The 70,268-nt window shown below is 52.2% G+C and overlaps 1 protein-coding gene across 2 annotated transcripts; it reads left to right on the top strand.

Annotated features, from left to right (window-relative positions):
• Window positions 1–19,298: 19,298 nt before the first annotated feature.
• Window positions 19,299–69,782, top strand: CD82 (CD82 molecule). 2 transcript variants are annotated; one of them, XM_010964645.3, is made up of 10 exons: window positions 19,299–19,509; window positions 20,111–20,175; window positions 45,790–45,872; window positions 51,203–51,275; window positions 56,154–56,278; window positions 56,399–56,473; window positions 65,178–65,279; window positions 67,973–68,185; window positions 68,479–68,562; window positions 68,863–69,782. In XM_010964645.3, the coding sequence occupies exons 3-10, from the start codon at window positions 45,810–45,812 to the stop codon at window positions 68,938–68,940; spliced, it is 813 nt and encodes a 270-aa protein (XP_010962947.2). In that variant the 5' UTR covers window positions 19,299–19,509; window positions 20,111–20,175; window positions 45,790–45,809; the 3' UTR covers window positions 68,941–69,782. The 2 variants fall into 2 exon arrangements, with proteins under 2 accessions (XP_010962947.2, XP_010962946.2); XM_010964644.3 differs by lacking the exon at window positions 20,111–20,175 and having other exon boundaries at window positions 19,303–19,509.
• The last annotated feature ends 486 nt before the right edge of the window (window positions 69,783–70,268 follow it).

The raw sequence follows: 70,268 nt of genomic DNA, 5'->3' as shown, positions 1-70,268 counted from the left end.
CATCCCATCTTCGAGTTTTTGCCCTGTCCGCCCACCACCTGGAACTCTCTTAATATTATTCTTGAAGTAAATGTACTTTTTCTCATTAAGTGAATTTATTTTAAAAGGGAATTTTAAATTACTTCTACAAATGGAAAAACTCAGTATCACTGGCCATAAGAAATAAAAGGTAACCAGAGAAATAAATACAATGAAGACAAAATAATGTTATTAGCCTCACTGGAAACTGTTGCCTGCTGAAGGCTGAGGTCCCACTCATTCATCTTACAAGTGTTCCCTCAGCTCCTTCCCCATGCCAGGCACCGTTCTGGTGCTGGAATAAAGCAATTAAAAAGAGACAAAGTCCCTGCCTGCATGGAGCTCAAGCCCTAATGGAGGGATATAAGTCAAATGACTGTGATGCGGTCAAGGTACATGCTGTGGAAGAAAAGAACAGCAGATGAAGGAGGGGTCGCTACCTTACTGGCGATGTGGTGGGGGAATCTCAATGTGTATTTGAGCAAAGCTCTGAAGGGAGCGAGGACAGAGTCACATGAGTATCTAAGAAAAGAGCAATCAGGTCAGGGAAAACAGCAAGTGCAAAGGCCCTGAGGCAGGAGTGTCGGGGTCTGAGGAATCTTGAGAAGCCCATTGCACAGTGAGCTGGGGGAGAGGTCAGGGAAGGAGCAGGGAGGCTGCTGTTCACAGGGGAAGTTGAGAACGTACCACCTCCTGCTCTCTGTGTAATCTTAGGTCAGCCCCTCCCCTCTCTGGGCCCCGGTTTCCCCATCTGTAAACTAGAAAGCTAGATTAAACTATACTAAACTACTAAAGCATCAGAATCACTTGGAACTCATGCAGGGGTGGGGTGGGTGGGGTGGAGGAACTCCAAACCTACTGAACAAGAATCTCAGGGTGGAAGGGCTCAGAAATCTGTATTTTAAATCTACTGGACCAGGCCAGGTCTGATGGGCCATCTAGTCTGTGAACTACTTAGAGCTTTCCAGGTCTGACTGTCTTTGGGTTCATGTACCCCAAAGTGGAGACAAACACCATCCGTACATACAGGCATGCATTCATTCATCCAGTCAAGCAGCACGTATTTCACGAGTGGCTAAAACTGCTCTAGGTTCAGAGCCAGTGGAAGGAGGCAGACGCAGTTCAGCATCACACTGATGGGGAGGTAAGAGACAAGAGACAGGGCGGAATGATTTTAGACAATAAGAGCTGTGAGGAAAAGATACAGTGGTATGAGACTAGGGGAGGGGCAGGGCCACCTCACGGTCCTTAAAGATGCCTCTTTGAGAGGGGACACTGAGCTGACACCTGGATGATGTGACTCTCTGGGGGAAGGGTACTCCAGGCAGTGGGAACAACCAGTGCAAGGGTTCTGGGGCAGGTACAAATCTCTCCAAAGAGAGAAGGACAGTGCAGCTGGAACGTGGTGAACTGAGAGGGAAGGAGGAGTTGACAGCGGCGAGGAGAACCTGGGCCACGGTGTGCGGGGTGAGTCTGGGTAAGGGGCTTGGTAGCTTGTAGCAGGATGAGATCTTTGTCTTCAACAGATGGCTCTGGATGCTGGCTGAGAACAGACTGGAAGGTGTACTAGAGGAAGCAGGGAGGCAACCACAGTCATCCAGGTTGAGAATATCTGGTGTCTGGGCTGGAGGTGGGACAGGCGGGAGAGAGGGTCCAATTAGGCATCCATTGGGAGGGAGGGTTGAGAGAAGTTTTCAATGGACCTGCCTATGCTCCAGTGGATGGATGTCCTGGGGAGTCTGAGCAACTGGAGGGCGGGACTGGGTCTTACAGGGCTTTGTGCCCTCAACAGAGGCAAAGCCCCGTGCCTGTGAAGAAGGTAAGCAAATAGCCTGCAAGCTCAACAGAGCGTGAGTAATTCCTAAAGTGTCCACGAGATGGCAGCATTCCAGTGAATTCGGGAGAAGCTGACGGATGCCAGTTAGGGCAGAAGGATGCCCGGGCTGGACCAACGAGTGGGTGGTACAACTCCAGGGTCACTTCTTGTGAATGTTGCCTCCTGGGGTGGCACAATGTGTGGCCTGGCCTAGAGTCTCAGTTCTGATTTGCCTGGTGGTGCCAACCAGTAAGTGGGGGTTGAGCCAGGTCTAACGTGAACCCAGAGCCTCCTAAAAGCTCAGGCTCGACCTGGCCTGGCTGGGGCTGAGGACTGGTTCTGCTTCGTGTCAGCGGTGTGACCCAAGGCGAGCCACTAAATTCTCTGTGCCTCAGTTTCACCATCTGTAAAATGGGGCAGATAATAGTGTCCATCTCCTAGGGCTGCTGGGCAGACTAAACGAGCTAATACACATAACAATGTTTGGGATAAGGGCCTGGGTCTTGTCAGTTCTCAGACTGGAGCTCTTACAAGCAACGCTGTTGTTGCCATTACTATTCCTCTCTCTCTGGCCATTGAACTGGGGGAGGGGCTTGGCTCAGGCAGGACCAGGGGTGGAGAGCAGGGGCAGGGATGCCCTCGGAGACCAGGTGGGGCATGGACCCCACCTGTGTGCCTGGCCCTGCTTCAGGGTCAAAGGGGAAAACTGAACCAGAGAGAATGTTCCAATCCAGCAGGGGGAGGGGGCGGCCAACAGGGACCCGGGAAGATCCTGAAATGATCTGAGAGGCCTCTTGGAGCAGATGGTGATGGCGGAGGAGGGGCCAGACAAGTGGAGGAGAGGAGGGAGCGGACTCTAGATTTGCACGGAGGCAGGCAGAGGGGAGGGAGAAGAGCAGAGGCCAAGGTGGGCGTTTGCACCAGAGGGAAGGACCAGTGCCTGGAAGGGAGGCGCTGGTCAGACGGTGAAGAAAGGAAGACATTCAGACAGAGGACATGGGGCTAAGCTAAGAAGCCTTGAATGATGAGGAGAGAAATTTCTATTTCTCCCACTGGGAGCCCCTGGGAAAAAATAAGATGATCTAATAAGAGCATATAATGTGCTAGGTGCTTGTATGTCTTATCTCACTTAATATTCAGAACAGCTCTTGGTATCAACACCTGTGATTATCTCTGTTAAAGATAAGGAGACTGAGGGTCAGAGTGGGGAAGTGGGGAAGTGGTTTTCTCAAGGTCACACAGCTGGGAGAGGTAGAACTTTGGCCCACCTTGGTGCCCTTCTGCAGAGAGGAAGGGTGCTGTGCCGGGCTGAGAATCAGGGCAGGTCGACTCTGCTCTCTGCCTCTGCCTGGCTGTGTGACATGGACTTGGATAGTACTGCTTCTTCTGTGGGAAATTCCAGGGGAGCTGAAGGAGCAGGTCTGGAGCCCGTGAGAGATGAGCCAGGAGGAGAATTGAGGACTTGGTGGGGGTAGGCTGGGAGGCTAGGCTCACCCCTGCTCTGGGCAGTTGGGAGCTGGCCGGGGCGAGGTCCCAGCTCGAGTTCCCAGTGTCCTGGGAGCTGTGGCAGGCCTGGCCTGGAGTTGATTAGCCACTGGGAGGGGAGTGTGAGGGTGGTGACCTTTGGAGGCGGACTGGTGTCCCACTGGCCCTGACTCCAGATCCAGCATCCACAGACATCTGGCCCACTCTCAAGCGGGACTGGAAGAGGCTCTGGGGTGAGGGGCAGAGGTAGGGGGAGGTTTGGTGGGGAGGACCAAGCTCAGGCCTGGGAGTCCAGAGACCTGGCTTCCAGTCCCAGCTCTGCCCCCAGGCCCTGGTGACCTTGGACGAGTCTCTGCTTGCCTCTCAGCCACTTTCCCCACCTATGAAAAGCAATGGATGAAGCTGGTGGCTCTCTTCCATGGCTCCCTTCCAAGCCTCACATTCCCTGGGCCTGAGACTGTGGGGAAAAGTCAGGGGAATGGGAAGCCCTTGGGGGTGGGCGACATCTGGGCTGTGGGAGGACAGCGAGGTGAGCTGGGAGAGGAGGACCTGAAGAGTCATGGAGCCTGCACTTGGAGGGGACCTTGGGGGGGGTGTTCAGGGTCACTGCAGGAGATTAGTGGTCAGAGGGCTCCTAGCTCCTCTCTCAGCCCCTCAAGAACCTGACAGTGTTGCTTTATCTCCTTCCACAACTGACTCCACAGGGGAAGTGGCTTGAAGCTGCTTCTACTGCTAAAGATCAGCTTGAAAACTCCTGCCCTAGGCCTGTCCCATTTCATAGTGAGAACAGTCCAGAGAGGGGAAGAAACTTGCTTGAGTCACATAGCCAAGGAAAGTGAGGGGACAGAGTTGAGAGGGGAGCATCCACCCCACCTCCCTTATCCCCTTAACGCTAGCATGGTTGCCTCTCCAGAAAGATATTCAGTCCACCTGAGTGAGCTCATGCAGGCACAGAAGAATCACCCAGAGGTGTGGTCCACTAGGGCCACTGGCTCTCCTGACATCTTTGGGCAACCCTGTCTCATTTATTCTTCGTTCGTTGCCCCTTCTTCCTCAGAATTCCAGGCTGGTGAAATTTTCATTTCATTTCCACTCAGAGAGCTGTAACTGGTAAGATGGGGAGGTCTGAGAATGCCTCCGGCCTTCCCCCGGAAATGCAAGGGGAAGGTCAACTTAGAAGCAGCAAGGAAACGAGAAAGCAAATCAAATCTTTATCAACTATCCAACAGGGCCTATCAACCTACCTATGTCCAGGCATATCATTATTGCCTGCACTTGGCAGGTGAGGAAACTGAGGCTCAGAGGGCTGAAGGGACTCCTGGTATTCCTTGCTGGGACCAGAATCCAGGCCTCAAGACTCCACAGTTCATGAGGCTTGCTGTGGTGAGGCTTTTCACGCCTCTCCCAGTGCCTTCTCCTGGATGCTGAACAACTCCCCTCCTGCTCATCCATTCATCCACTGGGTTAGCAGCATCTTCCCATGTTACCTGCCCCTCCAGGAACCTGGACCACAGTGCACATGCCCAGAAGTGCCCCATTTCAGAGACAAGGGCGACACCTGCTGACGACTTATGAGTATGACATGCTGCTGAATACTTTGGGAGTAGCCCCAGGAGGTACCCGGGCACTTTGACTCCTTGGCTTCCTTCCTCCCTCAGTGTGTAGTTATGGAAGGCCCACTCTGCGACAGGCACAGTCCACGGTGTCAGGGGCACAAAGCTAAATATGATCTTTTCCCTCAAGAGAGAAATTTCCCTCAAGAAACTTCAAGCGTATAATATTGTTATATAATGATAATTGCAATGCAAAGTATGAAAACCAAAATTTCACAGTTTTTCCTTTTAATCAGGGCAAATTAAATCCTATATGGAAGTATAATTTACTGTGATATCCAATACTTACTGAGCATTTACTACACGCCAGGCTCTGTCCTGAGTGCTTTCCCTGAACAAACTCATTTAACCCAACAAGATTGGGAAGCAGGCACTGTCATTAGCTCCATTTTCAGATAGTAACTATATTACTAGCTTCATGTAATAACATGTACAAGATAATAATGTTAGCTCCATTTGCAAACTAGTGATCAGAGAAGTTGAGTAACCTGGCCAGGGTCACACAGCTCGAGAGATGCAGAGACAGGTTTGAATTCAGGCAGACTGGCTCTAGAAGCTGCCCTTCATCTCAATGTTACACTGCTTCTGTGTACAGTGGATACAAGTGAGGCTTCTCTGGCTGAAAGGAAAGGGGGGATAGCTTAGGAGCCATGCTTGTTCAACCCAACCCTTATCTCTTCCAGACACCCAAGGAAAAAGGTTTCGAGAGCTCCTAATGTTTGATTTTTTTTTTCAGCAAAAACTCCTATATACTCTGGCTCCTCCCTTATCTCTTCAGAGCAATTCCTCAGAGCTATCTGAGAGGCTCTCTCTCTCGGGCTATAGTCCTCAGTAAGGTCCCCCAATAAAACATAACTCACAACTTTAAGGTTTTGCATTTTTCTTTAGTTGGCAGGACCACGGGGCTCAGGGCTAGAGGCTGTGATCAGAGTTAAGGGGCTGAACTGGGGCAGTAGACACGAGAGTTGAAAGCAGGAGGGCAGAGGGGGAAAGGCGATTGGTCTTTGCCATGGAGGTCACATGGCCACAAGCTTAGCTTTTAATTTACCTGGAGATGGGGGTGGGGTGGGATATAGTTCTAATTTGCCTCATGAGCCAATCAGTTCATTCACAAGTATTTATAGAACACCTGCTATGTGTCAGCCACTGTTCTGGATGCTGAGGTTATAGTGGGAAACCAGGATGCACGGTCCTGCCACCACAGAGCTTGCACTCTAGTGGAGGGAGTCCAGCAGTAATCTAAAAGGTAAATAAGATCAAAGAAGATGGTGATAGATATTATGGGGCAGATAAAGCAGGGCAGTTGCTCAGAGAGGCAATATTTATAGCAATTAAGAGTAGAGACTTCAGAGCCAGACGAAATGGTTTGAATTCTTATATTGCCATTGACTGTGCAGACCTGGAGATAGTATTTCTGGAAGAGGGAACGGCAAGTGCAAAGGCCCTGAGGTGAGAAGGTGTCTAAGATATTAGAGAAACAAAACATGTGACCAAAGCATGGGAGTGGGGGCAGTCTGACGAGAAGCAAGAGTCAGATCACATCTCATGGTAACAAGCTTGGTGTTTTGTCCAGGGCAACAGGATACCATAGGAAAGTTTGTGGCAGGGGCATGACAGAGTCTGATTTGCATTTTAAAGGACCACCCTGACTGCTGAGTGGAGAAAGATTACCAGGTAGGAAGAGTGGAAGAGGGACTCCAGTTAGGAGGTGATTATATTCATCCTGGTGGGGAGATGTATGGTGCCTTGAGGTAGAATGGACATGGCAGAGATAAAAAAAGATGAAAGGATTCAGATGTACTTGGAGGTAGAATTCGCTGGGCTAGAAATGGAGGGCACAGTAAAAGGAAGAATCAAAGGGATGTCCTAGAATTTGGACTGTGGCTGAATGGTGCTGTGATTTACTGAGATCAGGAAGGCAGGAAGCACTGGTGTGGGGCAGGGGGCTGAGGGGAGCATGTGTTCTGCATTTGGTTACATAAGAAGAGATGAGACAAATAAGGAAATAAATAAAATATATGTATATAGATGTATATATAGATATATAAATCTGGGAACCATTGAACAGATCAGATCTGAAATTTGGAGGGCTGTTATCTCATTAAGAAAAGGCAAACCATGGACTGGGAGAGGATATTCACAATTCTACTTCTAGACATGTAATGAACTTCCATCAATATCACTATTAATACTGCCAATGTCAATACCGTACCATTATCAGTGGTAATGTCAGTACACTACAATCATCAGTGTCACCAATCACTATAATCATCAGTGTCACTACTGTCATTATCATCACCAGCACCACCACCATTACAATTATCAACATCACCACTATTATCACCATCACTGCCAGCATCACCATTAAAATCATCACTGTCTCTACCACCATCATCAAAATCACCATGATCACTATCAATACTACTGACACCATCAGCAGAATCACCATCCTCACCACCAGCATTACCATTACCATTATCACCATCACTGTATCTGTGATACCACTATTGTCATCACCAACAGCAGCAGCACCATAGCACCATTACCACCCTAGCCATCATCATCATCATCATCATCATCATCACCATCATCATGATCCTCCATTACCTCACCAACATACCATCACCATCCTCCTCATCAGTATAGCCATCACCATCATTATCATCATCCTTACACCATCATCAGCATTGTTGTCATTACAGTCATCATCATCACCACCTCCACTACCATCAATGTCACCATTACCACCACCAAAACCATTGCAATTCTCACTATAATAGTTATAATCATCACCTCCATCATTATCATCACCATCATCCCGTCAACATTTCCATCTCCATCACCACCACCATTGTAACTATTACCATTTCTATCACTGCTTTCATCATCATTGTCTGTTCTTGAATTTCATCCTTCTTGTAAATCCAAAGCCTTGATCCATGACCTCACTCATTGGCACTATCCCTCAATGATGCTGAGCTCACTCTTTCTATTTTACAGATGAGGGGTGAGGGAGGTGCTCAGACAGGAGTAGTGCCTTGTTCAGAACCAGCCATGGAATAAGAGACAGAGGTTTTGTTTCAGGAAATGGAGAGTAGAGTCAGGGGTCTGAGAATTTGAAAATGAGCTTGAGGAAAAGATTGCTCTCAGAATCCATATAAACAGAATGAATCCACCCAAGAAAACCTGCAAAGATGCAGATTAATCTGCTGTTATCCAGAATCTAGTGGCTCCAGTGAGATGGACATTTCTCTCTCTTTTGGCCCCAGCTGGCAGGGCTGCTCAGTGTTGTTGGGGGACCCAGACCTTCCATCACATCTCTTCATCATCCTCTTCACGCAGCTGCCATTCATAGTCCAGGAAAGCTGTGCCATTTCTCACCATTGGGTCCACTTTCCAGACAGTGAAAATGGGGGACAGGGAAGACAAGGGCACTTTCATCTCCTATAAGCACATGACTCAGAAGTTGCACACATCACTTTTATGGCCAGAGAGAGGGGTCTCTGTCCATCAAGACAAGAATTTTATGTTTAGATCTGTGATCCATTTTGAGTTCATTTGGTGAAGAGTATAAGGTCTCCAAAAGGTTATCTTTGTTCCATTGTATTGCCTTTGTTCCTTTTGTCTTATAATCATTTGATTATACGGAGGTCTATTTCTGGGCTCTACATTCTGTTTCATTGATCTATTTGTCTATTCTTTCAGCAATACCACATTGTCTTGAGTACTGAGGCTTTATATAGTAAGTCTTAAAGTCAGTTGGTGTCAGTCCTTCAATTCTGTTCTTCCCTTTCAATATTGTGTTGGGTATTCTAGGTCTTCGCCCCTCCATATAAATTTTAGAATCAGTTTGTCAATATCCACAACATAACTTGCTGAGATTTTGATTAAGATAGCACTGAATCTCTTGATCAAGTTGGAAAGAACTGATAGCTGGACAATATTGAGTCTTCCTACCTATGAACATGGAATAGCTCTCTGTTTATTTAGTTCTTCTTGGATTTAATTAATCAGGGTTTTGTAATTTTCCTCATGTAGATTTTCACAGATTTTGTTAGATTTATACCTATGTATTTCATTTTTGGGGGTGCTAATGGGAATGGTACCATGTTTTTTAATTTCAAACTCCACTTGTTCAATGCTTGTATGTAGGAAAGCAATTGACTTTTGTGTATTAACCTTATATCTTGTGACCTTGCTATAATTGCCTAATATTTCCAGAAGCTTTTCTGTCAATTCTTTCAGATTTTCTACACAGACGATCATGTCATCTATGTCTATGAACAAGGCAGTTTTATTGCTTCCTTCACTATCAGCATATCTTTTATATCCTTTTCCTGTTTTTTTGCAATACAGTGTTGAAAAGAAGTGGTGGGAGGGGACATCCTTGCCTGGTGCCTGATCTTACTGGAAAAGTTTCAAGTTTCTCAACTTGTTAGCTGTAGGGTTTTCACAGACAAGTTAACACGTTGAGGAAGTCCCCCTCTGTTCTTAGTTTACTGAGACTTTTTATCATAAGTAGGTGCTGGTTCTGTCAAACGTCTTTTTTTCTGCATCTGTTGATACCATCACGTGATTTCTTTCTTTCTTTTTTTTAGCCTGTTGATTGATGGATTACATTAGTTGATTTTTGAACATTGCAGGCCTGAGATAAATCCCACTTGGTCATATTGTATAATTCTTTTTATATACTGTTGAGTTTGATTTGCTGAGATTTTGTTGAGGATTTTTGCATCTGTGTTCATGCAGAGATGTTGGTCTGTAGTTTTTTTGTAATGTCTGCCTGGTTTTGGTATTAGGGTAATGTTAGCTTCATAGAGTGAGTTAGGAATTATTCCCCTCGCTTCTATCTTCTCTTATTTATGATGAAATCTAAAACACAACAAGTGTAAATGAAAATGTGTGTGTCTACCACGTGGACGATGTTAAAATCAACTGTCTATCTACCCAAGCCAGGAATTATGACCTTGAGATAGTTACTCAACCTCTCGCTTCTCTTTCCTCATTTGTAAACTAGCATTGATCATAATAAACATCTCTTACTTATAGGCCTGTTTTAAGTAGCAAATAAAATTACAACATGTTAAATGCTTAGTACAGTCCCAGGATATGGGGAGGACTCATTAATATTAGATAAGAGTATGACCAGGTCTTTAATTTTACATTTAGAGATACACCTCACTATAAAAATCTCATCCATGCCTGAAATGTCAGAGAGTAAACTTTGCATAATGAAGGACTATATTCTTCTTTTTCTCAGTGCAAAAAATTACACACTCCTCACCCATTCAAAATTCCCAATTCCCCAAATATCACATATAAACATACATAATGATTGACTAAGGATTTCTGTATCACATGAAGCAGCTAACACCAATTACCTAAATACTCAACCTCTGTTGGACTCATCGGTGGGTCTGTTTGTCTTCTAGGTGCAGACTGTGAGGATACGATGCTCAAGGGCAATGAGATTTGAAGGGGAGGGTTCTTTGTTACTGCAGCATAACCTCATAAAAGCTGGCTGATACAGGGCTAAGGGGTAGCACTGGAGAAGTAGTTAGGTTAAATGACCTCTGAAGTCCTTTCCAGGCCCTCATTTTAGACTCCCTGGCTCATTCTCAGCAAATGGGACATCAGTCCTGAAAAAGGAGGCACTTTAGGGAGACAGTACAGCACACTTTTTAAGTTTTGGAGTCAGGCAGTCCTGGCTTGCTCCCAGCTTTGCCACTCACCAGCTGTGAGATCTTATTCAAATTATTTAAACCCCCCATGCCTTAGTTTCCTTCTCCACAAAATGAGGATGGTAATGATTCCTACCCCCAAGGGTCAGTGTGAAGATTAGATGAGATAATGCCCAGGGCCTGGCATGTGGTACACTCTCCATCAGCAGGAGCTGCAGTGAACATTTGTCATATTCATAGATGTCTTGCATCTTTTGAATAGTCTTTTTCTATTGGCGGAAATTCCCACATTACAAATTCTACCTCCCAGAGTGGGCATCGGAACTCTAATTCTCAGCCTCCCTGGCAGCCAGCCTGCCCACAAGTGGCCTTGGTGTCTCCAGTCTGACACTCCCCTGTGAGCCTTGGATTTGGGGGAAACAGGCCCTGCAAAGAGCTTCTGCTTCCGTGTTTTACCATAGTGATGGAGACAACCCCCTGGTGGTGGACTCCCAGGGGCTGCAAAGTGGACTTCCTGGGGCAGAGGGGCATTGGGTGGAGAATGTGACAGTGACAGCTGTCTCGTTAGGCCAGCGCTGCAGTGTAGTTTGAGGCCTTATTCTTGGAAACTGAGCGTGAGTCTGACTCTCCAGCCAGCCTCAACCCCCACTCAACAATTCGCGGGGCTTTGCAAGTGCCTTTCAGTAAGTTTTTCTGCATGAACTAGACTCCACACTTCCTATGCTTCCAGTGCCTACCGTAGTTAATATTATTTCATCACTGTTATTAAATGAGTTATCCAGCCTTCGAGGCCTCCAGACACCCAGGGGCCAACTAATGTCGGCTCCTGACTCCCACACCAAGTTTCCCTGCCTGGGCTGGATGGGGAATCTGCCCAGCGGAACCTGCTAAGAAGACCTGTTTCCATGTCTGCCCTCGCCTGGCCCTCATGCCGGGCCTCTGCTCTGCTCCTGGCCGGGGGTGGGGGTGGGGGGCCGGAACTGAACTGACGACCAGGGTGGTGGGGGGCACCCTCCCGGGGGGTACCCTCCCCTCCCTCTCTAGCCTTCCCTCTCCAGTCTCTCTCCAGGCTTGTTGATTGGCTGCACTGAGCGCTACAGACACCAGAGGGCGATAAATGCTCATTTAGAAAGGAAGCGTGTGAAAGTTCCTTTTTGGTGTTTTGTTTTAATCTCTACATTTCTCTTAGTGAAAAAAGTGACTTGGAGACAACTAACCAGTCCAGCTTACAGCCCTAATGTAACAAATGTTGTGTGTGCATTGCCTGCAGCTTACAGGTGAGGAAACAGAACCAGACAGGTGAAGATGCGTGCTTAAGGTCACGTGGCTAGAAAGTTCGCGGGGAAGGGACTTGAGCCTAAACCATCTCTCACAGAGGACTGTGCTAACACTGCAGCTTTCCTAGGGAGGGTCATGGAGAGGAAGGAAGAAAAGACTGTGATGTCTTCCTGCAGAAGTCTGTGTGGCACTGCTGTGACTCAGAGAGCTCTCAGTACGAACGCCAATTCAGTCAGCATCTATTGAGCCCAGGACTGCACGCTCCGTTGCCCACAAGCAACAGGCAGGTCACATAAATGAGGAAAGTAGGTCAGGTGGGCAATAGGGAGTGGTGGGGAGCATGACCAGGTGGGGGTATATGCTACAAACAAAGGGGGCGCTCACACTCAGGTCCACCAGCTCTTGCCCTTGTGTCAGAATGCACATCACAGTGTTTGGATTTTTCTATTTTCCAACAGAAGCTGTAAATCTAAATGTTAGTATGAAATTCCTCAATTTTTAAATACGTGTGACAAATTCAAAATTTTTTCCACTCCACTCTCTGAGCCTTGGCGTTCTCAACTTTACAGTAAGACTGTATACTATTGGCTTCTTGGGCCACAGGAGTGTCCTTTTTAGCCTTGGGCCTGATTCAGAGGAGGATCTCACGCTGGTTTTGTGCAGCTCCACCCAGTGGCAGGTGTGAGAGCTCCCATTTTGGCAACAGCTCCTCATTCATCTCAGGGACTTAGGAGTGTCTGGAGACACTGAAACAGGGTTGTCCAGGGGAGCCTTCTGTGTTTTCTGCTCCAACAACTCTTCCCTGTGTGCATAGGGGTTGTGGGATTTGTCTCCAACAGGATCCATGGGGTTCGTCTCCAACAGGATCCATGGGGTTCAAGGAGAAAATGGTAGGATTGCTTTATATTGGCTTGTTTTTTTTTTATATTGTGAATATTTTTATCTTCTCTTTTTAAATTTTATTTTTGCATATGGTTCCGAATGTGCAAAACGGTAGCACATTAATGCATACATCTCAATTATAAACAAATATACATTGGCATGTGGGCTTACGACTGTTGGGGTCCCCAGTCCCTGCGAAGGGTTGACTTGATGCCCGGAAGGGGAAAGCAACAGGCCTAACAGGGAATTGTGGGTGGGGAGACATTATTTAATAGTTTCAGTTGCCCAAGTGCCACAGTTGTTTAAAAATATACAGTTTCATAATATGTAAAGCACTACACAAATGCTAGTTATTAAACTAGTTAAATACACTCAAAGTCATCTTTAAGTTGTCTGGCGCATGGGGAGAGCTTAGTTTAAAAATGGAGGCTGCTGTCAGTACCGTTGCCATTGCTCTTGGTATCGTAAAGCTGCAGGGCACGGCTGCCATGGTTTCCGGGTCAGCGTCCCTGCTGTGCCAAAAGCCCCCTGAGGCCAGGGCTGCTTGGGATTAACCCACGGACCTTCTCCCTTGTAGCAGGGGACAGGGTGGGATCAGAGCTGCAGTCTAAGTGATCTTTGTTCAATGGCTGAGATGGGAAGGAATCAATGGCTCAGTCTCTTTGCTGGGAACTTGGGTTCTGTCCCAGCCAGGACCCAGCTTTACAAGGGGCTTAGAGTTCAGATCCTCATCCAGTCCTTTGGAGGAGAAAGTAAAGGCCCTGGCCCTGCTGAGCCAATTCAAATGCAGGAATTACCGTGCTTAGCAATAGACTCAGGCTTGAGAAATTGCTATTAACCACTTCCTGGCTCGAGACACAGCAAGAGGACTGAGTATGGGCAGACTTGTGTCAAGCATGGGCTGGAGCCCAGCTCTCTGGGGACCAGGCGACCGGGCTTCTTTCTGCTTCTCAAGCAGGAAACAGGGTCCCTTCAAGGCCTCAGGGGAAGCTCTTTGACCCAGTGTGAGCCTTTAGGGATAGACCACGTGGCTTAGCGTTGGTGGTCAGAAACTGGGTACCAGTTTCCTGCCCAACTTGGCTCTTTCCCCTGGGGCTCAGTTTCTACGACAGAAAACTGGGTTGGCTATAAACTATCATTTCTCCTTCCTCTGTCACTTACTAAGTTGTATGACCTTGGGCTGGTCAGTTACCTTCAGTGCCTCCATTTCCACATCTTCAAAATGGGCATCCTAACAATATATATCTCAAAGGGTCACTGTTATGAGGATCAAATGGGTGCTATTTAAGTTTATAACTTTAAGGAAATGGTGCAGGTTGAGGGGAGGGACGTATATAATCTGTTCTGAGGACTCTCTGAAGATAGAAGATCTTAACTAACCCAGGCACTCAAGACTAACTGCCACCAGACTTCCTTTTTTTTTTTTTTTTTTTTGGACCTTTTTTTTTTTAATTGAAGTATAGGCAGTTTACAGTTTAAAATGTTGTGTCAGTTCCTGGTGTACAGCATAATAGTTCAGTCATACATATACATACATATATCCATTTTCATATTCTTTTTCGTTATAGGTTACTACAAGATTTTGAATATAGTTCCCTGTGCTATACAGTATAAACTTGTTGTTTATCTGTTTTATATATAGTAGTTAGTATCTGCAAATGTTGAACTCCCAATTTATCCCTTCCCACCCCCTTCCTCTCCTGGTAACCATAAGTTTGTTTTCTATGTCTGTGAGTCTGTTTCTGTTTTGTAAGTAAGTTCATTTGTCTTTTTTTTAGATTCCACATGTAAGTGATATCATATGGTATTTGTCTTGCTCTTTCTGGCTTACTTCACTTAGAATGACGATCTCCAGGTCCATCCGTGGTGCTGCAAATGGCATTATTTTATTATTTTTTATGGTTTGGTAGTATTCTGTTGTAGAACTATACCACATCTTCTTTATCCAGTCATCTGTCGATGGACATTAAGTAGTTTCCATGTCTTGGCTATTGTAAGTAGTGCTGCTATGAACATTGGGGTGCATGTATCTTTTCAAATTAAGGCTCCCTCTGGATATATGCCCAGGAGTGGGGGTTGCTAGATCATATGGTAAGTATATATTTAGTCTACTGAGGAATCTCCATACTGTTTTCCATAATGGCTGCACCAAACTACATTCCCACCAGCAGTGTAGGAGGGTTCCCTTTTCTCCACACCCTCTCCAGCATTTATTGTTTGTGGACTATTTAATGATGGCCATTCTGACTGGTGTGACACTGAGAGACTTCTGATTCATTTGTACACAAATGTTACTCTGTGAGAAACATTGTGTACCTTTTCCTTTAAATCAGCTTAATTCAGACTCAGTTCCTACCAGAGGAATTTCTACTGCAGTCATTCTGAGGTCCCGCTTGGAACAGACTGCATTTTCTAGACTGAGTCTCAGGCCAACAAGAATGTCTGCAATAGTATCTTTGGTCCTGCAAGAGCTTTTAGGAGACTGTGTCTCCTCCCCTTGAACGAGGTAGGCCTTTGTGATTGTCTCTGGTACCGGAATACAGAGGAAGTGGTGCTACATGATTTCTGAGATTAGGTCATAAACTGCCATATGCTTCTATCTTGGTCTCTGTTAGTTCTTAAAACCCAGCCATCTTCCTATGAGGAAGCCCAGCAGCCTGCGGAGAGGCCTTGGTCCCCAGCTCTAGCTGAGCTCCCAGCTGACAGCAAGCACCAACTTGCTAGCCATGTGAGTACGCCATCTTGAAAAATAGATCCTCAGCCTCCAACTAAATCAGCTGATACTGCGTAGAATTGAGATGAGCCTTCCCCACTGAACCTACCTCAAATGGCAGCTTTATGGGCTAAATAAATTTGTTTGTTACCTAACAATAGGAAACAGATGCACCACTCTCCTTCCCTCCCTCCTCCTTTCCCTCCAGAGCTGTACAGAAGTCTCGGGGCCTTACCCTGGTCCAGGTACCAGTGAGACCCCAACACCCATGTTCTTGCCCACGTGGCCCTCCAGATCTCCTGCTCAGCAGCTCCTGGGCCACCTCTGGGGTGGAGAATCTCTTGAGAGGCTGGAAACCTCACAGCCAAACCTTTTTGAAGTCTTCCATACTACCATTTCCCCTACCTCCAAGTTGGCCGTTTTCGTATCTTCTCTCAAGTCTTTCTAGACTGGTTCTTCTTACCCCTTTTCCAGCCTCCAGAACTCTTGGCTTCACCTCTGGAATGGACTGAAGAATTTCCCCAAGGATGGAAATGATCTCTTACTAGAGGTGGCTCTGCTCTCTGCCTGGAAAAACACCCAAGCGAAGTCATGACAAAACATGACTGCTGCTGGAAGAGAGGAAACACTGAAGGAACCAACCCAATTTGCTATTTCAGTAAATAATTGAGAACACACATCTACTCAATGACTGTCCCTTAAGCTTCCAATGTGTGCCAGGCATTATGCTAGGTGCTGGGAAGACAAGGCTGAATGAATGGCAGTGCTACCCATAGACCTGGACAAGAGTGCCACCTGTGTCTACCCAGAGCCTGCATCCTGCCCTCTTCCTCAATCATGCTTCCGGGATCTGAAAACCTGGAAATATCTGCCCAAATGGCCCAAGCCCAGTTTTAGGGCTTACACAAGCAACTTCCCCAGGTCCATCCTTCTGAGGGCACAGCATGTCCCTGCATTCACCCCTAGAGGGCTGACCTGAGTAGTAGCTAGGGGGTGTGGGCAGAGTTTGGGCATGTGGGCTGGGGTGTTCACATGCTGGAGTCCTAGGCCACTTGTGACACACGATAGAGATGGCACGTGGAATAGAATTGGGGTGGGTGTGCTGGGGGTTGGGGTTAGGCCTGATTTACCCACATCGCCATGTTCCTGCATAGAATTCCAAAGAATACAAGAATTCTAATTTTTTTTTACATGTTTTTTGTTTTTTTAGGGGGGTGGTAATTAGTTTTATTTATTTATTTTAATGGAAGCACTGTGGGGATTGAACCCATGACCTTGTGCATGCTAAGCAGGCACTCTACCACTGAGCTATACCCACCCCCTCCCCAAAATTCTAAATTTAAACATGGCTTTTTTGGACATTATAAAGAATATTCCTTAAGGCAGGAGAACAGACATTATTTTACAGTCTGTTAAATGTTTAGATATAAGGTTTGTGGGCCTCAGCTTTCACTATGAACATGTTAGGGTAGCTCTGTGGAATAGGACCAGTGCCCCAGGCTCTGAACACCTATAGGTGACTCTCTTCTATGGGCTGCAGAGGATGGTGGGGGAGTATGACAGAGATTCCAGAAGCTGCCTGCAGACTGCCCTCCATGTTGCCACAGCTTCCTCCATCTCTAACCTGGAGTGACAGAGACAGGAAGGGGTAACAGATGGGACCAGTGTGATCTAATGTCTGGGGGAGGGGGGCGATGGAATCCAGCTGTTTTGCCACCTGCCAATCACCATCACAAACACCCCCAGCCTGAGGGGAGGGGAGCTGGAATCCAGCTCAAGACAGAATAGCACGTTGTTTCCCCAAATGTGGTCCCTGGACCACATCATCATCTCAGAGCTTTGCTGGGCTCTTGGCCTCCTGCAGGAAGGAGGGCACCCCTCTGCGGGAAGGACTACAATATGGGACATTGCTGGGCTTAAGAGGACTCCCCAGCTTCACTCCCCCAGCTTGATGTGGAGATTCTATGAAGGTGACTTTTAACTGGAAAGAGAACATTTATTGAGCATGCACGGCGTCCAAGAGTGGACAAACTTCATGAACACCATCACATTTACTCCTCAACGGCCACCCTCAAGATTGGTATTATTATCATCATCACCATTCCCCTTTTAAGGGCTCAGCCTAGAGAGGTTAAGTCCTTGCCTTCAGTCACAGTCTCCCGATCTGGTCTGTGTGATTCTCAGACCACCAGAATGTCTTCACCATTATGCTGAAAGGTGGCTCTCAAACTTGAGGGTGATTCAGAATCTCCTTGAAGTCTTGTTAAAACAAATTGGTGGGCTCCTCCCCTGGAGTTCTTATTCAGTAGATCTGGGATGGGGTCCCCAAACACACCTTTCTAACAAGTTCCTGCTGCTGCTGCTGCTGGGCCAAGGACCACGCTTTGGGAACCACCTTGCTGGGCTGGGATCCAGCTCACCGCCCTACTCCACCCATGCAAAACCAGCATAATCACACCTTCTTCACAACGGCGTCCTTGTGAGATGCCAGTGAGATAATGGGTGCAAAAAAGCTTTGTCAGCTGCACAGGTGAACGGCTCCAGTCATAACCCAGGGACCCGAGGCTGGTCCCTGGGGTCTGGCAGTGTGGAGGGAGGCAGGCGGGGGCGCCACAGCCACCTGGAGAGCTTTTGCAGCCCATCTTAATTCTGAGTCACTTCTCAAGGGAGAAAGCCAGCTTCTGAGGAATGGGCCAGCAGCCCCTCCTGCCGCCCGCCTCATCCACCCTTGCCTCCTCCCTTACCTCAGGCAGCTTGCTACCACTGCCGCAGCAACTGACTGGTCCGGGCCACTTCTCCAGGGGCCAGTCCAGGCAAGCCGGTGTAGCATCAAGCCTTATGATTCAGGGCCTGGGGCTGGATCCCGCTCACCAGCCGTGTAAGACTCAGAGGCCGGGACTTGCCTTCTCTAAACCTCAGGTTGCTTATCGGTAAAACGGACACACCATCTGGATAGAGCTGTGCGAATTCTCAACGGCCAGTACTTTTACAGTACTTTTCTAAACCAGAGCTTGGCATGGAGCCTGGCCCTTGGCGAGAGTCCAGTCAGTGGTAGCAGTTAGTATTTTCAAAAAGTGCCTAGGCCCAAGCCACCTCCTGATAGAGGCCCGGACTTGGAACGCAAACCGCTCCCACGCTGTTCGCCGGTTGCACCCGGATACACCCGCCCTGGAATGCCAGCGTTGGGGCCGAAGGCCCGCCCGCCCTGGGTTGGGTTGCCAGGGCAGGGCAGCATTAGGGAGGCGCTGAGGCGGGGAAGGGGCGTTTCTGAGGCGGGGAAGGGGCGTTTCTGGGGCGTGGCCTCAACTTAGGTGGGCTGTGGAGGGGGTAGGCCCAGAGGAGAGGACGTCGGAGGCTGGGGGCGGTGGGAGGGCCTAGGGAGGCGGCCATCGGCGTTGGAGGGACCTGGGGGTTTGGTACCTGGGGAGGGCCTGGCAAGGATGAGGAAGGGCGAGGAGGGGCGGGACCGTTAGGTAGCGCTGATAATGGGGCTTACCACCTAGCAGGACTCAAGCGCGGGACCCAGCCAGATAGGGAACCAGGCTGCGTCCGGGCAGAGCCGGGGTCTGGAGGGGCACAGAGGACCCGGCCGAGGAGGCGGGCCCAGGGACTGGCCTCATCCTCCCGCGTGACGTGGGGGCGGGGCAGGCCCGGTTCTGTTGGGGAGGCTGTAGCGGGGCCGAGCGAGGGGCGGAGCCCCACCCCTCCGCCGGACCCGGGGCGGGGCTGGAGGGTTAGAAAAGGGAGGCAGTAGCGGGAGGAGCCTGGTCGGGTCGGGAGCCAGGCAACATTCCTGCAGGACCTGGGGGCGGTGCTGGAGGCCCAAGTCTGGCGGCCGAGGGGCGTGTCCAAGGCGGGGCCTCTGGAGGGGGCGGGGCCTGGCCCCGGCCGTTGCGTTCCCCGAGGACCGCCGGGAGGGGGACCATCGAGTGACTGAACCCAGGGTTGCGCAGTCGGACGCTGACTGGGGCGCGAGCGGGCGACGCCGGGCTTGTAGCGCCAAGCAAAAAGCAGAGCCAGCAGGTGAGAAGGGGCGGGGGGAGGCCTGCCGGACAACCACGGGCAAAGTTAGTTTTCACCTCCACTTTCAGAGACCGCTTAGGCAGCTTTCTCGGAACAAGTGAGGTCGGGCCACGAAGGCAGCTGGTGGGTGAGAAGGAGCTTAAGTTCCTGAGTCCTGATCCCCAATTCTCCGGCTCCGTCATGTGTGACCCTGGACCCGTCCTCCCACCCGGTTCAGGACCTCTCGGGTTCCAGTAGGAGGAAGGGGGTGAACCGGGTGAACTCCATGGTCCCGTTGCCCTTTCTCGCTGAAATCCCGGAAGGTGAGGCTGGCAGCTGAGAGCAGACTGCACTTCAGCCGCAGGTATTCAGATCGCTCCGCCCAGACTAGTTTGCCTCCCTGCAGAGTGGCAGTGAGCAAAGCCAACTTTGCGAGCATGAAGCGAATTGCTTTAAAGGTCACACTAGTTTCTCAGATGGGGCTTGAATCCATAGGCCTGGGGAAGCAGGGGCGGAGTGGGGGACCCAAGTCAGGGAGATTTCAGCCTCCTCCTGCCCCAACTCTGAGAGCCTAGTATGACTTGGGGTGGGAAACTCAGCCGGGCATTTGTCCCCTTCTCAGGGCTTTTCCAGGTGAGCTGGCTTGGGAGGCCCCTGGCAGAAACTAGCGGACAAGTTCTTATCCAGGTGAGTGGGGAAGAAAAGGGAAAACCCCTCCAAACCATTGGGCCCAGAGTTAAGCCCGGTGCCTGGAGTTCTTGTTGCATGTCCAGGTGCTGTCCGTTGTGGTAGCAGGTGCCCTGTGCCAGGGCCATGGTAACTGGGCAGCCTAGTTCAGTGGTCAAGGACTTGGGACCAAATTGATTCTGATTCCACTCCCCCTTCAAGCTTCAGTTTCCTCATCTGTAAAATGGGGGTAGTGACAGTACTCAATGGTAGTAGTGAGGACAATAGAATAATGTGTATATAGTGCTTAGCAGGGCGCCAAGAACCAGTGAGACTTCACTGTGTGACAGCTGCTCTGATGTGGATAGGCAGGTGATGGGCTGGCTTCCTGCCTGGGAATGAGACTGTTTTTGGAGGGCCAGAGGCTGGCTGCAGCTCCTCCTAAACTTGTGAGAGCCAAAACTTGCCACCTGCCACCAGTATCATTTTGTCCATTTTGGGGTTGAAGAGTGTATCATCTGGACCAAAGAGTAACTGAATTTTTGGTAATATTGCTTATAGCTGTTAGATGTCCAGTCAAATAACCCCCAAAATATTTACTTAGCACTGTATATTAGATGGAGCTAAGGTTTACAGACGTCAACTAGCCAGTCCTGGTTTTTGCCCTCATTTTGAGTTGCTAAATGTGAGGCTCCCATCCCTACTATGCCCCTGCTGGAGAGGATAACTCATGGCCAGGGCTCAAGTCCAGATAGATTTCATGGGTTTGTACTGGCCTGGTGGCCAGAATCCAGCTCTTGCATTGCATGCTTGGCTTGGGGTAGAAGTGAGGGGCAGTGTGGATACCTGCTATCTGTTTGATCAGGGTTGGGCACCGAAGACAACTGGCTCCCTGTATCTCCTGGGGAGATGAGCCCTACACTTTGGAACCTGCTGGAAAGTACTAATGGACAGGGTCTGATTGGAGGTTGTACTGTGTGGAGGAGACAGTGTGTATATGTGTGGAAGAGGCGGTGCTCAGGAGAAGTGAGACTCTGGAGAAACCAGGGTTGGGGGTAAAGGGGCTTCCTGGAGTTGGTGAGACTTGAACAGGACTTTCTGCCTGGGATCCCAAGTTCTGGTTGGACTTGGATCAGCTCGGGGCCACCGACTCCCCTCTTCAAGTATTTGAGTGGCTTAAGATTAGAGTTTGGTCTGGTGGTGAGAGAGAGAGGTCAGTACGTGTTGCCTGTGCAGGGAGGAGATGCTCATTTCAAACAGTGCTTAGTAAACATCTAGTAGAAAGTCCTCCCACCACCCCTCCTCCCCGCATGATTAATGATGGATGATGACGTACTGACCCCATTCTTAGTTGCTTACCATGTGGTAAAGGACTTGGGGGGGCAGCAACATTTATAGGAGATAAATGAAGAAAGGGTCAGAGGAATCTTCAAGAAAGCTTCATGCAGGAGGTGGAGTTTTGGGTGGACCTGAAGGATTGGGAGGGTTTCAGCAGCCACAGCAAAGATAGCGTTTTAGTCAGAGGAAGATGCCTAGGGGAAGACAAGGTGGTCAGCATGTTCAGGGAATTTTTAAGAAACTGCTAGAATGATCAGTCTGGCTGAAGAGTTGGGACTGTGCAGGGATGTGAAGGGGGAATGGTAGGTTGGATCAACTTGTGGAGGACCTTGAACGCCAAGGTGAGATGTTTGGATTGGATCTGAAGAAAGTGAGGGCCACCAAAGGTTTTTGAGCAGGGGGGTGACATAATCAGAGTGCCACTTTAAGAAGGACAGTCTGCTAGATGCACTGGGGTGCAGGACCCAGTGAGCAAGGGATAAGGAACCGATGGCTGTGGTGATGGGGACAGAAGGCTCTCGGGGGCTTTGGGATTGTCTACAGCTGGGGGATAGGAAAGGCACTGTTGGAAGGGCAGTGTAGCAAGTGTCCCAATGTGTGCCCCGGGTTTCTTCCTATCCCTCACCCAGCCTAGACCCTGGTGCATAGCAGGTGCTCAGGAAGATGGCTGGATTGGGTGGATGTGGGCGCTGGGGAGGGTGATGAGTGCTACAAAGTGATAGCGAGGGAGCCGCCCAGAAGGCTCTGTTTTTACCCAGGACAGGGAGACATCTGGGCCAAATGGAGGGAACCTGAGCCAGTCGAGGGCCTGGGAGAGGGGTGGGATTGGAGAGCAGGGTTGCTGGGAAGAAGGACTTGGAGCTCTCCCCTCCTAGTCCCAGCCCAAGGAGGGCCAGGATAAGAGGTTAACCAGTAGGGGCACAAATTTCCCACATGGTATGGGCGGATTTTTGGCTCCTCCCGGGCTCCTCTGAAGTTTCTACAATGTGGGGCAGTCCCCTCTCTCTTGAGACTTCAGACTTTTGAACCATTGCCTGGAAGCTCCTCTCCCCCAATTCCTACCAACCCTGGGGACCCAGCCCCTGCTACCCCTTGAGGACCAGACAGCCCCTTCCTGGCACAAGGCTGAGTGACCCCAAGCCCTGAGCATCCCTTTCAATTTGGAGCATCTGGGGCCAGCTGGCACCCCCTGGTTTTGGCTTGGCCTTAACCCCCTACTCCACACCTTTAAACCCACTTCCTCCACCCCATGGGAAGCTCAAGGGGCAGCTATGATTTCACCAGTCAGGAGTTGGCTCTGTGAGAGGCGGGCAAGAGGGACGAGCCTGGGCCCCTCTGTGGGACAGGCCGGGGCCAGGAGTCGGGGCGCCGGTTTAATCTCAGCAGGAACTGCCCTGCCCACCCGCTTCCCTCCTCTAAGCCTGGGTCTGGGGAGCAGGAGGGAAGCCCAGAGGTAAACATGGGCTGAGCAGCATGCTATGCCTGCTTCCCTCTTCCCCTCACCCTGTGATGCTGCCTGCGAGGAGGCCAACCACAGGCCCAGGGCCTCTGTGATGGGCCCAGCTGGTGTCTGGGGGCTGGCTGGTTCCTGACTCACCCCTGGGGTTCCCCCTACACCGTGGTTTTCCTGTCAGCAGCTGATTCACTCTGTGCTGACTTGGAGAAGCAGCTGAGAGGAGGGAAGAGGCCGGTATTCTGGTTCTTAGATTTAGTTTCAGCTCTTCTGTTTATAGGCTGTGTGACCTTTCATAAATTCTGTCTCCTCTCTGGGCTTTCTTTCCCTGCTCTGCTAATGGCCTATTCTGTACTTGGCTCTCAGGGGGTTCTGTAACCTGGGATCTGTCATTTATAAAGCAGGGCACATATAAATACACACACACACACACATACCCCACAAGGTCTCAATACAGAGACCCTGGAACTAGGCGACTCCTCTCAAACATACAATAATTGTTTCCTCCTCCTAACCTTGCCTATCCCCTACCTGAAGCACCTTCACCTACCCTCGGCCTGTCCGCAGATTAGGGAAATGGTGCAGTATGGGGTCAAGAGTTGGACTTGGAGCAGAAACCTTGCCCCTGACTATTCTCAGCTATGTGCCCCTTTCTGAGCCTCAGTTTCAGAATCTGTAAATTGGGGATAATAATGGTAACTACTTCATACAGTGACATGGTCCCATGAGGTTAAAACAAAAAAGTGCATGTGAAGCACTTACTTAGCAATTTTATATCTACGCATGGTGAACCATCCCTAAATGAGAGCTGCTGCCATGAATATTATTTTCTGCATCTAGCCAGTCTTTCAAGGCTTGTTACGAGGCTGCTGCTCAGGCCTCCAGGAACCTTCTGTCTGGGCCCTCTGTGCCTCTTCAGCATAAGTGTGCATATGCCCCAAGACACTAGTCATTTCCGCCCATGTGGTCCTCTTCCTGGGGGTGGCTGGGTCTCCCCAGGGTGACTCTAAGCTTCCTGAGGGGAAGTTGGTCTGTATGTCAAAGGCAGACTTTCTCCAAACCCCCTCCTTTCCCTTCCTCTCTTTCCTCTGTGCTGTCTACACTGAGCACTTGCCTCTTTGCTGCTGTTTGTGGCATATGGAGTGTCTCTCTGAATCCTGCCAGCCAAGGACTGCTCTGTCCATCTCTGTATCCTGACTCCTGGCACAAGCCCTGGCCCACAGCAGGTGTTCAGGAAATGATGGTTGAATGAATAAGTTATTCTCCTCAGGGTGGCCCAGTAGGACCCAGCTCGGAGCCAGATCGTCAATGACTTCGTGACAAAAGCAGAGCCAGGAAGCAGGGGCTGGATGCCCTCACATCGCCCTTCAGGCCTACCTGCTCATGCCTGGAACTGGGGTCCAGGGAAGTGGGAATGGTCTGGCTGGCCTGGGATGGCTTCAGTCCAGGCTTTGACTTCCCCTGTGAGACCTGGCCTTTCTCCTCCTGAGAGGGGAAGAACCCAACTTCCTCCAGCCCCAGCTTGGGGAGGGGCCTCTCTGGCCCTTAGTGAGCCCTGACTCAGCCAGCAAAGGCACCTTCAAGTCAGCAGTTATTTGCGGAAGGTGCTCCTGCCCTGTGAGACGTGGGCTTAGGCTGGGGGGTGGGAAGATGCCCTCTAGGAGGCCCACCCCTAACAGTACCCCTGGCGATCACCAGGTGGGCAGCTCTGGGAGGTACCTCCACTCTCCCCTCTGGCTTCTTTGTCGGCAGTGGGGACTTCTGCCCCTTCTTTGGGCCCCACTCCTGACCTTCCCTGCTGTGTTGGGTGATCTGGGATGGGAGTTGCTGAGAACTCTGGAGCTAGGCTTATAGGACCCATGCAGAAAGTGGACAAAGTGCTGGAGCCTGGGTGTTAGGAAGCCTGGGTTCAACTCCTGGCTCTGCTGTGAAGTTGCAGAGTGACCTGGTCCACGAGGGTGACCCCTCCAGGCTATTTTTCTTACTCTTCAGGCAGCAAATGCTGCGGAAGCCTGCCTGGGGTCCAGCTGGCCTTGCCCCAGGACAGTAGGGAAGGAACCATAGGCAATGTCATGGACTGTGGCATCAAACTGCCTGAGGATGATCATTTCTACCTCTGCTATTCACCTGCTCGGTGTGACCCTGGCGAGTGTCTTAAGCCCTCTGCACATCAGTTTCAGCTTCTAACATGGAGATGGTACTAGTACATACCTCATAGGGTTGTTTGAGAATGATTCGAATTAATGTCTGTGAAGCATTTATGACATGTGCCTGGCACGTAGTAAGTGCTTTATATGTACCAGCTCTTTGGGGTGGTGTTGCTGTTATTAATAGGAAGCAGGATTTACGTCTTTGGGGGCAGGAAAGCTTGGTGAACAGCTTGAGTCTGGGAATCCAAAGACCTGGGTTCTGATCCCAGCTCATTCTTTACTTGCCATGTGACCTTGGGCAAGTTAAAGCCCTTCCTGAGCTGCAAAACTCTATTATCCTGCATTTGCTGCACTTGACTTTGGTAAGAGACATATGTGTAGTATCACAGTGGAGAATTGCAGGGTTTTGTTCAGGGAAAGGACTGCCGGGTGCCTAGCCTCTTCTGCACTGAGACGACCACAGTAGGTGGGCAGGTCCTCACACTGCCACGGAGGCACTGCAGACACAGAATGGCTGAGCATCCCCCAGCAACTGCACTCAACAAGGCTAAGAAGTAGATGAATACACTTAAATATACACCTAATAATGGGATTAGCTAGATCAGATTACAGACCTTTATTATTATTATTATTATTATTATTATTATTATTATTATTACTACTACTACTACTACTACTATTATTATTATTTTATTTTCCCTGTTTTCTGAATCTTCTGCAGTGAGCCCCTGTTATTTTTATACACTTATACAATAAAGCTATCAAAAAGCTTACTATACATATTTAAACAAAAATGTATTATATGAACTTGGGATCATATCGAGGTTTTTATTGTTGCTAATAATCATATTTATTTCAAAAGGGGATGGGGTGTTGATTTGAAGTGAGTATCAATTTGTCGAGCCTCAAAAGACTGAGGGAGTGTCTATGCAGGGAGACTAGAGTCAGATATGAATACAGCTTCCATCATGGTGGACCCACCCTGAGTGCTGCCTGGTGTTTGGAAAGCTTTTCAACAATCCTTGACACCAAAGGGCTTACTTTCCTCACGTGTAAACTAGGGGTAATAATAATACCTAACTCTGAGGGGGTGCTGTGAGGGTTAAAGGAGCCTCACACTTGTGGAAGTTTTAGAGGGAAGTCCTCTTCTCCTAAATTTGGAACCAAGTGAAAAGAACTGTTGACAAAGTTGGAGCGCCAAAGGAAGCCCAGAGGATGTGGCTTTAGATCCATTGCCCAGAGGACTTGCTAACCGTCTGCCCTGGAACTGGCAGAGTTACCCGTCCGGTCACAGGCGTTGCTGAACAGGAGCCAGCCTCCCTGCAGGAGCTGGTAGTAAGCAGGGGAGCAGCCCAGACAGACTGCTCCCTGCAGGCAGCCTCGCTCAGTGAGAGGCGGGGCCCCGCTGAGCATGCCGAGTACGTCTCCCAGATGAACCAATCAGATGAGCCACTGCTGGGGTCCTGGTGTGAACTGAAGAAGGGAGCAGAGGGAGGCCTGAGGTATTTTTCCCGTTGAGGTCCCTCGTGAGGGAAACAGGTGGAGAGAGGAATGTGTGTTCCCCCACATACCTACTGGGCACTCTCAATGATGCCTGGTACTCAGGCACTTCCAGTGATGCCTGGTACTCAGGCACTCAGTAAATGTTAATTTGATGTTGCTAACAATAATGATAATGATGAGTAATTCTACTACTAAAGTTGGAAAAATCACGCTTCCATTCACCATCTTAGGAGATGGAATGTTAGAATGTTGTTTGCAGTGGGACATGATGAGAAATCCTCAGGCAGAGAGAAAAATAGAAACTCAGTGGGGGCGGGGGAGGATTGATTGTCTGAGGTCCCGCTGCAAGTGAGTGGGTGGCAAGGCACTGGGTCACTGTTGGTCACATAGACAAGCCACCTCCCTGACCCCTGGCCTCTGTGAACTCACAGCAGAGGAATAACTGGGGCCAGAGGCTGTGTCTTTTAGAAGTTCTCCAATGCCCCTCCAGTCTCCTTTCTCTCCACCCCACACCCTCTCTGGCAGCGTCTGGCGGCTTCCCTTTTACCAGGACTGTATAGCGTGGTGCCATGCTTCTCGTGTGCATATCAGAAATCCATGCTGGGCAGGCTGCGTAGGGGACCACTGGGGTCGTGCTTAGCTTAGACTTCTTCCAAGTCCTCAGGCCTTGATGTTGCCCAGACCTCAGTAGGGGCCAGCTCTTTCTCCCACTATCTACTCATCTTTGGACAAGTTTCTCAGCCTCTTGGAGCCCTGGTTTCCTTATCCATGAAATGGAGAATGATAATGGCACCTCTCTCCCTGCTTTTGGTGAAGATTAAATGAGATAATGATTGTGGGTAAAATGCTTCAATAGTGGGCCCAGCACTGAATGAACCCCCCATATAAGCCAGAGGATGATAAAGGTGATAGTGATGAATGAAGGCTGCTCCTACCATCCCTTTGGGGAAGTGACAGCATCCTCTTCCCCAAAGATGGAAGTCCCTGATCTGGAGTGAAAGAGCTTTTCAGGGCCGTTTACAGATCTAGGGGTCAGGAAAGCCTGAGGCCTCTATGGACTTATTCCTTGATCATACTGTCTGAGCCCAGCCTCGACCTGGGTGCATTTGGCTTAGAGTTGAGGACAAAGTTGGGAGCCTGTGACTAGATTCACAAGATCATGGTCTTGTGAGCAGCATTATAGTTCATTGAATCCACCTGCCTACCTAGTCTGATCCCATGAACAACATTCAGCCTTTGCTTGCACACCTCAAGGCTTGGAGAGCTCACTGCCTTTCATCTCTGGGCAGATGTGACTCAAAGAATGCGGCATAGGATTTGAGTAAACCCACCCTCACTCCTACTTGTTGGTCCTGATCATGCTCATGGGGACCACATGGCGACCATGCAGAGTGTGAACACCACCTGGGGGGACCAAGGCTCCCTTGTGGTACCCCCTGCCGCCCCCAGGCCAGTGATTCTGATGTAGGGAAGAGGCATTCTGTCAACTTTTTAAAAGCTTTCCTCTCCATCTGAACCAATGGGCCCTTTAAAAAAAAGAAAAAAACTCCTAATTATTAAAGAAATAGTCTCATGGAAAAAGTTGGAGGGTGAAGAACAGATGCAAAGGAGGAAATAACTGCTCAGAGATAAGTACTGTGAACAGTCTGGTGTATACACACACACACACACACACACACACACACAAACACGATTGGGATCATACCATATGAACCACTTCCTGTGCTGCCACTTTTAGGTTAACAGCGTGGACGGAGGGTTTTTCCATGTTATTCAATATTCTTCCACGACGGGTTTCCCGGCTCCATAGTACCGCACCACACAGATCTGCCATGACCCACTTAAACGTTCCCCTGCTGTTGCACACTGAGGCTGTTTTGCATTTTTCATTAGTGCCCACATTGCTATAGTGACCACCTTGTCCATACGTCTGTTTTGTGCTCCACTTTAATGATCGCCACAGACTAAATTCTTAGAAGTGGCTTCCCAGTCAGATGGTTCTTAAACTCCAGGTCTGGGGGCCAAATTCTCCTGGAGAAGCCCTTTCCCAGATACCCACCAGAATGTACCCCCACATTCAGCTCCACCCCCTGGGGGGAGAGGCGCTGTCTCTCAATGTTAGTTAGCAAACTCACAGAAGGAAGAGGGCAAAACCTTGGGGCCTCTGTGTGTGTGTGTGTGTGTGTGTGTGTGTGTTAAGAGTCAGACAGAAAGAGAAAGACAGACAGATATGGAGGAGATTTTACTCTTCAACTTCAGTCTGACTTTTGACCCTCCTCCTCTCCGGGAGCCTGTAGTGTCATTAACTAATCATGGGATCTTTACTATTTAATGACCTCTCTCCATGGTGGCTCCTTCCTCCCCAGCAGCCTTCTGGGAGCCAGGGAGTGGGAAGGTGAATCTGTGGGAAGAAGTTTCTCTGGAGTCGGAGGGGGGCTCATGGGGTGGTGCAATGGTTCTAACTCTGACATGCATCAGAGTCTCCTGAGCGTTTGTTAAAACACAGCTTATACCCCCAAGAGTTTCTGTTTCCATTGGTCTGGGGTGCAGCCCAGGAATGTGTGTTGCTAACATGTCTCCAGGAGATGCTGCTGCTCTTGGTCTGGGACCCCACTTTGAGAACCAGTGCAGGAGTGGATTGGGGCAGGACAGGCTGTGTGGTGAATTTCAGCTCCTAGGAATGCTCACAGTAGGAGCCTTGCCTTATTTAATAAAGGCTCATGTGAGGTCTGAACTCACCTTTCCCCACACCCACCTCATCACCCTTTCTCTAGTATGTGCTGTTAGATAGTTAAGTGCAAAAGAATAAGACAATTACCACCACCCCCATTTTACAGAAATGAAGACTGAGGCTCTGGCAGGTGATCTGATATGTCCAAGGATGACCTAAAAGCTGGGAGGAGCACTAATACAAGACTCCTGGCCTTGTCACCTCTCCCTGCTCCTCCTGAATCCCCTCACACACATGCACGCTCCCTGGGATTCCCCCATGCAGGTGTGGTGCAGGAGCAGAGGTTCCCTGAACACTGTGCCTGCCCAGGGGACTCCATGTGAGGGGGCTGGGATGGCAGGTTCCCCTACACTGTCTCTGAGCCAGGGTCTTGCTCTACTTTTTACTTCCATTAACCATTCAGTAACCTGATCTTCCAGGATCTAGTGTTCTCCAGCAAGTTTATGTCCCCGGTCATTGTTCTGGGCCAGTTTTCCGGGAGGCTGGAAACTTTCCCCAGTTAAGCCTGCATGCTATCTGGCAGACAAAGCAGAGGGAGAGAAGAGAACCCTCACCTGTCGAGCATCTGATGTGTGCCAGGCCCAGCCCCGGGCACTGTGCAACCATGATGTCAAGTCATCCTCTTCCCAGTGCCTTCGCCAGGAGAGGTTATCATCAGCCCCCACTTACAGATAAGGAAGCGGAGGCTCCCAGAGCTGAAATAACTTGCCCAAGGTCACAGCTGAAGGAGGGCAAAGCTGGGCTTTTAATCCCAAACTCCATGTCCGGGCACCCCTGGGTCTGGAGTCGCAATGGATCCTGGACCAAAGGAGCTGGAATGTGGGGAAGACAACCTGTGCTCCATCCACCACTCACGCAAAGAGGGCCAGCCCAAGGGGCGTGGCTCCCCTGGGATTCAGGGTCTTGCAGTGGGAGGAAGGCCCTGGCCTAGCCAACAGGAGACTCAGTTCAGATCATGCTTGGCTGCCACCTGGCTGTGTGATCCTGACTCACACAGGTCCCCCAAGCCCTCATTTCTCATAATGATATCTTATGCTTTATAGCTTTTAGCAGTGGACATTTTCTCTCAACCTTAGTCCTGCAAGCCTCCTTGTGAAACAGACAAGGAAGGTATTATTGCTGAGCCCACTTCACAGATGACAGAGGCTGTGAGTGACATGCTCAGCATCCTACAGCTAAGGAGGGGCTAGAGGCAGGACTTGAACCTGTGTTGTCTTCACTCGCCATCCTGAGCCTGGTTCATCACCAAAAGCTGCATCCTAAGTAAGGAGGGAGAACTCTGGGCTCCTCTTTCTTCTCAGCTCAGAATTGGGACTCTTAGTTGGACTAGTGGCTTTTGGGTGCCAGGGGCCCAGGACTCCAGGAAAGGCTAGCCAGAAATCCTCCCTCTGGGGAGGGAAGATAGGGTGGTCCTGTCTGTCCCTATTACTGGCTCCTTCCCAGGCCAGGGCATTTGAAGTTCCTGGTGGTGGGGGGAGGTGGGATCTGGCCCAGGTCACCCTCCATCTCAGCCCCTGGTTCCCCTGAGGACTGTGCCTGCCTTCCAAATGCATGGTACAGAATTTTCCAGACTGTCAGGCCTCGGTGCCCCTGCCCTGTTGTTCTGCCTGTACCCTCACCTCCTCCCTTGTCTCCTGATCTGAGTCTTTCTCATCCTTCCAGACCCAGCTCCAGCCACTTTCTTCCCTCGTGGAAGCCTTGGTGCTGTGGCCAAGCCAACTCAGCTGTCTCGGGTTCTGTCCAGCAGGTGAACTGGCTGACATGGTTAGTTAACTCACCAAGGAGAGCAGGGACGGGGGCTGCTGTGGGCCCAAGCCCCTGGGGGTCTGCCAGGCCGGCAGGGCTCAGGATGCTGGGTCTGTGTGGGCTGGGGACAGCTGAGCCCCTAAAGGTCAGCCTCAGACCTGTGACTCTCATACTTTCCCACCCTGAGAGGGTTACTTCTCTTCTGTGGCCGCTGGCTTCTTTCTAAAAATAAAGCTACTTTCCTCACTAACCACCGTGAAGCTTGTGTGAGGAGCAGCGTGCAAAACACCTACCGCTGATGGCTGGTGGGTTCGAGGCACTCAGGAAGTGCCCATTCCTCCCCTTGCCTGCAATCAGCTTGGATTTCATTCCCCCTCCACCCACCCAACCCCTCAAGCAGGGATGGGTGTCTGCTTAAGCCTCGGTCTAAGGCCTGAACTCTATCTGCTCTAGCGAGGGGGTGTTCTGGGCAGATAACAGGAGGATGATTGGGCAGAGGGACAGAATCAGCTCCAGACAGCCTCTGCCAGTTCCACTTTGTGACCCTGGCTCGGTATCTCCCTGAGCCTCAGTTTCGCGATCTGTGGAAGGGGCGTACGCATATGGCCCACGTGCTCAGGATCACACGGAGCTTCCTGGGAGAGCTGAAGGAGTAGAGGGTGGGGATCTAGGCGAAATGCTGAGGGCCCTGTCCTGTTGAGTCCAGTCACACTCAGTCCATTTACATACCTGCTTTCCTACTGCAACGCAAACAGTCCCCTTTCCCTCCGACATTGGGAGGCTCAGCAGGCTGGTGTGCTTTTGCCTCTGGGCCTGGTGTGCTGTGTCACCATCTCTCTGGGCTCCTTTCTTCCTGTGCAGCCGGGGGAGCCAGCCCAGGCCCGAAGTCCTGCCTGATAGAGATCGAGGTGGTGTTACCAGAGGTCCCTGTGCTGAGAACTGGAACCCCAGGCCTGGCCCCTGAGGCTCACTGGGGGCACAGACCCCTTCCAGTAGCCCCAAGCACTTTTCCTTTCCCTTTCTGTCTGTCTGTACACCCCGCTCCTCCCAACTCCATGTGGCCCGGAACCTTCTCACGATGATAATAATCACCATATTTCCCTTTATTGTGCTCGAGCATTTTCAGTCCTCAAAGCTCACACTTCCCTGTAGGTAGGAATGGACTGTTGTTATCCCAGAGTGAAAAAGACTTTTCAAGGTCCGCAGTGGGGACTCATAACCTCTCTATTCATCCCCGTTACCCTAACTCTCAGTGGGTGCTCAAATTCTTGGCTAAAATTTGACAGGTGTGCTCCTGGAATTGGGGGCGGGACGTAGGTTGAGAGGTGAGGCGGCGGAGTCCTCTGTCTCCAGGATTGGGGTGGCAGGATCCCACTTTAGGGGCTGGCAGAGGGAGCATCCCCACTGCAGAGACAAGGAAGCTGAAGTTTGCAGAGGAGGAGTGAGATAGTGTGGAACTGGCTGGGCTTTTGCCTTTCCTCCCCAGGGCCCTGAGGGCTGTAGCTGGGGGGATTCCATGGGGCCATCTGGGACCTGGGTGCTCATTCTGGCTTAGGTGATGTTGGCTGTGGTCAAGTCCCTCTCCCTCCTCAGCTCCCTTGGGGCCTGTGAATGGCTTCAGCACCCTTTCTGGTGATAAAGACCCAGCCTGCTCAGGAATCCCCACGAGATATGTGTGTGTGTTGGGGGGGTTCTGTCCAGGCACCACCTGGCACTCCCAGAATCTGAGGGAGGCCACGGCTGAGAAGAATGGGCTGGGGAGGGGATGGGCCATGGTTGATGGCTGGTTGGGGGAGGGCAGTGTGTGTAAGACCTAGAGGGCAGCTGGTCCATCCAGGAGGCCATAAGGAGAGGCAAGGCTCTTGGCTACAGTAGAGGGTGAGGGTGGGCATGTGCAGTAATCTGGGAGGCAGAGCTGGGCTGGAACCCAGGGTGAGGTCCTGCCTGGGCCAGCCAGGCCTGCGCTCCTGGTTGGGTTTTGCCTTAGGCTTCCCTGGGGGCTTCCCATGGAGACCAGAGAGGCTCTGTGGATTGGAGCCCTGGCTGCAGGGGGGGTTCCCACCACCTGTGATCTGTCCTTCTCTCCTTGCCATTCTCTGTCTTTCCCTATCTCTGCCTCTGCCTCTCTCTCTCCCCTCCCTGCTCTTCCCTGCCTCTCTTTTCACCTCCCTCCCGACCAATACTCCCTCCCCCACCAGTCTCCCTCTGCCCACCCTCCAAGCACTTCTGAAGCCAGAGCATCTCTGGAGGGTCTAGCAGGTGCTGATGCCCGAGACCACCCTGGCTGAGTCCAGTCTACCCAGGCCCCACTCCTCAGCCAGCCCAGAGGACCCAAGAGGCCCGGGAGCCCTGAACCGGGAGCCCAGACAGGCTGTGCTGAGCTCCTGTTGCCCAATTTCCTGCCCCAGCTTCCAGGTGTCTGGGTTGCCAGGCCAGGCTTAAATGGCCACCTCCCCCCTTTTCTGAGAACTGGGGGCTTGGGCTCTGCCTGCCCTGTGGGAGGTACAGCCCTTCTTCACAGCCTCGGAGGGCCTGGATCCCTGCAGTTGACTATAGAAACGGGTCCCCCTGGACTGCTCCTCCTGGAACAATGTGCCCAGGGCCTTGTCCAGGTTGAGTGCCTTGGACACTCTGGATGCTTAGAGGCCCTCGGGACGTGGGGAGAGGGAGAGACTTGAGTGCTGGTCTCAGAAACAGGGGGAGACCGGCAGAGGGGAAGGCTCAGAGGAGTCCTCTGACAGAGAGAGGGACATATACAGAAGGGAAGGGACAGGTAAGGAGGAGGGACTGAAGGATGGCGGGGAGGGGGAGCCCTAGAGGCCCTGCCCTGCTCTTTTCTACCCCTGGGCTGAGTGGCCTCTAGCAGGGTCTCAGGTGGAAGACCCCCTTCCACCCCAACCCTCCACCTCCAAATTCCTGGCGTTAGAGACCTGCCCCTGCCCTCTTCCCTTCCCCCATCTCCTCTGTGTTTTCCCCCAGGACCCATGAGAGAGGGCATCCCGGTACCTGTGCGTGCAGCACGTGGCCTTTACTGTGTCTCACTCGCCTCCCTTTCTGTCTCTGTCTCTCTTCCGTCAAATATCCTTAAAGCCAAAATAGCTCTTAGGCCTGAGAAGGTGCTGAGTGCTACAGCCTGGATGTAGGAAGGATTAGCACATTTTACAAATGAGGTAACTGAGGCTCAGAAAAGCTAAGTGGCAGTGAGGGGTGGTCAGAGCCAGGGTTTGAACCCACATGAGTCCCACACCCACCGTAACTACTCATCCGGAAATATTTAGGGCTGCCAGCTGGTGCTCTGTGAGCATCTGTGCAGGAGAATGCTCTGGGAAGGCTGCTTGGAGGAGGTGGCATCTCGTCTGCTCCACGTCTTCCTTCCTGGGCCCAGTGCCTGAGGAGGGTGTGCTATGACTGCTGCCATGTGAGGTCCCTGATTAGAGTCCCCCTACTTCTCCCTAATCGCCCTGCCAAGGGCCCACACCCAGTGCCCAGCCTCCCCACACTCAGCACCCAGCCTTCATCCCTTAGGAACCACAGCCCTGACCGAGAGGTTAACCCTTTGTTAGATGCCTGCCCCTAGGTGGCCAGGCCCTGAGATGGGTGTGTGAGCTGATCCCTGGTGCCTAGTGACTCTCCAGAGTGTCTTCAATTGGTTGGGTTTGGAGGCTGGGCTGTGAAACCCAATTAATGTCAGTTGGGCCTTGGCGAGTTTATTTAGTTACCTATTATTTGTAACTTCGGTCCTGCAGGCAGTGCAGCATGACAGTAACACACAGAGGCTCCGGGTCAGGCTGTTGGGGTTCAATTCCCAGGTCTACGATCTGTGTAACCTTGGGCAAGTCCCTCCACCACCCTGAGTCTCAGTTTCTTCAACTGTAAAATGGGGTTAAAAACAGTGCTTACCTCATAAAGTCATTGCAAGGATAAACTGAGCCGTGTGAAGCACTTAGCACAAAGTCTGGCAGATAGTAACTGCAAAAATGTTAGCTTCTGTTATTATTGAATACTGGAGGCTACGTTCTAAAGAGCCCATCCTGTCCCGCAGAGGGAGCGCAGGAGGCTGGGTGGGATCACTGTGCGGCTTTGTGATGACCCTGGTGTGTAACCGCTCATTTTTATATATGTCTGTTCTCCTTCAGACTGAGGACTTCCTGAGGGCGGGGATGGGTTTCATTCCCCTCATTTTCTGTGTCTAGCTCGGGGCCCATCAGAGTGGGGGTTTAATGAACTGCATGGGCTCAGGATGGAAATGAAACAGAGATGGCCACTGGGAGCCCCTGGGAAGGCAGCCCTTCAGGCCTTCTGACCCATGAGCCATTCTGGGGAGAAGCGTGCTGCCCCCTTTGAGGTTGCCTCTGAGGGTTAGGCCTGGGTTCACTCACGTCCCCTTCAGCCTGGCCCTCTGCATCCACCACTGTCACAGCTGGCTGGTGTAGGGTAAGAGTTCCGAAGTGCCCATGTGTTCGTTGTGTCTGCAGACACCTGGCCCTGCTCCTGGTTGCTCCAATTCCATGCGCTTTGATGCTGGGCTTTCATGACCCCACGTGAGAATGCTTTGTGGTCTGGAGCACAGAGTACAGCTGGACCACTGTCCTCTGTGTGACCACCCCCTTCCTGAGCCCCAGAAACCCTCCTTATAAAAGGAGGATGATGGAGCCACGTTCTCCACCTGGCAGGGTGGTAGGGATTAAATGAGATAAGATTAGCGAAACATCGCTCATATGGGGACGCTTTTATAAACATTCATTTCATCAGGCCTCCCTCTGCCTGACATGTTTTAAGTTCGTGGGTGACAGTAACCTTCCTGGGGCAGTTTGTGTCCCACATCTCAAGGGACAATCTATGCATACCCTCTTGCCATGTAAGGAGGGAACTCTTTTCCTAACAAGACCTCCTCCCAGAGACTCCTGCCTGTCATGCTTGCTCCCTAAGTTTTGACAGGCTGATTCTGCCACCTTCCTGGACAAGGCTTGATATCCCCATTTCACAGATAAGGACACTGAGGCTCAGGGGGGTAGGCAGCTTGCCAGAGATCACACAGTTCTGTGAAATGGGATTGGAATTGAGGTCTCTCTCAATTCAAAGTCCACATTATGACCTGGTTCATTATTTTTCCTCTCACCATGGGGCTGGGGAGGGGTCCTCAGAAGGTAACTGACTCCTTAGAGCCCACCTGGTAATCTGGGTCCTATTGTTAGGGTCCCTAGACTCTGGGGCTCCTGGGCAGCCTCTCATATAGTCCTAAATATCCCTCTAATTCAGGGCTTCCCAACTGATGTCCGCAAATGAGTTACAGATGTGTTGAGTTGATTGGTTATCACCTTAGTCCTTGGGAACAGAGCCCTAGGTGGGTCACCTCAGACCAGGCACAGTCCTGTCTGTCCACCCCAGACTGCTGGACAAATATGTGTACTTCTCTACATGTATCATGATGTGAAACATGTTGGGAAGCACTGATGGCTCTAACCAATTCCCTCCCTGCTCTGTGTACACTGGACACACACATACTTCCCAGAAGGGTAGGGATTCATGGTCCTTTCTGGGTCTCAGTCTCTTCATCTGAGAAATGGGAACTGAAGTCGGTGATGTCAAAAGCCTTTCTAGTAATGTGAATCTGAATGCATGAGGCTTAGAACCTAGTGTGGGGAGAGAGTAGGGCTTGCATGGGGCCCAAGCAGCCTGCAAAAAACAATCAGGAAAAGAAGCCATGGAGAGGGAGAGGTCCAAGGCTATGGCTCAGCCTCAACTTGAGTCTTTGGCTGCACTGGGCCAGGTGGGGAGGCTGGAAGGTTTGTAGTGTCTGCTCTTTTCCATGCAGCACCCTCCATCAGAGTGGCCCCTTCTTTATGCTGAAGGCCCTCTCGTCTCACTGCTTGGGTTTCAGAGCAAAGCCTTGTAGGAAGGACCACATCTGTTGGCCTCATCAGCCATACTGAAGGAACACCCTGGCCAGGATTGGTAGGGCTGATCTTTTCCTTCCTGACAGGAAGCCAAGAGTCAGTTCTCAGAGCTAGGGCAGGATAGGGAGTCAGGCAGGCATGCAGAGGTGCGGAAGGGTGGGGTGGCTGGGCTCTACCATCTACCTCATTGACTTGGCAGCAGGTGAAGCAAAAGGAGCTCTGGGCTCAAGTCAGACCTGACATGGCCTTAGGCAAGTCACTGAACCTGAGTCTCAGTTTCTTCATCTGTTAAATGGGGATAATAATATCTCGGTGGCGGAGGCAGCATTGTTATAGAGATTAAATGAGAGACAGTGGGGATGGCATGATACAAACCAAAAAGTTTTGTCACTGCACTGCTCATGGGATCTTGTGACAGGAGCTGTTTATGGCTCCTCCAGTTCAGCTTCTGTAAGACAAATAGGAGGCCTTGTGTGCTAAAATCCTGGGATTCCTGAGAAGGTCTGATCCTAACATGTTTCTTCCAGCCCATGATGGTGCTGGTGGTGGGGTTTGCTCACTTATGTTGTAAGAAACTTACAGTGCCCCCAAAATCTTTACATGCCTTATCACAGCCCTCCAACAACCCTGTGAGACAGAGCATCCTGCCAGTATCCCTGCGGTACAGATGAGACTCTGGGCTGAGAGGTTTAGTAACTCCCTTGCTCAAGGTCACACTGCAGAGCTGGGATTCAAATCTAAGTCTTAAAGGAAATGTGAGATTCTAATCATGTTTTGTAGCCTCCAGATTTCTTCCGGTTGCCCAGGGTAACAGCTTTTTATTTTTATTTTTCTGTTTTAACAAGAGGAAAGGTAAGACCAGAGATGGAAAAATAAGATAGTAGGGAGGTCAAAAAGCCAGCCCCTGGAGTCAGTACGGGTTTCAGGAAGCACATCACCTGTCACACGTGAAAACAAACACAACCGTCTGTGACCAGCCTCTCTTCATGGGCAGTCAGGACAAAGTCCAGAGCCGGGTGGCCACGCCAGGTGGAGCGCCTCCTGACGGGCGGCCTTGCAGAGCACAACAGCCCGGCCAGGCTCTCATTCTATTTTCTGTCCAAGCAGACTGACTGAGCTCCCACGGGATTAGTTGTCCAACTCACCAAACTGGCTGGACGGCCAGGCCTCAGGCAGGCCCCTGAGGCACAGCCGAGAGGCTTGGAGACAGAGGCCCTGCCCCTGTGGAGGGCAGAGGCCCTTCTTCCTTAGGTGGCCCAGCCCCGCCCTGCTTCACCCCGTCCCCCTTGCCTGAGAGCAGCAGAGGCCTCCAGACCAGGCACATATCTAGAGGCAAGTGCCCTACAGGGCTTCAGACTGTTGGTCAGGAAATCAACAACCTCTGGATGATAATCATCATTATCGTAATTGGTGACTTTTATTTGACACTTACTAGGTGCCAGGCACTTTATAAATACTGACTCATGTCAGCCTCACCATAACCCATTATTAAGTCCATTTTGCAGGTGGGAAAGCTGGGGCACAGGGCTGAGGTAATTGCCCAAGGCCATACACAGCTGATAAGATGTAGCAGATGAGGCATCTTCGGGCAGGGAGAGTGGGAGCCAGAGTGGATTACAGTCACCTTCACACCCGTGTGGGGTAGGTGGGAGGCAGCTCTGCAGCATTTCCCCAGGTTATGTGGCTGATAGGTGGGAACCAAGGGCTGCTGTGTGCCTCTGAGTCCAGTTCCCCTTAAATCTCTATGCAGAAGGCCTGGTGAGCTGGGGCAGAGCAGCAGATGGAAAGAGAAGAGCTCTGGACCAGGAATCTCCAAGTCCTCCACTGTGTGCTCAGCCCCGATCTTGCTGCATCATCTGTGGGCTCGTGCTCTCTCTGACCCCTCTGAGAAATGCAAGGATCTCAAAAGTCTTCTTCTGCACGGCGGATATTGCTCTAGGGTCAATGACCCCAGGAATGTGCCTCCAGGAAGTGGAGGGTGGAGCAGAAGTACAGGGAGGTTCATATGAGATACTCCCCAGCCAGGACCTGCTGTACCAGGGGCCCCAGACCTGCCTGCATCCCACTCAGACCTGAGGGACCAGGCCCTGCTGGGGTCTCAACTCATTAGAATTCCCTGGAAAGCTTACAGCAACTATAGGAAGAAAACTTCTGGTTGAACTAATATGAAATCCATTTGCTAATTGTGGGGAGAAATAAAGCTTTCAAATTATTTTTAAAAAGAAGAAGTCCCTGGAAAACTTAAAAAAAACCCTGATGCTGAGGCTGCACCCCAAACCAATTAAATCAGAATCTCAGGGCAGGCACCAGCAAGGGCGTTCCTTCAGTATGGCTGTTGAGGCCAACAGATGTGGTCCTTCCTACAAGCTTTCGAGCTCCTGGGCTAATTCCAACGTACTGCCAAGACTGGGGGCCACTGCTCTAAAGCAATCGGGAGATGGGGAAAGTAAGGACCTCCTGGCTTTCCAGGGTTAGTGACCCCCTGAAACCGAATGAAAACATGTGCCTGCCCATCTGCGTACATCTTTCTAGGGAGAGGGCTTACAGCTTCCATCAGCCTTTTCCGACCCAAAGGGGATTAAAATCTACTCTTAGAGGAAGCAACCCCATCCACACAAGCCAACAATGGTATTTCTAAGGACCAGAAACCTCCCATTGCGAGATCAAAGCAGTTTGTCTTGTCTCCTCTAAGAAACATTTCCTGACCTCCTCAGACCCTCCCCCTTTCCTTTCCTTCTTCCTGTAGATACACAGTGACTGCTTACTATGTGCTAGGCACAGTTCTAGGCTCTGGTGTACAGGGCGAATGAGACAGACACAGCCCGTCCCATGAGGAACCATATTCTAATTGGGCTCTGGACGCACTAGGGGACCAATAAGATGACTGCAGTGAGCAGGGCCGTGTACAGGCCCAGATGTTGAAGCTGCTGCTCTCTAGAGTCACCAGGGGAGCCCTCCCTGCCCCTGTAAGGGTCTGATGACTTGATCAGGGCAGGGACAGGGGCCTGCGCATTGGCATGTTGTGATTCTAGTGCACAGCTGGAGTGGAGGTCTGCTGTGTAGATCGGGTATTCAGGGAGGGCATCTGGAAGGAATAACAGCCTGCCTACGGGGAGGGAAGGAGCCAGCTGGGGGCTTTGGGGGAAAAGCTCCTGGCAGAAGAACAGCAAGGACAAAGGCACTCAGGTGGGCAAGGGTCTGGTATATGGAACAACTGGAAAGAGCGGCCTTTGTGGCCTTAGGAATGAATGTGTGATGGGGAAGATGGAGGTGCTGAAGACCCAGGGGAAGCCAGGCAAAATGGGCAGGGCCATGCCAGCCACATAAGAGCCTGGATTTTATAGCAAGCATGTTGGCTCCATCACCATTGGAGGGTTGCGGGCAGGGGAGTGACAAGATCTAGTTTACATTTTTCAAAAAGCCCTGCCTGCAGTGTGGATAATGGGTTGAGAAAGGCAGGAGTGGAACCCATGACCAGCCAGGGAGTTGCATGGGTCCAGGTGGGAGGTGAGGCATGGGGCTGGGAGAGGTGGTGGATAGGAGGAGATACATTTGGGCTGTGGGATGAGGAGAATGAGGAAGAGCCCCGAGCGTGGCTTTTGGGTGTTGGGTCTGAGCCAGCTGGTGGTCGAAGGACCATCCATCTCCTCCCTCCTCTGAATCCTGCAGCTCTAAGTCCCAGAGACCCGGCTCCCAGGGGACCTTCAGGAGCGTTTGGCTTAGCATTTCCTAAGATGTATTCCATATGGTGTTAAGGCTGTTGAGTGAAAAATGCTTTTAAGTCAGCAGTGTTTACTGCGGGTGTCTTGGAAGCACTAATAGCCTAATGTACAGTGAGTCTTGGGGAGAACTGACGCGCCACAGACCCAGTGATAGTAAAGACTTGTTCTTAATGGCATGTGTTCTAGGACTTGTATTTGGAAGAACTACTCTGGCAAACACTGCACTTGGTCTCAGCCTTTCATTCGACTTTTGAGGAGGCAGGCCCGGGGGAGGGGGGCAGTCACTGGTCCTAGGTGCTAAGTAGAGCAGGTGCTAAGCCTGAACTTCTGATTCTGGGTCTAGAGGTGCCGCACCGCTGCACTGCTTGCTTCCCCAAGGCTATCAGGGGACTTCCAGGTTCTAGGGTCAGACTTGAGGGCTCCTCCCCCATCCTCAGGTGAGGGATGAATCAAACCTCCTACTCCACAGGTGTGAACTCACAGGGACCCATCATAGAGATGGGGTTCTCTTGAAGACACGAGCTCCTCCCCAGTCCTACTCCTAAGCTCCAGGGCTCTGGGGAAAGTGAGGGAGTCTTGGCAGTTGGTTGCTTCTGAGTGCTTACCCTACACATTCCATACCCCACACTTTGGGGAAGGACAGAAGAGGCCTGAAAATGAGTCTCCGCTGACTCAGGGACAGTGGATCTCAGACTTCCTTCAAATGGCTGAGCATCTGAAAGTCCTGGCATTCTAGGTGGAAGTTCCTCCCCCTCCCCTTCACCTCTCCATCCATCCCTCCATCCCTTTATCTACTCATCCATCCATCCATCTGTCCATTCATCCCTCCTTCCCTCCATCCGTCCTTCCATCGCCCATCTATCCCTATGTCCATCTGCTCATCCATCCCTCCCTCCATCCTTCCATCCATCCATTCACCTATCCATCCATTCATGCATCTATCCCTCCATCCTTCTTTCCATTTTCCCTCCCTCCATCCATCCAGTCTTTCATTCGGCAAAATTTGTTGGGAGTCTACTTTGATCTCATAAATACTACACAATCTTTCATTTCAAGGTATTGCAGTCCACAGAGGGAGACGGACAAATGAGTGAAAAATTACTGTACAGCATTACATGTTATAATAGTAACCTTAATTTGTTGAAAGCCTACCTTGTGCCAGGCATTAACCCATATTATTTAATTTAATCTCTGGGCAAATCTGCCAAATAAGTTTTATTTTTGTCTTCTCACAAATGAGTAAGATGAGGGTCAGAGAGGTTAAGTCTCCTGTCCAAGGTCACACAGCTAAGAGGTGATAGAACAACACTCAAACCCAGGCAGTCTGATGCCAGAGCCTGTGGTGGGAGCTGCTCCTGTATCCAGTGCGATTGGAAAGAAGCAGAGGAGTGCCCCGAACCAGCATGTGTGTTGGCGGGGGAGGGTGTGGCACTCGCTGTGGTGACAAGGATGACTGGAGTAGGAGGTTCCCTGGGGGAGGTAGATGTTTGAGGTGAGTATTGAAGGATGAGCAGGAGTTAGTAAAATATTAGTAGCATAACAATTTCATTGTACAAACTGATTTGGCATAAAATTATATATTTGGTCAATTTAAATTGTAGTTGCTTAGACATAAATGGTCAGTCTACCAGTTATAAAGTGTAACATAAAATCAGTACCTCCTTCCTACTGCTCACACAGCTGTGGGTGATTATTCCAGAATTTTCCAAAGAAGATGTGCTTGCATCTCATAACCTTGTTTTGTGGCTGTCAAGACCTCCTCTAAGGAGAGCATGGGCAGACCTTCTAGTGTTTACAGAAAGTGTAGACAGGAAAGCATAACACTGGGAGACACTCCGTTTAATTTCATCTGCAAATGAAACACTCACCCCTCGCTTCTTCCGCAAGTGCTCGTACAGAGGCTTACCCAGCTCCAGCTCATCAAGCCTGACCATGCCAGGCGCCGACCTCACTTTTCTTTATAACACGGGGTTCAGTCGGGAAGTGAGGCCCCGAAGTCTTTTCTCTGTGGCCCTGCATTGGCAGAGCTAGGAACTGAACCCTTGTCTGTATCTTTTCCTTCCTGACTATTCAGTTCCTTCTGTTCAGTTCTTGCCACTCAGCTCACTCTCCCTTGAGATCCCAAGCTAAGGACAGCTCTAATCTTGCTGCTTCTTACAGACACTTGTGTGTACACCATCTGGTCCCTGGCACCAGGGACCGGCAAACTTTCTCCATCCAGGGCCAGGTAGTAAATGTTTTTGGCTTTGTGGGCCAGCGGTCTCTGTCACAGCTGCCCTGCTCTGCCATGGCCTGTGGTAGCCGCGGTGGACAGTACATAAACCGTGGGCGTGGCTGGTGCCAATTCAACTTTATTTATTTATTTGAATTTCATGTGTTACAAAATATTCTTCTTTTTATTTTTTTCCCAACTATTAAAAAATGTAAAATCTGTTCTTAGCTGGCAAGCTGTACACAATATTGGTGGTGGGTTGGATTTGGTCCACAGGCCCTAGCTGGCCAATTCCTGCCCTATGCCAACCCTTATTCTTATTGTGTTGATGAAGAAACTGAGGATCAGACCTCTCAGCGTGGGCGAGCAGAGCTGGTATAACCCTAGGCCCTCTGAATGCAATTTGGGGGTCTCCTTGGGGCTTGATGGTGGTTGTGGGCTTCCTGAAGTTGATGCCCTTCCATCACAGGGCCACCTAGGCATGTCCCCAGCCTTAGCTGACGCCCTGCCCTCCAGGGAACTGCCCATCTTCTGCCGAGTGTGGAGAATGTGTTCATCTCCTGCTCCCTGTCGCTGCGAGAGGGAAATGTCTACACTTGTCAGGCAGAAGGAAATTGGATCCTGGATCTTGGCCAACAGGCCCTGGAGCCGCCCACTCTGAGCTCTGATTCTCAGCCCCTTCTCCTCCGTCGGGTCATTCCCAGGTAGTCTTTGGGCCTGCCCCTATTGGCCAACCTACCCGCCAGTCATGGGCTATTTCAGCACCTGAACCCACCCAGCTGCCTCCCAGAGAGGATGGGGTGACCTAAGGAGCCAGGCAGCCTGGGTTCTGTCCTTGCTGGTCCATGTACCCGTGACTTTGGTCAAGCTCCTTCACCCCTCTGGGCCTGAGTTTGTTCATAAGATGCTGAAAGGCTTTGCCCAGCTCCTAGTACAATCTGTGTGAGTGACAAGAGGTTGTCTGGGGAATATTGGGGATACCAGCCCAGCAGCCAAACCAGAGCTCCTTTGAACGAGCAGTGACCTTGGTGCTCACCACCTACTTGGACGACGGAATCCCCACCATCCCCAGAGACCCCTTATCGCAGTCATGGCCACTCCTCAGAAGGTAGCACTCACAGTGGAAGGATCTTGGGCAGTGGAGCTACCACTGCTTAGTGAGCTGTGTAACTTGGGCAAGTGACTTCCCCTTTCTGAGCCCAACCCATCCTGCTCCCTGGGACAGGAGGACCCCCTCACCTTCTGGGCAGGTCGTGAGGTTTAAAGGGAAGGACAGATGCCAATGGCCACCCAGAGTAGTTGCTGTTCATGAGGAGGCCAGCTTTCCACTCTTGTCTAAAAACTGTCCCTTTGGAACACCCCCAACGCTGCCAGGTGGCCCTGGAGACCCAGCCAGAGCAGAGGTTGTGGGAGCCGGAAAGTGGAGAAACTCCCTTCCCGGATTCTCTAGAACTGTGCAACAGTGCAGGCCAGCATCCGTTGCCAAAGGACTGGTTCCACACTTCTCCAATTTCACAAGAATGCGGTCAGCACCACCGCTCCTGCCGCTCCACTCACACGTAGTGATGGCGTTCTTCTGGTGAAGTGATGACTTATCTATAGGCTGCTTGGGACTGAGCCTGAGGCAGCCCCTCTTACTCAGGGGAGACTCAAGCAAGCCAGTGGAAGGAAAGAAAAACATGCTACCCTTGGTGAGAGAATCTTTCCTCTCCTGCTGTTTTGTTCTGTGGTTGTCAGGCGCTGGGCTGGGAGGGGAGAGAGGAAACAATAGCTCTCCTTCATGTGGACCGTCCCCAGCAGGCCTTACTGGGGCCAGGCCTGGGTTGGGGATCTCAGATCTCGGTTCTCCTGACACGGGGGAGCCTTTGTGTTCTCCCCCTCTGGGTCTGGGGGAGCCCCAGGTGGAGTTGCCGAGGCTGGACTTCCCTAGCTCTGAGTCACTGCTGTCCCCATATTTCTCTGACCCAGGCTTTGGACCCTGGTAGCCTGGAAAAGCGTTCAGTCTAATCTCCCCACGTAGCTCTTGAATTCCCCATAAGTCTTTATTTAGACTTTGCTTCCATGCCACTTGTGACAGGGCGCTCACTACTACCCAGACAATCTTTTCCTTCTTTGGACAGTTTTGCTTCACTTTGTGCCCAAATCTCCCCCTTAACCCCTCTCCCCCGGTCACTGGAGGTGTAGAAAGTTGAAGCTGAGCTCCCACTTGGCCAAGATGTTAGGAGACTGTTTTTCTGCCCAGAGAAGTTGTTGTGGGGGACCTCTGTATGGACAGAGGTGGGTCATGAGACTTAGGACTGCCTTTCACCCTTGCAAGAGGAAGAAGGGTGAAGCCCTGCCTCAGGCCCTCTGCTCCCCCTGCTCTGTGGCCTGCTTCTCCCTCCCACCATCCCCCAACCTCCACAGGGCAGTGGGAACCTGACGGGGTCTGGTGCCTGCTTCCCCCTCCCCTGAGCCCAGCTCTGCCCATGCAGCTGTCCCAGGCCAGCTGTCTCGGCCCCAGCTGCCTACTCTGGCTTCCGTGGTCTCACGAGGTCTGAGGGCTGGCCATGGTCATTCCTGGGTTGTCTGGCCTCAGGGAGGCTGAGGGTCTACATTATTTCTCTCCAGGCCCTGCCCTAGTGGAGTGGCTGGCCCAGACCCTAAGTGCAGCCCACACCCCACTGTATGACTTTGGGTCAGTAATCTAACATCTCTGGGCCTCAGGGTCTCTAAAACAGGACCTGACGTTGGTGCCTACCTCATGAGGTTGTTGGGAGGGTGACCTGGGATGATGTGGGGCCAGCAGATCTAGGGTGCCCATCAGCATCGGTTCCCTCTCTTCCCCGACCCCGGCCAGGTCCCACCTTGCACTGACCTACCTGCCTTCTGTCTTCTCTCCAGGGAGCTCCACGACCGGCAGGATGGGGTCAGCCTGTATCAAAGTCACCAAATACTTTCTCTTCCTCTTCAACTTGCTCTTCTTTGTAAGTATGACCTTGGCCACCCAGCTACCTCCAGCAGAGACTCTCTTCCCCAGGCCATCCCAGCCTGAGACCCTCCAGGCCTAGGGATGGTGGTGGGTGTGGCTGGTGGTGCTGAGGATGCACTGTTCAAAATGGAACCAGGTGGTGGCGGTGGGGAGATCCCAGGGTTCCCAGTGGCTTGGCGGCGGTACACTGGACTCCTCGCCCAGGGTCCCCGCCTCCTGGAGCGCTGAGGCCACCGGGCTGTCAGGGCTGGAGGTGGGCATGGGGAGAGGACAGCCCCAGGCGTCCCCCAGCTGGCCAGCAGGGAGTTGTTGTGGGGAGCCTCTGGAATCTTTCTCGTCCTGTCCTGACCCCCCACCCTCCTCTACCCACTCTAAAGACTTGCCTGTACAGCTCTAGGTCTCAACTACCCCCACCACACCCCCACCCACATTGTAGGGATGTCCCTGAGCTCCCAAGGGTAGGCAAGAGGAGGCTGGGCTCTGGGCCAGGGTGAGGACACAGTCGCCCTTCCCCAGACCCACCCTGGCAGGTCTCCGCAGGTCACGAGCCACAGGGCCACCCAGATGTCAGCTCTGTGCACATCTGGAGCTGGTTTTCCTGAGGCCTCAATTTTCCTCTCTGGTGTGGCACAGACGAACTCCTCCTGCCTTGGAGTTGCCAGGATGATGATGATGGTGATGTGTGAGTGTGTATGTGATTATGCATGAGTGTGCATCTGTGAGAGTGTGAGTGCGTTTATGTGTGTGATGGGGGTGAGGGTGGAGGTGGTGGGAGAGATTCTCAAAGCCCCAGATTGGTGCTGGGGGCCTTGGCCTCTCATGGTATTGGGTCACCCTATACTACTAAAAAATCATATTTTATAATAGGATATTTCTTATGATTCCATTTTTAAAATGTACACATACATGAATATTTTTGAGAGGAGAAGAAAATACCTTCGAATGTTAATATTGGGATTCCTGGGAATTTGGGTTTTATTCTTTTTGCTTCTCTGCAGTTTCGAAATTTTCTACAGGAGACATGTATTGCTTATGGGAAAGAAATGGTTTTACATTACAAGTTACATAGGATTATAGAGTTTGGAAATAAAGACTCATTCTCGTAACTTTAATCCAACACACAGATACTTCCAAGTGTGTTTCTGGCACATTCATGTGCACACACGTGCAGGCACACATGTACAGGGACAGCCCTGCCCTGCTGTTTGGCCACCCTGGCTCCAGCCCCAGCTCCCTCCTCAAGGACCATGCTGAGGCCCCCGCTGCTGCTCTGGGCCTCCACTGATGGCAGCCGGGCCTGGGCACCTGGGTTTCCCTGCTTGGAGTTCAGGTCCCTCCTGGCTGGGCGAGGCCTCTGGAAAGCGGCTGCCCACATAGCAGAGCCAAGCCTTCCCTGGCAGGCACTTGGCTCCCCAGGCTGGGGCCCAGCTTTTAAAAAAGGCCAGCTGGTCAGGATGGGGTGGGGGATGTGGGAGCCCCATGGTTTTATCCCCTGGGCTCTAGGAACTGGAAGGAGGAGTCTGGGCTACAGCCTAGGAGGTGGTGGGACTTGGGGTTCAGGGGCACAGACACCCCCTCTTCGCTCATGCAGTGGGTGGGATGGGGTAGAGACTTGGTAGAGAAAGGGAGTGAGGTTGATGGTTTTGGCCAAGGTGTTCCTTCCTGTCCTGCTCCCAGGCTGCCCTATAGAGCCGGAGCCTGGAAGAGCTTCCCTCCGGCCAGAGCGCCGGGGGCCAGTCTTGCTTGGCCTCCTCCCAGCCGCTCCAGGGGGCTGGTAGGAGGAAGTGTTCACTCCCTGTGTCCAGGGGCCAGGGTAGCTCATCAGAATGGGGGGCTGCTGTACTTGGGGAGAGGGGGAGCTTTTATCACAGGAGAGTGAGAGGGGAAGGAGAGAGTTAGAGGAGACTGTGTGTGTTTGTTCATTCACTCGTCCACTCATCACTCATTTACCAAACGTGGATTTGAAATCTCTGTGTATTCAGACCCCGTCCTGGATGCCAGGTAGACAGTCACTGGCAGAAGGGCCACGGCTTCCGCACTCGTGGTGGGGCTGACGTTCTGGGGAGTGGTGGGCTTTGATCCGGGACTCAAAAGGAAGATAAAATTGCAGCTGTGTTAGGTGCTGGAATGAAGGGCATGGTCCCTAAGAGAGCAGATAATAAGACACTTGGCTTTGTCAGGGCAGTCAGCAAGCACTCCCTGGAGTTGTGTGTGCGGCTGGGAGAGCGGGGTCCGGGCAGCAGAGCAGAAGTCCAGCCTAGGGGGAGAGGGGTAGAGCGCGCCTCCCCGGGGCATGGGCTGTGCAGGCCTTCCAGGAAGGACTCGGTCTTTGTTTCATGCACAGGGAAGCAGTTACGTGATTGGACTTGTGGTTTGGCAGAGCCACTGGGCTGCTGTGTGTGCTCACACATGCAGGCGGGTACACGTGTACATCCTTGCCTCCACTCCCTCCTGACCCCAAACTCCCCGGGAAAATTGCTCCATCAGCTGTTGTCAGATCCCAAGAAACCCTGAGGCCGTTCTTGGGGCAGGATGCTGGCTATGAGGCTCCTGGCTCCTGGCTGAGCCCTGTCAGGAGATTCTCGTGGGTCTGGGGAGGAGTGTTAATATGGGATGTGCACCACAGCCCTGGTCCAGTTCACAGAGAAAGGGGGTGTCATGGTGCCTCCCCCATTCTGGCTGGCCCCGTGACCTGGCCTCGTTCCTGGCTGTCCCATGGCCTGACAGCTGGTGCAGCCACACCTGGCTGCCAGGCTGTGTCATCAGATCACAGAGCCAAACAGGCAGCACCAGGGACTTTCCTCCCTGGGTTCCTGGAGGCCAGCTGAGCCCCTCAGCTGGCCAGTCTGGGATTTTGCTCTATTTGGGATTATATTTGCCCAGAGGGAATTTTCTGCCCTGCCTCCCCTTCTCTGTTTAGGAGTGTGGTTCTCCCTGCAGTCCTGCCCTGTTGGTGCAGGAGGTGTGCAGACAGGGGCTCCTCCACGTGGGTCTGAGGTGGCAGGAGCAGACCGTGGGCCAGCTGTTTTGTGAGGTGTGAGGTTGGGGTGGGCAGGGGTTCAGGAGTCTTTGGGAACCAAACTGGTAGGTCCTGTAAGGCCCACCTTTCTCCCAGCAGGCTGCGTGGTCTGAGGTGCCCCCACTTACGGGTGGACCCTTCCCCTTCCCAGGGTCTCAGTAGCTTTCCTGTCCCCAGGGACTGGCTTTCTAGGCTCAGGCCAGGGAGGGACCCCAGGTACCCCTGATGCTGATGTGTCACCATCTGGCCTGATTAAATAGTCAGACTTGACTTTGAGCCCCTGACAGGTGAATTGGGTGACCTTGGGCCAGGTTAAGACCTCAGTTTCTCCATCTGTAAAATGAGGACAGTAACAGGGCCCATCTGAGAAGGAGAGAGGTGAGGACAGGTGAGTTTCTGGGAGACAGTGGGGGACAAATGTGGGGAGATCACTGTGCCTTCATCTTCCTGGTCCTTGGCTGCTGTTGTCTCTAAGCAGGGCCAGGGTAAGGCGAGTGAGATCAACACGGCATCACACTGGGGCCCTGATCCTTTTCAGAAGGGAAAATCAGTAATACCAAGCCTGTCTTTATTTAAAGTTTTGATATTTTGTTCATCATAGATTCTTTTCCCAATTAATTTGGGTTTCTTAAAAATAATTGTTGTAAACTTTGATTTATTTTGGTTACTGAGTTTTTTCGTGTCCCCTTCATTTTTCCACCTGAGTCAAATGCCGCATTCACCTTACCCAGGGGCCCAGCTCTGGTCTTTAATAACTGCAGAGCCAGGCTGAGCAAGACCCTGGGGCCGGGGGGCTCACCCCAGGCTGAGGACTTTATCAGTAGTTACTGACCTTGCACCTGAGGTTATGGGATGGATGATGGCTGAGGCGGGAACCCTGGGCTGGTAGTAAAGGTGGGTAGTGACAGGCTGGGACCCTGAAGGTGGGTTTGTCCCCAGATGGGTCTAAGCCAGGCCCCAGGGAAAGGCCAGTCTTGTGGGGTGATGCAGGCCCCTACACCCCAGTCCCCTCAGGGGAATCTGTGCTTCTGCCTGGACTGCAGGCCCCTCCTCAGCCTTAGCTGGCTTGATGGGATGGTGGCTCTTGGCTAGATTTCCGCCTGGGAGGTGGGCTCAGGTTGTGGGCCCGCCCTGGTAGAGGGAAGGGAGGCAGGGAATCCCTATGTCAGCCGTTTCCCATTCGTTTTCTTTTCCAGTCTTGCATTTACATAGTTTGATTCATAATCTCGCTCACTGCCTGTGTCCGCAGCACCTGGGACTGTAAGTGCCCAGGTGCACAGTGCTGCATGCAACCCAGCCCTGCCCTCGGGGAGCTTGCAGTCTAGGCAGAGAGACACGTGGCCGAGTTAAACCCAGTGTGAAAGGCTCTTAGGAAGAGTCTGACACAGAGAAAGACAAATACTGTAAGATATCACTTACATGTGGAATCTAAAAAAAAAAACCAAAACAACAAACTAGTGACTATAACAGAAAAGAACCAGATTCACAGATGTAGAGAAGGAACTAGTGGTTACCAGTGGGGAGAGGGAAGCAGCGGGGGGGCAAGAGAGAGGTGGAGGATGAAGAGGTACATGCTATCATATATAAAATAAGCTACAAGTATGTGTTGTACAACATGGAGAATGTAGCCAATATTTTATAATAACTATACATGGAGCTTAACCTTTAAAAATTGGGAATTACTCTATTGTATACCTGGAACATGTAATATTGTACATCAACTACACTTCAGTTTAAAAAATATGATATTGTAAAATAAACGCATAAATAACTTTTAAAAAATATTTTTTAAAAAAGGAGGTCTGACAGCACAGGCTGTGCAGTAGGGGCCCCTTGGTCTGCCTGGGGGTCAGGAAGGTCCCCTCTCCTGGCCTTGGACCCAAGATACGAAGGATGGATGGGTTAGGCTTTGATGATAAGTCCACTGAGGGTTTTCCCACCCCGAGCCTGGCTTCTCTAGGAAGCTTCAGCCCCCAAGTTGGGGAAGGGCAGGAAGATAGTAGAAGGGTGACCCTGGCAGGAGGCTACACCCCAGAGCCTGTAGGCTCAGTTTGACCACACATGGGCCTAGGGTAGGGGAGACAGGAGCCAGGAGGGACTCCCCACTTATGGCCCTGCTGTCTGGATTGCTGGGGTTGGCCAGGACTTAGAGTTTGGGGCCTGAGGCCATCCTGACATCCCTGGGCTGGGCAAGGATGGAGGTGGCTCCCCTGTGTCCCCACGCCTGGGTGGCAGGGGCAGCTGGTTGGGGCCCTCTCACCCCACCTGCTCTCCAGCCCCCCAGTAACAGCCCCTTTTCCTTCTAGGTCCTGGGTGCTGTGATCCTGGGCTTCGGGGTGTGGATCCTGGCTGACAGGAGCAGTTTCATCTCCGTCCTGCGTAAGGACCCCTCTGCTCCCCCTGCCCCAGCCGCCTCTCGAGTGGGGCCCAGCAGGCAGGGCTGCTCCCACAAGAACTTGAGCCCCAGTTCTGGTCCCTTTTCCAGCAGACCTCAGGGCCTTGCCCAGGTCCTGCTGCTGACCACCTCCCGAAGGGCCTCTCTGCAGGGGTTTCCAGAAGGAATTTTCTCTCCCTCCCCAGACAAAGCTGCTGTTGTCTGGAGAGCACTGGGGGGTGCGGGAGTCTTGTTCGCCATCCTGGCCCCTTCCCTCTGCCCTGACCTTGAGAAAGCCTCTTATATCCTCGGTTCCTCTATTTGCTTGCTCAGCAAAACGTGGCCAACTGTCCCTCCCCTCCCTAGTTCAGAGAGGGCCAGGAACGGTAGATTACCAGGTATCCATGAAGCTCCTACTATGTGCCAGGCACCGGTCAGGTAGGTCAGGCCAGTGCACAGTTGAGGAGGCACCAGGCCCAGCGTCTGTTCTGTTGTTTGTGCTCCTGATGTGCCAGACATGGGGCCAAGCATTTTGCATAGATAAATTGTCTTAATCCCACAACAGCTCTGTGCAGTAGGAACTTCCTGCCTTACAAATGAAGAAATGAGGCTCAGAGAAGTGACGTCCCTTGCTTAAGTTCACAAAGCCTCTGAGTGATAGGTGTGGGTCTTGAGCCCCCAGAACGTTCTTCCTAAATGCTGCACATAGTGGAGGGCGGCAGGGTGGGGGAGGGAACCGCAGCATGGAAGCCTCTTGTCTCACCGTTGAAGCTGGAGGGAAGAAGCCCACGGCTCTCCTGCCGGGATGATAAAAGCCTTTCCAGTTTACTCACTGTCTCCTCCAGGAAGCCTGCCGGCTCGCTGCACTAGCCTCTCGTGGAAGTCTTGAGGTGGGAGGGAGGCAGAGCAGAGCAGGGGGCCCCAAGTAGCACAGTAATGCCACTCCCCTCAGTGAGCGCGTCCTTGGCTCACTTCCCCTCCCAGCAGCTGCCCAAAGCAGCGGGTTTGGACTCAGGCCCATGACAGCTGCTTGATTTGAATGAAACGGAACCAGGCTAGTATGAGTGATGAAGGGGCTACACCTGTCACCGGGGCCCCAGGGGCTAGGGCTCCCCTCAGATGTGCAGGGAAGCCAGGATGATCCAGCCTCCAGCCACATCCGATGCGGTCTGGGGCTGTCAGGGTGCAGACTGCTCCCCATTCTGGGGCTAAGGTTTCGGTTTCTGACCTCAGCTGGGTGCCCACCCTCCCTACATGGGACATACCCTCCTTGGCTCTGCTTGGCCCGGGCTCCCGCTTCCTGGGCTGTGGCCCACACCCAGCAGGCACCGCGCCTCTGGGCAAAGTCTCAAGGCCCAGCCCACCCACCGCATTTCTGCCCTCTGCTCCTCTCGCCTCCTCCCTGTTCAGGATTGAGAATCTTGAGCTGGCCAGACTTTAGAGGCCCCCTGGATGCACCCGAGTGTTTTTATAAATACCGCTGGGCCTCACCCCAAGGGACCTGACTTCATTGGTGTGGGTGGAGGCCGGTGCACTGAGATTTTTAAAAAGCTTCCCAGGGGGTTCCCCAGGCAGCCAGCGTTCAGAAACACCAGTCTGCCAGCCGGGTCACTATACCCGTGGGTAAACTGGGGCTCAGAGATGGAGGGAAAAGATTTGCTAAGAGTCACACACCAAGTGAGGTTCAGAACCAGGAACCCAGGGACTACTATGTGCCAGGCCTGCGTGACATGCCTCTTTTCTTACCTAGCTGAATGCTCACTGTGAGTCCGTGGGGCCAGGCATCATCAACTCCATTTTATAATGGAGGAAATTGAAGGGAGGGGAAGTAACTCGTCTCAGGGCACACAGCTGGAGGGTAGGGGAGCAGGGACATGAACCGGGTGGCATGTCTCCTGAGCCCCTACCCTGTGAGGCATACCATGCATTTGCATCGTAATAAGCAGAAGCAAGCATGATGGTTAAGAACACAGACCGTGGAGCCACAGTTCCAGTCCTGGCTCTGCTATCTACTGGCTGTATGATCCTGGGCAAGTTACTTCACCTCTCTGTGCCTCCTCATCTGTAAAATGGAGATAAGGATAGGCTGAACATCATAAGGCTGTCATGAGAAAGTAGATGAGTTAATGTCTGAAAAGCGTTTAGAACAGCTTCTAATAAATTGTACACCTTACACAAGTGATCGTTAAATAAGTTTATAGCACTATTTAATCTTTAGAACATCTTTAAGAAGTAGGAATTATCAATTTCTTTTTACAAAGAAAGAAAGAGAGGCCTAGAAAATGGCTGATCCGGGGTCAGAGCCTATTAGCAGCAGAGCTGGGACTAGTTCTCACTTCTCGTGGTCCTCGGTCTCTTTCCGTTTGGGCCACTTTCTCCCCACCTCGTTGGTACGTCCTAGGCCCAATAAGGCCAAGAAGATGTTGGTTGGTGCACAGTGTGTTGGCCTCCCCAGGCTACAAGCTTGCCCCTTTCTAAGTCAAGCTGCTCATATCAGGGCCAGCCTGAGACCCTGGACAAGGACAGGGACTGGTATCAGTGAAGTGTTCTGAGAAACAGAAACCCTGCAACTCGGCTGGCCCCCCAGGAGAAGGACCCGAGTCGGCGTCTCAGCCCCAGGCCTTGCCCCTTCGGCACCTTGGCGGCATCTTAGCTGCTCTGGGCCTCCAGGCCCTTAGGGACAGATCAGGGTGTAGACCTACTGTCATCAGGCTGTTGTGGAATTCAGCAGGATGATTTGGATAAAGGGCCTTTCTCAGGGCTGGCACACAGTGGAATTCCAGGCAGTGCCAGTTGCTTTTTTTGGGGGGAGTCCTCACTGCGGGGACTTGCGGAACCCAAACCCAGGAAGTTTAGGAAAAGTAAAATTAAACAGCTTTCCCCTGCTCTCGTGGACGGCGGAGAACCAGGGTGGTGAGGGCCTGGAATGAAGAGGAAGTCACCTCACTCACTCCCGCAGGGCTCTGCCCACATTCCTGGGGGCTCCTGTGAGGAGCTGGGTGGGGGTGCCTGAGAGTGAGGTGGGCTGGCCTGGGCTGGCCTGGGCTTTTCCTGAGCTCCAGAACATTCTGTCTGTGCCCAGGAAATGGAGCTGGATCACATCCTTCTGCCCACCCACGCTCCAGCCTTGTCGTTGTTCCTTAAGGGTGCTAACGCCCACTTTGTGTCTCAGGTGGGGATCTCAGCTCCCCAGGGACATGGTCACCTAGCTTAACAACTGTGGCAGCCCTGGCTGTATCTGAGTCATCAGGGAAGCACATTAAAAATGCAGGTTCCAGATCGTCTCCTGGAAAATCTGCCTGGCTATGATAGACTCAGGGGTCTGCCTCCCTAAGAGGTTCTTCTGATCCACTGAGGCTCCTAGGATGCTCTGCAGCTTTCTAGTAATATCCTGCCCAGCTGCCTCCCTGAGAGTGCCTTGCCAGCCTCTCCAGAGAGCCAGGGCTGTCAGGGGAGTGAGCACATCCACCCTGGCCCTCCTGGTGGGTCACAGCCCCGGGGTTGAGCATACCCCATGCACCCCACACCCAAGAGCTGGAGGCAGACATGAGCCTTACCATGTGTTATCTTGGGAATCCTGGGAAATGCTAATCAACTGCCCTGATGAGACTTCTGACCTCCAGCCCTCTGGGTGGGCTCTGTCCACTGGAGGCCCTGAAGAGGGTCTCTGGCCATTAGGCCCCTCTGTCTCTCTGTGTCTCAAGTGTATTGCCTGTCAGAGTCCTCTCTCATTCACACTAGTCTATTCTTTCTCTCCTTCTTTCCTTTCTTCAAATACACCAAGCTTACTCCTTCCTCAGGCCTTTGCACCTGCAGTTCCCACTGCCTAGAATGCTGTTCCTCAGATCTCCACTTGGCTGACTCCATTCTTATCTGAGCAAAAATGTCCACCTACTCAGACCTGCCTTCCCCAATCACCTCAACACCCCCACCCCCGACTCCTGCCTGTGTTCTTGACGTTAGCCGGCTTCCATATCTTCGTGGCCCTTCACACAACCGGATCTCCACCCGCAACCCATTGAATGTAGCTTCTTCATGCAGGGGCCTCGGCAGGCTGGCTTCTGTACCCCCAGCAACCAGCACAGCACCTGGCACACAGTGGGCACCTAGTAAATCTTCGTCGGCTGAACAAATGAATGCGTGTAATGCCTGTATCAGTTCACATGCCCTGTGCATCAGGGGAAAGAGCATGGCATTGAGGGGTCTGCCTGTTTCCAAAGCCCAGCTCTGGCCCTTGCTAGTGTGCCTCTCTGAGCCTCAGTTTCCTCGTCTGTGAGATGGCCGTGCTGGTGCCTACCGGGCAGAGTTCTGTCAGAGTGGAGACAGCATGTGTGAAGCCGCTGAGGCATCGTGAGTGGGAGAAGAGCCTGGAGTTCATTGTTTACGGACAAGGAGGAAGATAGGCCCTCAGCGTCCGTGGCCCCAGCAGAACCTGCCAGTCTGTGGTGTGTTAATTCAGCCGATATTCATACAGCACTTTGCTGTGCCAGACGCTGTTCTGGAGGCGGGGGGTCAGCAGGGACCAGAGTCCCTGTTTTCATGCTGCTCACGTGCTCGTGGGGGCAGCAGACAATGAGTAAGATAAGTCAGTAAAATGTAGAGTCTTTTCAATCCTGGCAAGAGCTAAGGAGAAAAACTAAAGCAGGGCTGGGGGTTAGGATAGATGGGGGTGGGGTGCACATCTAGGGAAGGCAGCTTCCAAACCGGGAGGGAGCAGATTCCTTGCTGGGTGGCTGACCCCAGCGCCCCAGCCCCAAGGCAGGGACTTGGCAACTGTCCTGGACCTTAGGGCTCTGCCCCTATTTTTGTGCTTAACAAGGGCGAGATAGCCAGGCTGAATCGAATGCTCTTCTCCCCCCCCCCGCCCCTCCCCGCCCCCGCAGAGACCTCCTCCACCTCGCTCAAGGTGGGAGCCTACATCTTCATCAGCGTGGGGGCCTTCACCATGCTCATGGGCTTCCTGGGCTGCATCGGTGCTGTCAACGAGGTTCGCTGCCTGCTGGGGCTGGTGAGTAGGGCCTCCGCCGCTGCCCTGCAGCCCGCTGCACCCAGCCTGGGTGGGGGAATCGAGGTGAGGGGGACTTGCCGGGGGGCCTCAGCTGACTCTGTGCCTGCTCTGTGTCCCCAGTACTTTGTCTTCCTCCTCCTGATCCTCATCATCCAGGTGACTGCTGGGGTCCTCTTCTACTTCAACATGGGCAAGGTAAGCACCCCCTCATCCTCACCCCGACCTGGGCGGATGAGCCGCTCAGAGTGGGGTCCAGGGTTGGCCTGGGAGTGAGAGGTAGACAAGAGACCTCTCAGTTATTGCAGAGAAGCCCACAGGTGCCAGGCAGCCTCCCAGGCCTCCAGTTCCCTGTGGTCACATGGCAGAGCGTTAGAGGAGAGGACAGTACGGGTGGGCGCAGTCGCTGCTCAAATCTCAGGTCTACCCCACCACCTTCTTGCTGAGTGGCCATGGGCGAGCTGCATGCCTCTCTGTGCCTGTTTCGCCTTCTGTAAACTGAGGACATTAGCAGATTTAATCTTCAGGATTGTTGCGATGATTCAGTGAGATTATCTGAGCAAAACACTTAGCACAGTTATGGCATCTCATCCACAAATGAGGCCCAGGGAGGAGACTGTCAATGAAAACATTTGTCCTGTGTCAGAGGAGGGGACACTCAGCACTGAGGAACAGAAAATCAGACGTACTGGGGCTGAAATTCTAAGGACATTTGTCATTGACTTAACCAGAAGTCGTGTTTGGAAGCTCAGAGATCCTAGTTCTGGCTGTCTGTTCAGCATCCTTATTAAGACAGCCTTCCTAAATCATGCCACTCACCTCATGGCCACAAGATGGCTGCCATAGCACAGGCACAACATCTGTGCTGCTGAGGCCAGAAGAAAGGAAGTAAGGCAATGCCAGCCATGGCCATGCCTTTTATCAGAAAATCAAGCCCTCCCCAGAAGCCTCCCCCAGACTGGGTTACAAGGGCACTCCTGGCCTCAAGGGAGGCTGAGAAAGTATGTATCCAGCTTTCAGACTCTAGAGACAGAGGCACAAGAGAGAAGGGAGCTGGCAGTGGCTATTGGGTGAGCCAGTCAATTGTGACTGTCAGTTGTCATTATGGAGCACCTACTACATGCACATGGTACTTTCTCGAAGGTTTACACACATTATTCCATCCTTACAACCCCCACCGTCTCCTACACAGCTTCGGCACACACCAGGTACTGGGTGCGGTGTTGGCCACTTTGTATTTCTTCTTTCCCTGAGCCTCACCACACTGTAGAAAGGTGGTGCGAGTACCCTCATCCTACAGACAAGGGCTGAGGGCGCACAGCGGTCAGTGGCCAGGCCAGACCAGAGCCCGGGCTCCCTGATGCCACTCGGAGTTCCCCCGGCGCCCTGCCTTTTGCCAGAGCTACAGTTCTTGTCCACCGGTGGGGGTGGCAGGGCTGCCAGTCAGGTGGGCTCCCGCATTTGAGCACTTGCAGGTCAACTTGCCGCAGATCCCTCTCAGAAGGAAGCTGAGAAAAGATTACACCAACACCAACAATTAACACAGTAGAATTTAGAACAAGCCGGGTACTAAATGCTTCACATATGCTGCATTTAATGATTCGTTCCTCACGGCAAGCCTTTGAGAGCATGACTATGAATGAATACCCTTATTTTCAGATGTGGAAGCTGAGGCACAGAGAGGTTAATTAACTTGGCCAAAGGTCACACACTTAGTAAGTGGCAGACCAAGATCTGGACGAAGGCGACCTGGCTTCTGGATTCATGCTGGTGAAATTTTCATTGTAGTGGTTCTTACCTGAATCTGCTTTACTTATTTATAATCCACATGCAGCCTATTTCCTGAGAGAATTGGAGCTGGCTTTTAACATGGATATAGAGTAGCTAAAATCAATATGAGAGAGATCAGAATGCACACTGAGAGAAAGAAGACCATTGTTCCTGAGGTTAGGGGGTAAGATACAACAGCTGATAGCCAACTTGAATACTGAGCTTCCTGGCAGCCAAAGCAAAAGGGGAAATAGCAGTTTTAGTAGATGAAAGGAAGTTCACTTGGCTACCAGAGAGAAAGCTAGTGTTTGAGGGAGGGAAACTACTTTTCTAAAGAAAACATTGTGGGATAAGTTCATTTCCGCCCCACGGCACCTGGGACTTCTCTGGTACCCAGTCATTGGTACATTACAAAGAGAGTGGATAAGAACTGGGCCCCAGTGAGCTGGTTCCTGGGACTAACCCAGAAGCTGGTCTACTCTGCAGGGGTGTCGTTCAGTCCACCTTTTCACCCCTGTGTGTGTCCCCATCTCACAGCAATAAAGACAGCGCCCATCTGTGAGCACCAATTGCATCCCAGGAGCTGAGCTAGCACCTCGACACACATTTCAGTTTTACAAGCATTTCAAGTTTAGGAAACTGAAGCCCAGGAAAGTGGTGACTTTTGGCCGTGGTCACACACAGCTCAGATGCGTCAGAGTGGAGCTCTCTGTGCAGATGCCCCTGACCCGAGGCCCATGCCTCTCTCTATACCACGGCACCTCCCCACTAACTGGTATAATCTGCTTAGCGCCGACCAGGAGCCATGCCTCAGAGGCATCCCACGGGCCGAGAGCAGGGCTTGCTTGGACAATGGGCTCTCCTGTCTCCAGTCCCGGCTGTGTCCGGCATGGTACCCCATTGTCCCCTCCTTTGCCTCACCCCCACCCCCGGGCTTCAAATGCCCCCTGGCCCCAGCCCACCTCACCTTGGCCCACCCCCTTTTCTGGAAGCAGGGGGAAATTTCCTGGCTTTGCTGGGGAAGTTCTGGCGCCACTCAATCGCCCAAGTTGGAATGAATGATTTATTTTTTCTTTCCCAGCACATTGTAAATCCCGGTGGGAGACTAAACATGCCCTTGGTGGTGTTTATTCCTGCAGATGAGGCCCAGCTGGGAAGCCTGAAGGAGAAAGGCGTTCTGGAAGGCGATGAGCCCAGTCTTCCCCCTCTCTCCAGGCCCCCTAGGCAGGTGGGAGGGACTGCGACCCTGGGCTCCCCCTGAAGTGGTCTCCAGGGCTGCCATCTGTCCTTCCTGCCCTGCGCTCCTTGCAGCCACTGTTCCCAGGGCAGCAACAGGGGAGCTGGGGCCTTGGACAAGGCACTGGTCTCTCAAGCCATGGGTTCCGCATCTGTAGCTGGAGGAGAATAAACCTGGCTGGACCCCACCCCAACCAGGGCTGCAGTGAGCCCAGACTGCAATGCTGGTGGAAGGAATAAAGTGGTGGCCGAGGGCCTGGACCCCAGCACCAAACTGTCCGTGCTGGAACCCTGGTCTGAGACCCTCGGCAAGTTATTCAGCCTCTCTGTGCCTCGTTTCTTCTTTTGTCGAATGGCAGTAATCATACATGTCCACTCTCCCTTATCTGCAATTCCAAAGTCCAAAAAACACTTTGAAAACCAAAAATACCATTTGCAACTCATTTGGTGGCAAAATTGAACCTGAATGGAAATGAGGCTGTTTATGGCTTTGTTTTACCCTCTTTAGGTGTCCCTCGGGAAATATGAATGGGAGAGTTTGTTGGGGTGACACATAGCCCCCAGCCCTTTCTAAAATCCAAACGTTGCTCCGTGCTGGACCCACTGGCCCCAAGGGCGACTGTATGGTGCTGCGGGGAGGATAGAGAGCATTGACAGGTGGTCATAGCGTCCACCTGGCCCAGGGCAGATGTTTGCTGGCATCATCGCAAGAGTTTATTATTACTGTCGCCATTATTAACTTCACTAATGCCTAGTAAGGGCTCAGAGAATGGCAGCTGTTCCTGTGCCATCAGTATTAATGTTAGCATCAGCCCGGGCTGTGGGAACTGGGATTTACGTGTGAAGTTAAGATTCCTCTGGCTGTTTCCACAGCTGCTTGCTGTGTGGCCTTGGACACATTACCCAGCCTCTCTGAGCCTCGGGTGAACACTTGGACCATCCCCAGCTCTGACATTCTGGAATTCTGACTTGTTCTCTCCAGGCAGTGGAGGGTGGGTGCGGGGTCAATGGGGGAAGAAGTGAACTAACTTATAACTGTTTCCCACGATGTGCTGGGCGCTGGATTTGGTGCATTTATGCAGTCTGTACCGCTAACCTGCACATGTGAGGCTGCTGGGGCTCTGAGAGGTTATATCAGGGGCTTGAGCAGAAGGACGAAGGCTGAGAGCTTGGGGAGGAAGGGCTTGCGTGGTCTGCGTGGGAGCCAGCGGTAGGGGTGGTGACAGTGGCTCCCCAGAGAGGTGGCCAGGAGAACTGTGTTTCCTTCCTCCTCCTTTCCTCTCCCACCTAAGACACCCCAAATAGCCAAATAGCCAGTTCACACAGGGCCTAGCGCACAGGTAGCGAAATGGCTTCCTTGAGGACAGCGCTGTCTGCTCCCTGCGATGGAGACTTCCTGGTCCACTAGCTCGGGGGTTTCCACTGCTGCTGTAGGGGTGGCAGCTGGAATCAGGACAAGGGGAGGTGATGGTGGCCTTTCTTTTCCCTTTTGGAAGGGGGAAGAAGTCGTCCAGGCTGTCCTTCTGGAAAGGGTCAGAGGAGAGCAGTGGGCAGAGACTCTTAAGCAGCTGCCTGCATGGCCCCAGTGCCTGACTCAGGTGGCACCCTCAGAGAGCTTCCAGTGAGGGTGTGGGGGTGTGGGGGTGTGGGGGCAGGGAACGCGGTCCCCTTGCTGAATTCTGGAGTAGACAGTTGTATAGATTGCAGTTTGGCTTTCCGGGAAGACGCTGGGGGTTACTAAGTAAAAACATGCCACTCCCTCCACATTCACCAGGGCAAAGGGTCCTCATTTCTTACAAGGATCCCAGGATGATGTCTCAAAGCATTGGCAACACCTTCTGTGGGAAGCCGGGAAGAGGACAGGAAGGTGTGGGTCCCCTACATTGCATGGGGACACCTCATTGTAAGCGTTAATTTGACACATTAGAACAGGGAGAAAGGGCTGAACACCATCCCAAAGAGCCGTCAAAGGAGCATGGAGACTTCCCCTGGGGAGGTGGGGGTGAAAGGAGATGTGGTTTGGTCTTAAATATCTGAATGACGGTTATTCTGGGAGAGAGCAATTTGATTTGTTGTGTGTGGTTCCAGTTGGGACTTGAGAGGGAGAAGGAGGATGAAAACTAATGGGCAGAAATCATTTGAGCTCGACTTAAAATGAGTTGCTAGTATCAGGAGCCTCCCCAATCTTGCAGTATGCTGTTTTGTGTGGTACTGAGTTCCCCGTCACAGGGAGCATTTAAGCAGAGCCTGGAAAAATATGGGAGGGATTCTTACGTTTGGATGATATGCTGGACTCAAAGATCTCTTCTACTTCTAATTGTCTGAGAAAAGTCACACTACAAGGTGAAATAAAAGCACAGCAGGGGCTGAGGGGGAGGAGAGGCACCCCAGAGGATGACAGCATCTCAGGTCAGGTGGAGCTGGTGGGTGGCTTGCTGTGATTAGGATCTCAGGGTCCTGGAGCTGCACATAGTAGGTTAAGGTCATATCTCTGCTACTTGATGGTGATCTCATCTTGGGAAGTTATTCTCACTCTCTGAGCCTCAGTTTTCTCTTCTGAGAAATGGGGAGAATGGTGTTGGGCAGGACCAGGGCTGGCTCCCTAGGTGTGTAACCCCAGCAGCCACACACCATCCCACACTTAGAATGGTCTTGTGCGTGGTCTGATGTCTTGACATTTTTAATCATTTCACAGTAAGAAGCCCTGCATTTTCATTTTGCACTGGGCTGTAAATTATGCAGCAAGTCCTGGGCAGGATGCTTTATTACAAGTGACAGTAACCCAACTGAAACCGGACAGACTGGCTGCAGGCTCAGCTGAATCCAGGTTCCTAAAGGCTGCCATCAGGACACCTCTCCATCCTTGGCCCTGCTCTCATCTGTTGGCTCCCTCCTCAGGCCAGCTGTCCCCAGTGGAGCTTCAGGTGGCCACCAGCAGCTCAGGCCCTTATCCCACCAGATTAGTGGAAAGACAGGCCCAGTGTATGTGACCTCAGGACTCACACCCATCCCTGAACCATTCTCTGTGCCCAGGGTATGGAGGCACTAAGTGGCAGTCTGGGTCTTTGCCTGTTCATGCAGTGAGGGGGCAGGGCTTCCCAGCCACACGGAGGGACTGAAAGGTGCTCATCCCCAGGGAAGGGAACTACCATTTCAAGGAGAAGGGAGAATGGGTGTAGGGCAGGCAGAAACTACAGAGGGGCCCCTGCAGGGATGAAATGAGATGGTGAGCATCTTCTGACTCTCCCTCCTTGCTCCTTCTTGTCTCAGGAACTGTCTGGTTGCCGAGGTAACCTCCCTGGGCTCCTAACATGGCCTCCTGGCATTGGGGTGCCAAGGCATCAGCTCTAAGCTGAACCAGCCCCTGCAGCCATGGTCCCTGTGGCCTAATTGTGTCCCTCAGCCCCATTCTGGGCAGGAGGATGGATGTAGTGTTTCCATGGAAACCACCCAGCCTCAGTGGAAACCACCCAGCTTGCATCACCTTCTCATTTCAGGGACCTGAAACAGGGAAGTCTGGGCTGCAGTGGCAACCATTGCTGAGTATAAATAGAGCCGAGGTCGGTGAGGGAGGGTGGGTGGGAAGGATGTAGAGGAGACAGCTCTCTATGCAAATGCCTCTGGGGACCCCCTCCTTTCTATGCCTCGGGGATTGTCAGCTCACTAGGGAGTAGAGGTGGAGCAGAGGTCAAGGAAGAAAGACTCAGATTCTACAGACAGACAGCTCTGGCTGTGTGACATGGGCAAATCACTTCACTTCTCTGGGCCCTCCTTAAAACTGCTCTCACCTACTGCAAGTTCTGGCCATGTGGTTTAAATGCTGGTTTAGAGCTTAATGGGTAAAAACTTGGGTTCTGGAATCAGACAAACCTGGGTCCAAACCCCAGCTCGTCACATGTTGGCTATGAGACCTTGGGCAAGTTAATTAACCTCTCTGAGCCTCATTTTCTGCATCTCTGTAATGAGGCAATGAGGGCAATACCTAGGCCATAGGTCTGCTCTGAGAATTACAGTGAAATCATGCATTAAAAGTGCCTAGCACTGTTCTGGTACCTAAGAAGCATCTGATCAAAGTTAGCCATTACTGCTGTTGTGATTAGTCACTGAGGGGAAAGCTTGGTAAACTGTAGAGCTCTGCGTGAATAAAACCAAAAAAGTATTATGCTAAGTGTTTTATGGAAAGGGAGAGGGGCAGAGAGCGGTCCAAGGGGATGGGGCTGCCTGGGACAGGGGCTGGTTCCTAGGGTTGGTGAAGGGAGTGGGGCAAGGAGCCAGGCCCATGGGTCTGTCTGGAGGATGTCAGTTCTCTGAGCCCAGGGTTCACAGCTGCCCGTGGGAAGCTGGTGGATGCGCCATTCACGGGGTTCTGAGCCAGGCTCTGAAAGCCCCTGCCTGGAGGTGCCTGTCCCAGCCCTCCAATTCCTCTCTCAGGAACTGAGGGGCAGGTGTGGGGCTCCCCTTGGTGCGGATGCAACTCTGGCACCTGCTGGCCCCTTGCTCTTGGGTTCTGCAGGGACAGCAGGTGATCACGACCAGCTGGTGTGCCCGGAGAGGCCCCTGAGCAAGGTCCACAGATGGGGCCAGGTGGGGCCAGGCTGGGGCCAGGACTGGGGGGCTGGGGCCTGGCATCTGGGCCAAAGGAAGCCCTGTCCTCAGCTCTTAGGCTGGTTTTGGTTTGCCTTCCTTTACACAGCTGACTTGTTCCTAACAAGCTGCCACAGTGAGCTCCTCTGTTCAGAGCCCCAATAAGAGTCCTTGGGGGATGAATCCTTTTGATCCCTGTATCCTTCGTCTAGCCTTCTTTTTTTTTAAGTGGAAGTACTGGGGATTGAACCCAGGACCTTGTGCATATGCTAAGCATGGGCTCTACCACTGAACTAACCCCCTGCCATCGTCTGCCTTCTCTGTAAATGAGTGTTTTCTCTGTGGGGTTAGTGAAAAGCAGGTGTTTCTCGCTTCCTTCACCATTGGCCCTGAGTTTCCGAGCCTGGTGGGGGCCAGCACAGGTGGGCAGTGAACTTTGCGGGGCCCTGGGTCCAGCATGAGGATTAACTGGGAGAGGTGCTGCCATGGTGTGGGGGAGATGGCAGGGTTATGCTCATGTTATTCGTGACTGCCACACCCCTACTCTGGCCAGGCTGGGCCAGATAGTCCCTGCCCCCTCGGAGTTGATGTTCCAGTGGAGAAAAGAGATCATAAATCCTGGAAACAGATAGGCACGTAATGATGAGGCTATAGAAAAAAAAATCATGCTTACCCTTACCCCCATAGGATAAGGAGGGCCTGGGAGAGGACAGAGAAGGACTGGTATTTTGTAGAGTGGTCCAGGAAGGCCTTTCAGAGGAGGTGCCATTTGAGTAGCATCCTGAAGGAAGTGGAGGAGTGAGCCATGTTAATATTTGGGGAAGAGGATTCCAGGCAGAGGGGACAAGCGCAAAGGCCCTGAGGCAGGGGTATGCTTGGCACAAAGACAGCAAGATCTGTAATTGAAATAGAGGGAGTGAGAACAGAGGAAACGAGGTCTAAAAAGAACAGGGCCAAATGTTGGAGGGCCTTATGGGCCATTGAGAAGACAGTGGTGTTTCTCCTGAGAGTGGTGGGAGGCCACTGCCTGGTTTTCGGCAGTGATAGGGAGAGATTCACGTTTAAAGGGCCATGAATGCCGAAGTGACGGTCAGGCAGGGGTGGTTGGCCCTGACTGTGCTGGGTGACCAGGGGGACACTGGCACCCAGGAGGTGGCAGGAAAGTGGTTGGATGGGTGACGAAACAATTGAGCCATGAGCTTGTTGCCAGTGTTTGGAGGAGTTGGGGAAAAGGCGGTCTAAGCGGATGTGACCGGAGGTGGGGCACGGGTTTCAGGAGTCTGACTCTGCCCCCACGCTCTCCCCTCTGCAGCTGAAGCAGGAGATGGGCGGCATCGTGACCCAGCTCATTCAGAACTACAAGGACAACCACGAGGACAGCTTGCAGGAGGCCTGGGACTACGTGCAGGCGCAGGTGAGTGGGATGCAGGGGGACTAGCCTCTATGTGTCTGTGTGGGGCTGGTCATCTGTGTGCCTGGCTGTGCCTGGCAGACACAATCTGTTAGCGGGCTTGTGTGTGAGTGTGCGTCTGTTGGGGGGGGTCCTAAGCAGCCCCCCACCTGGCACCTCGGCCACCACAGTTCCTCGCTCAAGGGTCCCAGGGTCCTGGAGGTGGCTCCACGGCTTGCAGTGCTCCCACCTGTGGCTAGAGAGAAGGGGCAGCTCTGGACCCTCCATCTTAAGCCGGGCTGGGGCGTGCTGGGAGCTCCAGCCCAGAGGTTAGGAAACTGGGTGCCGAAGCTGATAGGCTGACACAGGTATGAATGGAGGCGACCCCTCAGGAGGTGCCGTGGGAACCTTCTGGAGTGAGAAGAATGTTCTATTCAAATCTTGATCCAGGTGGTGGTTATGCCAGTACGTATGGAAAAGTTCTTCAAGCTGAGTTGGTACACTTTGGTGCAGGTGTGTTCCACCTCAAAGTGAGAGAGACTGACTGACTGACTGACTGACTGGGTTCCCAGCCTGCCTTGATGGTGAACCAGTCACCACACACACCAATCGCCCTCAGTGAGCAGGTCTCAGCTGCCCCGCTGGTGGTCCCAGATGTTGTGTGCCCTTGGTCAGGACCCACCCTCTCTGGGCTGCAGCCTCCTTCTCTGTCTCAGGAGGCACTGGACACAGCGGTCACTTAGGAGCTGCCGGCACTGACTGACGGCTGCCTTGGGGTGTGAGGGGCAGGGGCGGGACAGCAGGAGAAAGCCTGACACCAGGAGAGTGTGGAGACTAGAGATGGGTCTCTGTCCAGGCAACATGGGCACGCCCATTCTCTGAGCTGTGAAAGGAGAGGGTGATATTTTCTGGCCCACGGGCCATGCAGATTTTTGATGACATAGGGGTCTGTGTCAGCCGGGGGCTCAGTGTGCACAGGAAGATGTTTTCATCCCACCTTTGGTTTGATCCATAACTGCTGAGACCGTTTGCTGAGATTAGAGGGAGCAGGATGTCCCAAGATGAACAAGTATCACTCTTCACAGAGCCTGGGGGAGAGGTGGTGAGCACCCTGCCACGGGAAGCGGTGGACCGACCGGGGATGCCCACAGCAGGCAGGGCCTCTAGGTGATTTGATGTTGGTCAGATGCTGCTTGGGATGGTGGTAAGAAAACAGACGGCGAGTCAGGTTCCCAAAAGCTGGAATACGAACTTGGCTCCTTCCTGGCCAGACCGTCTCGGAGCCTCAGTTTCCTCATCTATAAAATGGAGCTATTGATCCATGCTCAAGTGAGATGAGTTTATAAAGCCCAAGGCATTTGTCAGGTGGCATGTCGGCAGTGATGTGTAACCATCAAGCACAACCACTGAGATGCAGGGGGCCTCTGTGCAGGGAGCCCTGGAGAGGAGGGCTCTGCTTAGTGCAGTCGAAGGGCCAAGGAAAGCTGCCTCATTTTGCTTGGATGTGGAAAGGCCTGTGGCTGTCCCTCACAGGTGCCAGCCTTTCAGCTGTAGAGGAGTTAGCTGGGCACTGGCACCAGCCTGGACTAACTGCCCAGAGCCAGAGACCATCTGAGCGTGCCCGGCACGCCCCCTGCTGGCCAGTAGGCTGCTGGTCAGGGTCGAGCTGCCTGAGATGGGAAGGAAGCAGGTGGGGAACTGACCACGTGCAGGGGGCATGGTGGCGGCCTGAGGTTTGCCCACTGGCCCATTCAGTCCTCTCAGGGGCCCAACAGCAGCATGGCTGTTATCACCTCATTCTCTAGATGAGAACGCCAGAGCTCAGAGAAGTGCGGCAGCTTCCTCATTCCCAGGGCAGGGCCAGAATTTGAAAAGGCCCTCCCCCAACTCTTCTCCACCTTCCTGGGCATTTCTGGCACACAGGCTTAGCCCCCGAGATCCCAGTGCTGTCAGGAATTCAAGCCCAGTTGTGACCTGAAGACTCTCGGGGTGCCCTTCACGAGCTCTGCGGAGCCCAGAAAGGCTTTCTTTGCCTTTGGAACTAGAGGATTTTCTCCTCTAAAAAGGCCAGTCGACCATGTCTCCCTTTTCACTTTGGCGATCAGGAAGCTCAGAGCCAAACCTCAACACCTGCATGTGCTCAGCGCCTAAAAGTGGAACTGGCCTTCCCTGAGCAGTTACTGTGCTGTCCAGACCTGGGCTGGACGCTTTGCCTGCCTCGTCCCTTTTAGTCCTCATAAGGAACACTCCTTTGAGTTAGGAAGTTTTGCACCCCCTCCCCCACCCCATTTTGCAGAGGAGGAAGCTGAGGTCAGCACTCTAACCAAAGCTGAGCAGCTGCTAGGTGGCAGAAGTGGATTTGAACTCAGTAGGCCGACTCCAGCCCCCAAACTCTTAGCCATGTGCCATCTGCCCTCCTTGTGACCCACACACCTATGTTCTGTCTTTCAACTTGAACGTCTCTCCTGCTCCACTTTGTATTTTTGCTGCTCCTGATTTCTGTTTCCTGCTGTATTCATAGTTTATGGTAGGTGTTCCCTGAGCGCCCCTTTAAATTCCTTGTGGTTCACAAAAGCCAAAGTGAAACCTAAACTCTAATCCTGGTGGTTTGGCTGAGGCCAGGAGGGCCTGGAAGGGGTAGATCTGAGGTTCTGTCTAGAGAGGCCCCAGCTGGAGTGGGCAGTGGGCTCGAACGGCCTGTCCCCTTCTCTGCCCAGGTGAGGTGCTGCGGCTGGGTCAGCTTCTACAACTGGACAGAAAACGCCAAGCTCATGAATCACACCAACATCACCTACCCCTGTTCCTGCGAGATCGAGAGAGAGGAGGATGACCACAGGCTCCAGATGAGGAAGGGCTTCTGCCAGATCCCCGACAGCAACACGACCCAGCCCGGAGTCAACAGCCCGGAGCTCTGGCCCGTCTACCAGGAGGTGTGCGGAAGGTTGTGGGCCGGGGCTGGGCTGGGGGTGCAGCGGGTTCAGACGCTCGGTCCCCTCTGGCTCATCTGGGCTATTGTGCCATCTTTCCTTTCGTCATTGAGCTGTTCCTGCCTTTGATTCATTTGTTCGCTTGTCATTTGTACCTTCATCTCTGTATTCATGAATGTATCCATTCAGGGAACAGGCAGTGTTCCCTGGCCGGGGCGTGGGCCCTCCTGGCGATGCTGCCTGGTGGGGGGAGGTGGCACGTGGTGGGGTGACGTGGCTGTGTTCTCCCTTCCTAGGGCTGCATGAAGAAGGTGCAGGCGTGGCTGCAGGAGAACCTGGGCATCATCCTAGGCGTGTGTGTGGGCGTCGCTGTCATTGAGGTCTGGGTCCCTTCCCCAGCCATCCCCACGCCATCCCCTGCATGTCCCCACTCTGCAGATGTCCTGGGGGGAGGGGTGGGTTGAAGCCCATCTGCTTCTAGAGGCCCTGCAGCAAACCCGGCCTGACCACTGGCCCTGCCTGCCACCTGGATCACAGGCTGACCCTGGGGGTCTAGTTAAGGATCCCCATAACCCACATCAGGCCCCATGTGTGGACATGGACAGCGGGATGCTGCCCTGAGGTCTCTGGAGACCTGAGCAGCTCTGCCTGCCCCTGACTCTGGCCGTCTCCCTCCACAGCTCCTGGGGATGCTCCTGTCCATGACTCTGTGCCGGCACATCCATTCCGAAGACTACAGCGAGGTCCCCAAGTACTGAGCAGCTGCTGTCCCCACCTCCCTGCCTGTCCCCTAACCTCAGGGCTTCTAGGGGTCTCCCTGGCTCCCTCCTCCAGGCCTGCCTCCCGCCTCACTTACAAGACCACTAGTCCGTCCTGTGCTGGCTGGAAAGTGGGGTGGGGGGAGCTTTCTGGGGCCTGGGCCCCTCCTCTCCTTTGCTTTTCTGCCACCAGCCTTAAGCCCCAGCTCTTCTGTGGCTCCTCTACCCAGTGTCTGCCTGGGTTGTCTTAGCAGCTCAGAGAAAACACTCCCTGCACAGGTGGGCTGGGTTTCCACCTGCCTCAGGTGCTGTATATATCATGTCAGAGAAAGTGTATTAAAAGTTTGGGGACAGCGGAGTAGATAAGGCACCCCAGGCTGTCAGGGGACTGCCCACTGCGTGGGTCAGCTTTGTTTCCTCTCTGATGCTTCTCTCTTTGGTTTTCACATTTTCATCGGGGTAGTGGGAGAAGGTGGGCTTTACCTTACACGAGGAGCCAGGACCCCTTCCCTGGGTCTGACCCATCCTCACCCCAGCAGCTCAGATCAGTCTGGGCCATGCCATGGGGGCAGGGCCTGGGTGAGCTGGACTGAAACAGGGCTGCTTGGGCAAGGGGGTCTGGACCATCCCTGGGCTGCTTAGGGAATCAGAGGGGTGAAGAGCTGGCCGTGCGTTCACCAGGATCCTGAGCTGTCCAGGGAAGGGTGGGGGATGCTTTCTCCTGTCCTCTGCCCCCCAGGGAGTGGGTGGGTGAGGCTGTGCCTTGTAGGGGAGTGGGCTGGGGCCCTGTGCACAGTTCTGTAAAATGCGGATGACTGATTATTAAAAAGGATTTGTAACAATCCGGTCTGCTATGGTGGGGATGTGGCTTCCCAGGGTAGGGGGAGGACCAAAGGGCAGAAACAATATGAACAGAGTGGCTGGATCTGCAGGAAAGAGTGGTGGGGGCCTCACTGCGGTCTTCAGGGCAGAGAGGTCTTTTGGAGCATCTCTGGCCCACCCTGTTCAGCCTGGTTCGTGAGAAGTGTGACGCTCAGCTCTGGTCCACCTGCCTGGCCACCGACATGAATAAGGTTTATTTGTGTGTTCAAACAGGTGGATGTTACCCCTAGGTTCCAGCCTCTGAGACCAGGGACCAAGTGCCCCCAGAAAATACACCAAAGGGGGCTGGCTGGGATGATGGGGGTCAGTGAAGCCACAAGATAAACTCAGCCTCTTTCTAGAGCATCCAGTTTTTACAAAGGAAGGAAATATTTTCATAATAAAGAAATGTGATGGAGTAAGATGTGCAGAATTCAGGAAACTTTTAAAGGGGCAATATGAGACTT

The sequence above is a fragment of the Camelus bactrianus genome, chromosome 10, assembly GCF_048773025.1.
Source record: "Camelus bactrianus isolate YW-2024 breed Bactrian camel chromosome 10, ASM4877302v1, whole genome shotgun sequence".
Classification (NCBI taxonomy): Eukaryota; Metazoa; Chordata; class Mammalia; order Artiodactyla; family Camelidae; genus Camelus; species Camelus bactrianus.
This window is presented reverse-complemented; position numbering and strand designations above follow the sequence as displayed.

Coding starts and splice junctions, on each gene's coding strand:
- CD82 (XM_010964645.3), top strand. CDS start 45,810: ATGGGGTCAGCCTGTATCAAAGTCACCAAATACTTTCTCTTCCTCTTC. Junction 51,276..56,153: donor CAGTTTCATCTCCGTCCTGC/GTAAGGACCCCT, acceptor CCGCCCCCGCAG/AGACCTCCTCCACCTCGCTC. Junction 56,279..56,398: donor TTCGCTGCCTGCTGGGGCTG/GTGAGTAGGGCC, acceptor CTGTGTCCCCAG/TACTTTGTCTTCCTCCTCCT.